The 72,089-nt window shown below is 47.9% G+C and overlaps 1 protein-coding gene, 2 long non-coding RNA genes and 4 pseudogenes across 3 annotated transcripts; 3 read left to right on the plus strand and 4 right to left on the minus strand.

Annotated features, from left to right (window-relative positions):
- Positions 1-12,347: 12,347 nt before the first annotated feature.
- LOC123428306 lies at positions 12,348-13,856 on the minus strand (annotated as a pseudogene).
- LOC123428307 lies at positions 13,835-16,212 on the minus strand (annotated as a pseudogene).
- A 1,675-nt stretch (positions 16,213-17,887) lies between these two features.
- LOC123426707 lies at positions 17,888-21,877 on the plus strand. The gene is made up of 3 exons (XR_006622302.1): positions 17,888-18,232; positions 20,028-20,104; positions 21,792-21,877. It is a non-coding gene; the product is annotated as an uncharacterized LOC123426707 (long non-coding RNA).
- Positions 20,087-24,254, minus strand: LOC123426706 (annotated as a pseudogene).
- Positions 22,999-24,803, plus strand: LOC123426708. Its single transcript, XR_006622303.1, has 2 exons — positions 22,999-23,088; positions 24,279-24,803. It is a non-coding gene; the product is annotated as an uncharacterized LOC123426708 (long non-coding RNA).
- A 2,380-nt stretch (positions 24,804-27,183) lies between these two features.
- On the minus strand, positions 27,184-29,782 carry LOC123426709 (G-type lectin S-receptor-like serine/threonine-protein kinase At2g19130). The gene has a single exon (XM_045110578.1). The coding sequence runs from the start codon at positions 29,677-29,679 to the stop codon at positions 27,271-27,273; it is 2,409 nt and encodes an 802-aa protein (XP_044966513.1). The 5' UTR covers positions 29,680-29,782; the 3' UTR covers positions 27,184-27,270.
- A 1,531-nt stretch (positions 29,783-31,313) lies between these two features.
- Positions 31,314-33,724, plus strand: LOC123426710 (annotated as a pseudogene).
- Positions 33,725-72,089: the final 38,365 nt, after the last annotated feature.

A 72,089-nucleotide genomic window follows, 5' to 3' on the forward strand; every position in this document is an offset into this window, starting at 1 on the left:
TACTGTAGTAATCATGTTTTATGCCTTTTATTTCAATAAAGTGTCAAGTAAAGCCTTTGGGATAGTGTGGATGATAGTTGACTTGATTCTGTGCAAAAACAGAAACTTTTGCTCTATGTATAGGAATTCTTTGAATTCACTGGAATGTGCTTTTGGTATAAAGTTTTTACACATGATTGATATACAAATTGCCTCGATTGTCCTAATTTTTCAGAATTTTTAGAGACACTGAAGTATGGTTACACTACAGATCTTCAGAGACTGTTATGTTTTTGAATTTTTTTTGTTTTGCATGCATAGTTTGCTTGTTTTAGTGTTACCATAGCTTATATTCAGTGATATAAATTATGGGAATAGTAGAATATAGTAGGTATCATGTGGTAACAATTATGAATCTTGTCTTGACAGTACCTAAGTGAATTATCATTATTTATTATACTAACCCATCTCATGAAGTTCCGTTAAGTTTTGTGTGATTGAAGTTTTCAAGTTTTGGGTGAGATACCGATATGAGGAGAATAAGGAGTGAAAATAACCTAAGCTTGGGGATTCCCAATGCACCCCAAGGTAATATCCAAGGAAGACTCAAGCGCCTAAGCTTGGGGATGCCTCGGAAGGCATCCCCTCTTTCGTGTTCAACATTATCGGTATATCTTATTTGGAGCTATATTTTTATTCGTCACATGATATGAGTTTTTCTTGGAGAGTCATTTTATTTCGTTGTTCTCTGTTAGGTGTTATTTATAATCTTGTTTTTCAATAAAAAGTTCCAAGAATTGCATTAGGATGCTTGCATTGCATGCTTTGATTGGTGCTGTGTAAAAACAGAAATTGGTGTTGTACTGTTTGAATTTTCGTATTTTACTGGAACGTGAAAAGATTCTGAAATTTTTACAGTGTTTTCATATAAATTTTATTGCATTCACTAAATTATAATAATTGTCTGAGTTACAGAAGTACATTGTTTTCATAAGATGCTACAAACTGTTCTGTTTGGACAAATTACTGTCATAGTTTTGTTATCTACTTATCCTATAGTTTCCATAGCCTATATTGGTAGATATAAATTTTGGAAATGATATTAAACAGTAGATGATGTTTGAAAATTATTGTGCAACTTGTCTCATCATTACCTGAAGTGTTGATTTATTCTTATGTGCACTAACCTATCTCACGAGTTCGTTTCAAGTTTTGTGTGGAAGATGTTTTTGAGAATATGTGAAGCCATGATATGAGAGGATTGAACGAGATACAAAAGCTCAAGATTGGGGATGCCCAAGGCACCCCAAGTAAATATTTCAAGAACTCTCAAGCATCTAAGCTTGGGGATGCTACGCATCCCACCTCTCTTCGTCAACTATTGGTTAGCCTATGTTGAGCCTAAATTTTTATTCGTTCACATGGTGCGTCCTATTATTGGAGTGCTATTTTTATTTTGTTTGCAGTTTAAATAAAATACTCAGATCTGAAAATAGTTTTTTTGAGGGAGAGAGAGTTCTCACATATCTCCTTAATTGTTTGACTACTCATTGATCTTCACTTATATCTTTTGTGAGTAGCTTGTCATTTCCTCTAATGCTTCACTTATACCTTTTTGAGGGATGAAATCTTTATGCTCTTGTGATTCCTTTAAATTAGTTTGAGCATATCGAAAGAGCAAAAGAAATATATGAAACTAGTCCCAAAGTAATAGATATCCAAGAGGGATATAATAAAAACTTTCATGAAGATCATGGGACAAATTAAACTTGATTCTTTGTAATAGTTTTGAAACGTGATGATAGTAATATGTGAGTCATGTTAGTGAGTAATTATGCTTTAAGTAGGAATATTTGTGTTAAGGTTTGTGATTCCTGTAAGTGCATCTAGTCCCCTTAGTGATTTTGGTGGATTGAAGACTTATAGGTTAAGTATCTAATGTGTTCATGAGTGTACACATGATCTATAAGTCACTGAGGAGTTTGAATTACACGATGAATATCGACCCCTAAAAATGTATATCTTCGGCTGAAGAAATTGGTCTTCTGCTGAAGACTTTGATCGCGAAGAAATTGCGATGAAATTGTTATTCCTCATGAAGATATTGAAGATGAGGAATTCGGTGTGTCCTGAAGAAAAATGATCCGAAGACTTTGAAGCGTGAAGATTTATTCTTTCGGTTTCATTTTCTTCACTCTTGAGTCATAGGAACACCGTACTATTAAAGGGGGTCGAGGTAACACTTCGGATTGAATTTCCTCATGATGCTCAACCCAAGCCTAATCCTACCAAAAGCCTCAAGTGAGGAATATGAGAGACATGAGGACTCTCACAGTTGAGGGTCCCGACCGTTGCCGCAATTTGCGCCACATCACCGATCTTATCCACACCAACGGTCATATTATTTAAGAGCATTAATGTCCAATCATGTGGGGATGCTCCCAGGCTATAAATAGTCGCCCCCACAACCATTGGCTGGTTGGCTGCTCCGCAAGAAACTGACACTTGTCATTTAGAGCAACCCAAATTCCTCAGAGAGTTCGAGAGCAAATCATCGGTGAGGAAATACCCCAAACACCAAACCACAAACCAAAACCAAGTGATTGAGCATCACTGAAGAATTTGTTCCTGTGTGGAACTGAAGCCTTTTACCTTTGAGGACTGTGCATCCTCCAAACGGTTAGGCGACATGGTCTAGAGCAATCCAACTGTCAATTGTGGATCGCCGGGTGACCAAGTTTGTGAGGGTTTGGAAGTGTGCCCTGAAGACTTACCACGAGTGTTGGGCGAGGACTGTGTGTCCTTAGCTCAAGGAGAATACGGTAGGGAATGTGTGTCCCGGGACTGTGTGTCCTTTGGTTTCAATACCAAGCCGCTCCAAACCAGACGTACAACTGTCACAACAGTTGGAACTGGGTCATCAACCAATGTCTTCACTATGATACGGGTTCTATTTCTTCAACTCTTTCAATTCCTCAATATTGTATGTCGAAGATTTTCATTGTATCTGTTTGAAGAATTTGCTAAAGACTTTCTCTGAATTTCCACAACCTCAAATTCTTCACGTGAGTTAATCATCACCTGCTTACTCTGTGCCTGCGTACTATGCAAACTGTTTTTCATATTCCTCATATTGAATATTGTTGTAGTGATACTTCGCACCCCTGATCCTTTGCTGTTCCGCTGCAAGTTATTCATCAGTGAGGAATTTCCTCAAAAGGAATTTCCTTAGTGATGAAATTCTAAAAATCTCCTATTCACCCCCCTCTAGTCGATATAACACACTTTCAATTCCCTATGCATGCACGAAAGTCATTAGTTATGCAATGAAGTTACATCCTACTTGTGGTGCATTATTCGGTGTTAGTTATGACTCAATGCTCACTTATGTGAATATTCGTTTCTTGGTTTGATTGCTTCCCAATCTATTTGCTAGCCTTCATTTGTACTAAGTAGAAATACTACTTGTGCATCCAAAAATCCTTAAACCAAGTTTTGCCTCATGAGTCCACCATACCTACCTATATGCAGTATTTCCATGTCATTTCAAGCAAATTTGTATGTGCCATCTCTAAATTTTCAAATATTTTTTCTCTTTTGTGTGCCCGTACCGCTCATGAAACGGTGGGGAGTATCCAATATTTTTCCATGCTAGGTGAATTATTCTCACGATATGTGTTGATTCACTATCTTTCACGAGAAAGTGACTGGTATTCGGGATGCCCAGTTCCATGCTCAAAAATCAAATCAAATATAATGAAACAAAACTCCCCCGGGAATGTTGTTGGTATGGACGGTACCCGTGGATTCTGCTCGCCGTGGAGTGTGATTGATTGGTGGAGGTGGAGTAAAAACTTTACCATTATGTTTGGCAACCGCCTATAATGTATCTAGCATGGAAAGTTTTGTGAGCTACTTTGTCGTTTTCGTTGACAGGAAAAGCATGCTACTCAAAATAATGTTTCTCTCTCAATTTAAACCTTGAGCTCTGACACCTCTACAAATCCCTACTCCCCTCTCTGAAGGGCCTATCTATTTACTTTGTGCATTTTTAATTATTGCTTTGAGTCTCCATCTTCTCTTATAAGCACCAACTAGGGAACACTATGATCGTACTTGAGAATTGGGCATAGCTAATATTTTAATGTGTTTCATGAATGGATCAATGATTGAGCATGATGGGCTAGGGATAACTTTCGTTAGTGTTGATATTTTGAAAGACATGGTTGCTTGTTGACATGCTTGAGTATTGAAGTCATTATGTTAAAACTAGACTATTGCTTTGAATCACTTACCAGTCCAAATGTCCATGTTATACAAAGAAGAAAAGAATTTGATGAACATGTTACGCAGCATTCCAGATCAAAAATTCTGTTTTTATCATTTATCTACTCGATAATGATCAGGAATTAAGCTTGGGATGTTGATATGTCTCCAACGTATCTATAATTTTTGCTTGTTCCATGATGTTATATTATCATTCTTGGATGTTTTACAATCATTTTACTACAACTTTATATTATTTTTTGGGACTAACCTATTAATGGTTGAAAAATTGCACAAGTTCTTGTTTCACACTTTTATTTGTAAGAATTAATTATAAATTGTCGAAAAAACGCAAAAGGAGCCTTGTTGGAGGAGGACTCTGACTCTCCTGAAATTTGTCCACAAACAATTTTTAGAGATCGTCACTTTGACCCCCGAATACTGCGTCAAATGGAAACGCTAAACCAAGAAAGTGTGGGGAATTTTATGACAATGACTCTGGACTACAAATTCGTCCAAAACGGAGTTCGTATGCGATTTGGAGATCCGTTTTACTGAAGGAAAATATCTGATTACGGAATCACGAGAACTCTTAACGTGATTGAGTCCAACTCTTAACATATCTGATATATTCGGCCAAGCCATGACTTTGGAGACTCATGAGGGCTGTGAGGAGCCCCTACAAAGGTTCTAGAGGTGCCCGAGAGCCATCGATCAAGGGTCCATCCATTGGAGGACCATAGAGCACCACAAAGGCACATATATAAGGCGAGAAAAAACCTAATTTTGATAGAGCCACCAAGAGCCACAAATTTGCCTCTCCCTTTGCAGCCGCCAAGAAGGGGAGAGGATCCTCCATTACAGCACCAAGACCAAGGAAGAAGGAGGGGCAAGGGGCCGCCGCCCGTTGCGGTGTCGTGGCCGCCATCGTCTCCATCTCTTCGGGGCTGCACCTCTCCATTAACAAATATCTCTTTCTCACCATGATAATGTGTGAGTAATCCTCCTCGGGGCTGAGGGTATGTACTAGTAGCTATGTGTTCAATATCTCTCTCTCGTGTTCTTAAGATAACACGATCTTGATGTATCGCGAGCTTTATTAATATAGATGAATCGTATGGAGTTTCCCCTCTCTATCTTCTTGCAATGAATTGAGTTTTCCCTTTGAAGTTTTCTTATCGGATTGAATATTTAAGGATTTGAGAACACTTGATGTATGTCTTGCGATGGGATATCTGTGATGACAATGGGATGTTCTATTGATCCACTTGATGTATATTTTGGTGATCAACTTGCCGGTTCTGTGACCTTGGGAATCTATGCATAGGGGTCGGCACATGTTTTCGTCTTGACTTTCCGGTAGAAACTTTGGGGCACTCTTTGAAGTTAGTTGTGTTTGGTTGAACATGATGAATCTGAAATTATGTGATGCATATCGTATAATCATGCCCATGGGTACTTGTGGTGACATTGGAGTATCTAGGTGACATTAGTGTTTTAGTTGATGTGTATCTTAAGGTGTTATTTTAGTACGAACTCTAGGGTTGTTTGTGACACTTATAGGGATAGCTCATAAGATTGATCAGAAAAGATAACTTTGAGGTGGTTTCATACCCTACAATAATTTTTTTGTGTGTTCTCCGCTATTTGTGACTTTGGAGTGAACTCTTTGTCGCACATGAGGGATTTATATATGATTCAACTATGTTAGTATTGTTAAGAGAACTTGCACTAGTGAAACTATGGACCCTAGGCCTTGTTTCCAAGCATTGCAATACCGTTTGTGCTCACTTTTATCATTAGTTAGCTTGCGGTTTTTATATTTTCAGATTACAATAACCTATATCTATCATCCATATTACACTTGTATCACCATCTCTTCGCCGAACTAGTGCACCTATACAATTTACAATTGTATTAGGTGTGTTGGGGACACAAGAGACTCTTTGTTATTTGATTGCAGGGTTGCTTGAGAGAGACCATATTCATCCTACGTCTCCCACGGATTGATAAACCTTAGGTCATCCACTTAAGGGAAATTTGCTACTGTCCTACAAAACTCTGCGCTTGGAGGCCCAACGCGAGTCTACAAGAAGAAGCTTGTGTAGTAGACATCAGTATGCCATGGTGTCGGTCCGATATGATGCATACCTCCCTATCAAGAATCACCTTGTGCCTCACATGACCCATGAACCACTCCCAGTTGTCTTGGTGCTCGAAAGGCACCAAGGAAAATGCATGGCAACACATTGTCGTTCGACGAGTGGGCCATTGCTACCACTAGTGTGCTCTTGTATCTGTCGGTCAAGAAGGTGCCATCTACAGACAAGACAGGACGACAATGCTTAAATGCTTCCACACATTGTCCATAACTCCAGAAAGAACGGTGGAACACTCCGTGGTTATCATCGACGACATGATACATGCCCGAGTTCCTATGTGCAATCGCTCGCAACAATCTGGGGAGCCGGTTGTATGCTTCTTCGTAACCACCATACAACATCCTAATAGCATTTGCCTTGGCCCTCCATGCCTTCCCATACTTGACTTCATAACCATATAGTTTTTTCGCCGTCCTCATGAGAAACCTCACTTTGACAGTGGGATCAACAACTATGTCTCTCATAAATTTGTATCCGAGGTACTCAGGCGTGAGCTAACGGTGTGTCGTACAATCACGTTTCTTTGGTCATCTGCAAAAATGAGTGGGAACACAACTTCTTAATACCCATTCTTCGGTTTCTTCTAACTTTTTTGCACGAACCTTCCATGGGCATCCTTCATTTCCTTTCTCGCACTTCATGGTGATCCACAAACTTATGTCGAAGTTCTCAACATAAAATGGCATGTGGTGCCGAATGGCATAGTCAGACAACCAAACTTTCATGGCAGCCAAAGTTGGGAACCTCACTCCTTTCATCAAATAAGCATTCTCGTCCTCCTCATCATCCCTTGGCTCGCCTGCATCAGGGCAAGGTGTTGGCTCAATCACCGTCTTCCTCATGCCACCATCAACTACGACTTTATGGGTCAGGCTGAGATCTCGAAACAAGTAAGTTCTTTTTTCCAAGCCGGTCAACTCAAAGTGAATTTGGTTTTCCTCCTTCATGAGGACCTTCATCATCTGAGTCATACCCATATAGACGCCTAAAAGGTAACTCACGATCCATCTCCTTTTGTGCTATGTGCGCATCCAAGTCACCAACATCAATACCATGAAACCCTTCCTCTACCTCATCGAAATCACCATCAATATCACCATCACCATCCTTTTGAATTACTTTCTCACTAGCAATCACATCAACTTCATTTGCTTGGCTGGTTGGTGGTGGGCTACAAGCATTAGGGGCATGCAATTCAACCTCAATTTCTTTGCTAGTTGGTGCTTGGCTATAAGCATTAGAGGCATCAATCATAATCCTTTGCTCAACAAAAGGCACACTTTTCCTCTCGGTCATTGGGGAAGAGACAAGCCGGTTCAAGTCAATTTCAACCCGAGGAGGTTCAACCTTGGTGGCAAACAATTCAAGTGTTGTCTTCTGATTGGTCAACTTTCTTCCTTGTACACATCCCAATGCAAGTCAGAGGTGATAGGCATACTTTTCAAGCGAGATTTGACTCTAACTCCAACATCATACCTTCCTATTAACTTAACACCATCATTGAGGTCCATCCACTTTAAGACATGTCTCACTTTTGCAACAAGCTCATCATAGCTAGGGCTTGTATAAAAAACAATGGGTTCCTCATCCCCGTCGGCATTGTTAGTCAAGAATACCTCCTTGTCCATATAATGAACATTAACAAGTCTCCCCATCTAAAAACAACAATAATGAATTAAGCACATCAATGACAAATTTTGGTTGCCCAAAATCAATTCGTTATGCCCACATCATATCAACACTAAATTATTAAACAAAATCTACAACACATCATATACTAACATATTTAACAAAATGCCCCAAAGGCCAAAAAAATATACCAACATATTGAACAAACCATCTATATAATCTAACAACTACACAAAAAACCCTAAAACTAAGAAATAATCTACTTATCTAACATCACCCATTCTTCACAAATACTCCCAAAATAAGATGTTAAAACAATTTTTTTGAAGGGATTGGGGGAGATTATCTCAAGGATCCACACACTTTGGTGGAGGAGGGAGTAGATCAAGGAGGTGGGGTGTGAGGGCGAAGAGGGGGGCGAGAGAGGGCCAAATGCGTTTCTGATGGAGGAGGAACAAGATGCACCGGGTGGGGCGGGCCCGAGCGGCTGAGAGATTTAACCGGGGCCAGACGTCAGGGTGCGCGGCGTTTGGGACTCGCGACCAGGCACCAGGGTCGCTCGCGTCTGGACCTTTCCCACATCAGTCGGTCAACGGAGGGGGATAAGAACGGGGCCCGTACCAAACGCCATGGTCCGTGACGTTTCGAGTGCAACACAAACGCCAAGACGTTTTTTTTAAACCGGAAACGTTCGCGTCACGTAAAGAGGTTATATTATAATTTTTTTTAAAGTTAGGTACATCTGGATTTTGTTAGGCTTTCATGTCAAAACACAAAAATTATCCTCGATGACGAGGTGTGTCATATACACTATTCAGGATAGACAAACGGGCAGGAGAATTAGTACGGGGAGAGGAAACGAACGAGGTGGAATTTGGGAACATGGCCGATTTGATTATGGTCCGACGGATGGAGTTTCTTCTGCGAAAAATAATAGAAGCAGCACAGGCGGCCCCTCTCTCCTCTCGCTACGCCGGCGGTGAGCTGTTCGTCGGAACTCCGCTCCCTCTCGCCGAGTCTCCGACCAACTCTCCACTCCCGCTCCTGAACCTCCCTCCTCACCCCTTGTCAGGCCTCCCGTCTCCACCCATCAATGATCGCTGCGACATCCCGTCCCGCAACGCCTCTGCCACCGCCGTCGTCGCGCCACACTGAAACCCCATAGTATCGGGGGATACCACGGCCACGTTACCAGGGGCCACCACCACCACCCCGCCCCGAAATACCTCGGGTGCCGTGCCAGTGTCACCACCATTGCGGCGGCGGCCCGAAACCCCTCGGTGTAGAGGTACGATTGCTACCGCTCATGGGTCACCTACCGCAATTTCTCCTGTTTCCCGCAACGCCTTCAGGCCAGTGTGAAGCCGGGAAGCCACACCACGCCTGATGGACCCGGCGACGGGGGCCGCAGTGCTCACCTCCACCACACGTCTCACCAATCTGGTCCCAAGCTTGAGGTCTACGCCTTCTAGCTGCGGCACAACTATCCACTCTTCGCCGCATCCTGCCGGCATATGCCCAGTTTTTTCCACCTGACATTTGGTTGAATTGGGGATGAGCCCGAACGGCAAAATCGTACCGAGGGATTCGGCGGAAGTAGTATACAAATCCACTTTTGGAATGAGGAAGTGCCGATTATCTTCATCTTTTGTTGCTAATAATTCCATAACCATGTTGATTCAACATGCCTCAACCACTGATTGCAGTTAAGATTAGTACTTTGCTAACAGAAGTTGTGCGCTCGCCTATTTTTAGCTGCTGCTATTGTTCTGTCCTAGTCCAGTCTGTCTTCTGTCAGTTTTCCTTTGAGCATTTTAGGCCTTCTGCAGTCTTTACAGGGTTCGCGCTCACTAGTTAATTCTCTTTCTTCATCGAAACGGCAATACTCCTGCCACTAATGGAAGAAGAAAAAGATATTTGGATACAACACAGACAGCGATCACTAGTCAAATTGTACTATATCCGTGCTTGCACCCATTTTTTGGAAGATCACCTAGACAACCAACCAATAATTTATTTCAAAAATACTTGTGCTTCTATGCACACCTCCTATCTTAAAGAGTATCAGCGAGTTTTGATGAGAGCCTAAATGTTTGCTATGTACTATATTATACAACAATATATCCTGAAAAACACAGCATACCTTATCTCAGTTCGTTTGGTTTCAGAAATGCTAACTTGCGACTGGTATTTCAGGGTTTAGACAATCACTGAAGGGAAGCTCTGCTCCTTGATTGCAGCAACCTATCTTCATGAAGCTCTGAGGTATGTTGCAGTCTGCTTGCCTCTTGTGAAGTTTTTTTCGAGAAAACGCAGAGATGTGCGTTTCTTTGTATTGAAAAGAGGGGAAGTCAGTCTCAGAGGAGATGATTACAACAGGTTACAAGCAGTTTCAATGAACATCCCAGGATGGGGGCAAGACTACCCTAAGCCCCTTGTCCCCGGCTCTAGCCCAACACCTCATCTCATCTTTGATCCCATCCGAGAGCTCGGAGAGCGACGGAGTGGCATGATCAAATACACACGCATTCCTATGTTTTCAGATCATCCATGGAACTAGCAGCGTGGTGGACCTCAGCGCCTTGCGGAGTGATGGTGGTGTTGCATCTCTCGCCCTAATCCACCAATCCTGAATGGAGATATCCTGCTCCGGTGCGTGGGCTGGTAAGCGCAGCCAGGAGAGAGCCTCGTGCCAGGCTTGCCGCGCGAAGGGGCAGGCCAGTAGCAGGTGGTGGATGGTCTCTGGCTCTTGGTCGCAAAGCAGGCAGCGAGCGTGATGTGGGAGGCCGCAGCGAGCAAGTCTGTCCGCGGTCCAGCATCGGTCCAGGTTCGCAAGCCAGTGGAAGAACTTGACCTTTGGCGGAGCCCATCCCTTCCAGATTAACTGTCAGGCATGACAAGTGAGGGATCCGTGGAAGGTTGCCTGATAGCAGGATCGCGCCAAGTATTCTCCATTGGCAGTCCATTTCCAGACAAGCTTGTCTGGCTCAGCGGACAAGGTGGTGTGGGTGACGTCGTTGCCATGTCGACAGGTATTGGCCAATCTCTTGTAGCCCCACGTCGCCGCGGATGTCACGGGCCCAGGCATTGCCGGCTAGGCCTTCCGCCACCGTCCGCACCCTTCTCCTGTTCTTGGGGATGCATAGGTACAGCAGGGGTGCTAGCTCGCGAATCGACTGCCCATGCAGCCAGCGGTCTTCCCAGAACAGCGTCGTGTGGCCATCACCTAGCACCATGAAGGTGGAGGCGTAGAAGAGGCCGATCTCCTCACAGGAGAACTGCAGGTCCAGGCCTTGCCAGGCTCTGTCGGCGTCCGTCCTTGATAACCAGAGCCATCGCAGTCGGAGCGCGAGCCTTGTGCGCTCAAGATCTCGAATGCCCAGCCCTCCAAGCGCAAGTGGCCGGTTGACCGTGCGCCAGTTAACGTGACAGTGTCCTCCCTGTGCAGCCGCGCGGCCAGCCCAAAGGAAGCCCCGCTGAATCTTCTCTAGTTGCTTCAGGGTCTTCTTCGGGGTCGCAAGGGCAAGCATCTGGTGGATTGGAATCGCGCCGAGGACTGATTTGACCAATGCCAACCTCCTAGCTTTGTTCATGAGCCTTGCTTTCCATGTCGGGAGGCGGCCGGCCACAGAATCGACGAGCTGCTGCATCTGAGCCACAGTGGGTCGTCTGGTAGTAAGCGGTATGCCCAGGTAGGTGATGGGCAAGTTTGCCGCCTGGCAGCCCAACGCCTCCAGCAAGGCAGCACTATCCTCGTCGCCATGCAGGGTCGTGGCCGAGCTCTTGCCATAGTTGACCTGCAAGCCCGACGGGGCCTAAAAAATGCCTAGGATGCCCTTCACCGCGAGCACCTCATCCATCTCAGCATGGCAAAACAGCATCACGTCGTCGGCGTATAAAGAGACGGCCGGAACAGTACGACGGGGATGCAGCCGCCGGAGTATGCCGGTCTGGAGCGCCCGATGCATGAGGCGGCCCAGCGCGTCGACAGCGAGGACAAATAGCTGTGGTGATGTGGAGTCCCCTTGACGCAGCCCGCGGCGGTGCCAAATCGAGGGGCCAGGCACGCCATTGAGCATGACCCGCGTGCTGGACGAGGAAAGGAGGATGGCTATCCACTCCCTGAACCTGTCCCCGAACCCATATTGGCGCAACATCTCGAAGAGGAACGGCCAAGATATGGAGTCAAAAGCCCGCGTGAGATCGAGCTTGAGCATGATGCACGGGGCGCCCAAGTGGTGAAGCATCCGGAGGGACTGCCGAACGAGCATGAAGTTGTCGTGGAGGGAGCGTTCGGCAATGAATGTGAGATCGAGCTTGAGCATGATGCACGGGGCGCCCAAGTGGTGAAGCATCCGGAGGGACTGCCGAACGAGCATGAAGTTGTCGTGGAGGGAGCGTTCGGCAATGAATGCGTTCTGGTTGCGGCTGACTAGGCTATCCAGCTTGGGGGCGATGCGCAACGAACTTGGCCATAATGTGGATCAGGCAAATAGGCCGGTAGTCGCCCAGCTTTTGTGCATCCGCGCGCTTTGGCAGCAGGGTCAGGAGGGCTTGGTTGAGCTTACCAAACCCTCTCCCACGAAGCAGGAATAACTGCTCGAAGACATCCAGGATGTCCTGCCTGATAGTGCTCCAACAGGCCCGCAAGAACTCTGCGGTGAACCCGTCTGGCCCTGGTGCCTTGTGCGCCGGCATGCGCCGCACCGCAGCCCATATCTCCTCAGGGGTGAAGGGCGCATCCAGGCTGCCAAGGTCACCGGGCGTGACGAGTTGCTCGAGATCCAGTGTGTGCTCTCGGTCCACGGCAGTATCTTGTGAAGTTTGGTCCAGGTACCCATCAACTACTTGAACATATAAAAGATACTGCGGTCAGAAATGCTAGCAATGAATGTTGATGTTCCATAGGATTTGTCAGTAATATAATAAATGGACTCATGACAAAACCTGAAGTGCTTAATTACCACGTCTCTGTTTATTATCTTGGATTCCAGGCTTCCAGCATGACAAATTGTGCTTGAATTAAGGTGTTGCGTAAATAAAGTCGTGCTTACATGTTGAATGTTTATTCCCTGCAATAGTTTGAAGTAGTCTTGGCATTGGGGTATGTTGACCTCAAGAAGGCTTTCAAGACATTGAACAACACAACCCATTGTAGGTTGATCAAACTCATCATCTTGAATACACCAGCATGCAACCTTCAAAGCTCTTTCCACTTGTTCCAAATGGGCATCGCCATGTAGATTGTTGTCCACCAAACTGCCCAAATCTTACTCCAGTAGTTTGTTTGCAACTTGCACAGGGAAATAGACATAATCATCACCGGTTGTACACTGTCTACCTGAGTTCCTCTTTCTTGATACAATTTCCAACAAAACCACGCCATAGCTGTAGACATCAACTTTTGCTGTAATAACAGTTCCGCTAATCCATTCAGGTGCTAGATATCCAATTGTTCCTCTCATTGTAGTGAGAAGTCGACTAAAATCCCTGCCGAGAAACTTTGCCATCCGAAATCTGCTATTTTTGGAACAAGTGACGCATCAAGAAGTATGTTCTCTGGCTTAATGTCGCAATATATGATGCAAGAGTGGATTTTCAGCACCCGGGTGCCTAGGCACCCTCTATTAACAGTAACATCAAAACAAATAGAAAAAAAAATTCTAAAACTTTGCAAGATCAAATATGATCAAACTTTCTAGGTGCTTGAAAGTTTTCGTGCCAAAAAAACATTTGAGGAGCTCTACACAGGAAAAACTTTTTAGTACTTCAAATTTTAAGCTATTTTAGCACTGAAATCTGAAACTTGTTTGTACACATTTCTCTACATGATATTTTGACATGAAAACTTGTAAGAACCTACAAAGTTTGACCATCTAAAATGTTGCAAAGTTTTAGATTTTTTTGAACTTTTTCTCTAATTTTTTTTATTTTACTGTTCATAGAGGGTGCCTAAGCACCCGGGTGCTGTTACACCTTTCTCTATGATGCAATCCCGGCAACTATCATGCAAGTAGACCAGTCCTCTAGCAACTCCAAGAGCTATTTGATGCTTAATGCTCCAATTCAAATTTGTAGCATTATTGTGAAATAAGTGAGCATCAAGAGAATGATTTTGCATGCGTTCGTAGACAATTAACGTACTATTACCCTCAGTACAAAATCCAATTAGATTAACTAGATTGATATGCTCAATGAATCGGAGTGATCTCACTTCAGCTCTGAATTGCTTTTCTCCTTGGCAAGCACCATCAAGTCTTTTGACTGCTATGACAGTGGAGTCGTCTAGAAACCCGTTGAATAAAGAACCAAAACCACCTGCTCCTAGCTTCTCGGAGATGTTTTTTGTTGCACGTTGCAAGTCAACGTATCTAAACACAATGATTCCCTCACCACCTTGAAGGTTTTTCATTCTATGAGAAGACAACCTCTTGTTCCTCTTAATCATCAGTAGCAAGAAGAGTGACAATAAACCGCAGAAAGCAACACTTGCACCAATTGCTATGCCGATGATTATTCGTTGTCTGTTGCTTTCCAAACTTTGCACCTCTCTGTTGGCTAGGCGAATGTAAAGAGTGGCTTTGTTGGTATTTGTCGTATCATCACATTGTTTCTGTTTCACATTAATAATTTCACCATTCCAAACAAAATATCCATTGGTACCATAGGAATATGCGGCGCAAGTGCAGTTACCCAGACAAACTTCGGCACATTTATCTGCACTTGTAGCATCTTCTGTGCTGGGGCTGTCATTGGGCAATCCATCACATGTGATAGGGTGGAACCTGTCTTCCTTGCTTGTGCTTTTGTTGATACTGCAATCTAATGGAGTACTTCTCACACAGCCGTCTGCTCGATCATCTAGCTCCCAGTCACTAGGTGATCATCTAGATCCTTTCATACAGTTGCAGAATGGAAGTGTATTATCATTACAAATTGTGAATGGTCCACAAACAGCAAATACATCACATCGAACTCTGGGTTGGGGCACAAACCGATTCGATGCACTCTCATGCGTCGTCGCCGTCATCTTCCACCAGTCCATCTTCAGAGCAGAAACTTGCTTTCGGCTACTGCCAAGGCAAAGGAAAGATTTCGTTTGACCTGAGACATCCAACAGATGATAGAAAATGATTGTCTCGTCTAGTAAGTTATATGTGAAGTACTTCTCTTGGTCATTGTCGACAAATTGAAAATCTACAGTAAAAGGGCCTGCCGTCTCTGGTATTGATGGAAAATATTGGCTGTTCCATACCCCACTCGACCAGTATGGTATGGACAAGTTCAGCTGTGTAAAGATGTACTGATTGGCACCACTTGGATCTAGTTCTGCTCCAGTGTTTTAAATAGCGGACTATGTCAAATAGCGACGGTCCTTCAAATCAGCTATAGCGAGGACTTTGGTTCTGCACCGTATCTGCCAAGGGCTAGGTCAATCAAGTTCTTCCTAGAAACCATACGGCTATTTAGGCCCATGACCTTGTTCCAACCTAATTTTATACCAGGGAAGAAGGTATTTGTGGGGTAGTCAAAGCTCTGTCACAACACATTTGATGAGTTCGAGGAGTACTCTAGGATGAGGTTTCCGCTGTTCAATAGCATAGCAATGGTATTGTTGCTTGTGGTATTTGTGTGGGTAAACCAGATGATGGACATGGTGATTGGGTTTAAGATGACGAGGTTGCCATCACTGGATATTATCAGCTCCGTTGTGGTGGTGTTTGTAACTGGGTTATGATCGTTTGCTATCCATACTGGATTTTTTTTTTAAATTTAGAAAAGGATGATTATCCCGGCCTCTATATCTGGATGATGCATGCAGCCATTTTATTAATTATTCATAAAGATCTTACAAAATAGTACATCAGGTAGTCTGAAGCCACCATCTTAGCAACATCTGTCGCTATCGTATCCACTCGATGAAGGGATGCCGATATTTCGAACCTAATATCAAACAGACATTGCACAAATACCTAACATCTAAAGGCAGAGGCCCCAATCAAGCCACATACTGGGTTTGGGACACAGACCGGTTCGATGCACTCTCATGCGTCGTCGCCGCCATCTTCCACCAATCCATCTTCAGAGCAGAAACTAACGCATCGACTTTGACAGTCCTCTCTGCCATCGACGCCACCATGACGCCAGACAACATCCTCCTCCTGCGCAAGTCCATCTCAGCGCATCGGACACCGAGTCTTCACAGCGTCACGCCGTCGAGATCCATCACCATCAATGTGTAGGATGAAACACCGCCCCACCAAAGGAGCTGTCCTCTGGTCCCTCAAGAATGTGTGTACCTTCAAAGACGACGCCCTCAAAGAGGAAACAACATGAGAGCGTCGCCGTCATCCGATCTACTGATCTAGGGTTTCCCAGAGATAGCAGAGAGTGGCCTTGAACTTCTATATGACGATGCCTTCAAAAAAGAAACGACACAGACAGTGCCGTCACTGTCGGCCTTGGCAGTAGCCGAAAGCAAGTTTTCAGCCAGATCTGTTCGAAGGACCTCCATCTCTCGTGCACGGACAGCCGTCGTCACTGCCGGGGACTGGGCGATTAGGCCCTGCCACAACCAGATGTTCTCCAGGAGCCACCAGAGGATGCCGCCGAAGCAACCAGAGGAGGCTGCCGGGCGCCTCATCGCTGGCTGACCCCGGTAGTCTCCACGGCCTGCCGCCCACCGTGCAGTCTCCACAGCCTGGCTGCCCACCCGCGCCGCCATCTGGCCGGGAGACCCGCCGCCGTCAAGCCCCGCAACAGCGCCACGCCTCCGCTGCGCCCCGCAGCTCGCGCTGCAGCCATATGCCGGGAGGGGAAGAGGGGCCCCGCCGCCGCCGACGCGCACCATACTGGAGTTAGCTTGGGGACATTGTTGTACCATATGCCTACCAGTTCCTAGGGTGTTATGTGAGGACTTACTGCCTGTCTGGAAGAAGCCGAGAGCAAACTTGCCGTTGTTGGAGATGAGCCTGTCGTTGCCAACAAGTGCTTGCCTGGATGTAATGGTGTCCATGGCAGCAGAACATCCAGGGAAGTGTAGGGACAAGAAAAACCCGAAAGGGATGAGGAAGTGATGCATACTGAATGGCCTGTAGAGCTAGCCAAACACCAAGAAGTTTGGTTAGAATTGGGTACTTAAAACACCGGGCAACACCAACGTCATGGTAAAGTCGAGCACTCCCCTCTATGACCATGATCCATACCCCTAATTTACTAACCAAGTGGCATGCCATCTTTGCGAAATCCAACACTTGCAGAAAAAAATGTGATCTTTAATTTGGAACGGAGCTTGCAAATTTATCTGATCTTTAATTAAAATTCTCTTTTGGCTCTTCCCTACAGTTTTGTTTCAAAAATGTATTACTCTTCACGATATAAACATGCTACGCTCAGCCGCAGTATCTTGAGGTCGACTAGCTAGTATCACACCTGTATTACTTGTTCAGCCTAGCCTGTAGATTGAAATATGTGTATCCTTATGCCAGCAGTTAGGCAGGCTGCTGTGTTCTTCTTTGTCAGGGAGCACGTCTACTCCATATAGAAACCCTGTTTGCAGCATACCTTGTTAGGTTTCATACATTATATTACTTTATTTATATATAAACCATGGTCAATGGAAATTTTTGATTGATGTGAGCAGGTATATGATTGGGAAAACGGCTTAGGAAAACTGACGAGGTAGCAAGCTATTTATGTGCAAAACTAATGGGTGCAGAGAAACTTACATGCATGCTTGGTCATAGATACATGCCATGTTAGTTTCAGGCTTTCAGCAATTAACATCTCAACCAACAAGTAGAGGTCTCTCAGTACAAAGAGATCATACATTTTACAAACAGTAAGTTCATTCACAAGATAAGGTCTCCTTCCTTTGTACTTCATCATAGATTTTACATATTGCTAACTTGTGCGCAACATTCTTCTCCACTTCTGCTTCGTGTTTTGGATGTTTTCTGGCAACCTGATGTCCGCCATGGTGTGAAACCTACCACTGAGATCTACTCCATTTTGTTGCTACCATAACTTAGTGGAAGCCTGACTGGGATCAATAAACAGGCTCTGGTCAGTTGCCCTATGCCTGGCCCTGGCAGTGGAAGTCACGAGTGAGTGAGAATGGACTCTCATCCCACCATTTTATAAGTGCGACTGCACATAGCTACGGGCGTTGCCATAGGATATGCAACCTTGCACTGGTAACTACTTCACACCTGCAAGTTCAGTTTTGTTATATGTGATGTGTTGATCTAGATGTCTAGCTATCAGCCTATCACAGTGTTTCACAAATGTGACTGAGCTTATTGGGGTTTTGTTACCTAAGAGTGAAATGCGGGTCTCAATAGAAACTCTAACCCTAGGGTTTCGTTTCACTCGCGCGCGTAAAGAAGGTTTGAATTAGTGACTTCCCCTGCTGGATCTTAATCTCCTGCCCACTCTCTAGAAAAGCTAATTCTGGATTTCATCTGCGACTTAAACTGATGAGTTTTTGGATATGCTTCCTGTCCACAAAGTGCTCGGATTGTGCTGGGCTACTATTTGAAATTCGATACCACATCCCGCCAAACCAAAACTGCCAACGTATGTAGGGGATATGAGAATGGTGGCTTCTTGAACAAAGGCTCTTTGCTGCTCTGCAACTTCTCGATGACCTGCAGTGCAATTCAACATCTTCAAATGAGAGCGCTGAACAAAAATGCAGCGTGGTCTGTTGTAAGCCTCCACTCAATCTTAAATGGCATATTTAAGCCTTTTTACATTCTTACCTGCCATTCGGGATCCGGTCTTGGCGGTGGCGACGGCGACGGCTAACCCGGATGCGACCATGGTGGTGGCGGCGTCCCCTCCGCCGGGGATGACGGGCCAGGTGGTGGGTCTTTGTGACGACACCGGTGACGGCAGATCTTGGGATCCCGTGATCGGGCTCGTCGCAGGATCCGGTACTGGCTGCGAGTCGGGGAGACATAGTTGCCGGTGAAAACCGAGCCGACGGCGGACGATGGCGGCGTTCTGCGCCGTTACCTTGATGAAGGCTTCGTCCTGTAACTACTGTCGATCCACTGGTGCTGCTCCAGGGGAAACCCTAGGATCTGGTTTTCCAGATCGGACGATGGCGGCATTGCGATGTTGTTCCTCTCTAGGGAGCATCGTTTGCGGAGCAGCGTTGAAAGACACAGGCAGGTGGTGGAGCGTCTTCGTCCTGCACGGAGCTTCGGTCGTGATGTCAGGTCATGTCTAGCCGACAGGTGTTACGCTTTGTCATGCCTGTTCGGCAGGTGCTACGCATGACAGATCTTACAGAGTCTTCGCGTCTGGATGGACGAGCGCAGGGAGGTGGCGCCGTTGGGCGCCGTGGTGGTGTCGATAGATGGCCGGACTGGCAAGGATGATGCGGATTTCTCTCGTGAAGATGGGTCAGCGGTTCGATGATGATGGCGGCTTCTAAAACGTGTGCACGTGGTGTACGCTTTAGGTCTGCTGCACCGGTTGTTAGTTCCGATACGTTATGTGGATGGATCGGCGACGACACCGGTTTTAGATATGGGAGTGAGAGCACTCCACATTATCGTGTTTTGTAGGTGTGAGTGGGGGCTTCGTGTGGCTTGATGTATGTTCTTGTCAGACCTTTGTTGAATAAGTAATAAAGATGGTCGTATGCGTCGATTGATGCAGAGGCCGGGGATCTTAACCTCCTTTTCCAAAAAAAAAAAGACTTAGCAATATTAGCACCTTATTTTTCTGGTTATTTTTATTACGCGCTGGCGACAACTCTAGGTAGCTTATTCCACACAATGCGAAAGAGCTACCATTTTTCTTACTTTGAATGTATCCCACATTGTCTGGCATTGAAGTTAGATCATATCTTGACAAACTATACACATGAGGCCCTGGAACCTAATAGAAATATTTAATACTAAGAAGATGCGAGCTCCTTCTATCAGTTCACACAAATCAGTTACCGAAACACATGCTAAGCTGTCACTGTCATTTCAGGGTTTAGACAATCACTGAAGGGAACCTCTGCTCCGTGACTGCAGCAGCCTATGTTCATGTCATGGGTGAGCCGCCTGGTGTGGTGCTGCCTCCATCGTCTTTCAGTCCCCCCTCTTGTGAAGCTTGGTCCATATACCAATTGGCTACATGCACATATAAAAGATGATGCAAGTTAGGCACGCTAGCACTGAATATTGACATACCATGACACATCTAGCTGCTTATATTCTACTCCCTCCGTCCCAAAATAATGTCCCACATTTAGTACTAAATTAATACAAATTTTGCACTAGATCATCGACACTTATTTTGGGACGGAGGGAGTAGTATTTATAGTAAGGCTATGCTTGGATTAGTATGTTTGTGCAATTAAGTTCTTGCTTACATTTTGAGTGTGGATTCCCTGCAATAGCTTCAAGTAGTCTTGGCATTGGAGGTAAGTCGACTTCAAGAAAACCTTCAAGATATAGAACTACTTCACCCATTGTGGGTCGATCAAATTCATCATCTTGAATACACCAACATGCAATCTTCAAAACTCTTTCCACCTGCTCCAGATGGACATCATCATGCAGATTGCTGTCCACTAAACTCCTCACATTCCCATCCAGTAGTTTATTCGCGACTTGCACCGGGAAATAGGCATACTCATCATCGGTTGTACACTGTCTACCTGAGTTCCTCTTTCCTGATACAATTTCCAACAAAACCATGCCATAGCTGTAGACATCAACTTTTGCCGTAATAAGAGTTCCACTAAGCCATTCAGGTGCAAGATATCCTATAGTTCCTCTCATTGTAGTGAGAACACGACTGAAGTCCCTTCCAAGAAACTTTGCCATCCCAAAATCTGCGATCTTTGGGACAAATGATGCATCTAGGAGTATGTTCTCTGGCTTAATATCACAATGTATAATACAGTCCTGGCAACTATCATGCAAGTAGACAAGTCCTCTAGCAACTCTGAGAGCAATTTGATACCTGATGCTCCATTTTAAGCCTGTAGTGTTACTATGAAATAAATGGGCATCAAGGGAACGATTTTGCATATGTTCATAGACAATCAGCCTCCTATCACCCTCAGTACAGAAACCAATTAGCTTAACTAAATTGATATGCTGAATGGTTCCAATTGATCTCACTTCAGCTCTGAATTGCTTCTCGCCTTGACGAGCACCATCAAGCCTTTTAACTGCTATTGCAGACGAGTCATTCAGAACCCCCTTGAATACAGAACCAAAACCACCTGTCCCTAGCTTCTCAGAGAAATTTTTTGTTGCACGTTGCAAATCAGAATACCTGAACATGATAATGCCACCATCACCTTGAAGGTTTTTCATCCTGTGAGCACACAGCCTCCTAGTCATCAGTAGAATGAAGAGTGACAACAAACCAAATATAGCAACACTTGCACAAATGGCACTGCCAATGATTATCCATCGTCTGTTGCTTCCCAACCTTTGCACCTCTTTGTCGGCAAGGCGGAGGTAAAGAGTAGCTTGGTTATTATTACCAATTTCACCACATTGTTGCTGTTTCACGTTGGTTAATTCATCATCCCAAGCAAAACATCCGTTGTTACCATAGGAATATGCAGTGCAATTGTAGTTGCCCAGACAAACTTGTGCACATCCAACTACACTTGTAGCTTCTGCTATCTTGCGGCCATTGTCAGGCAAACCGACGCATGGTATAGGGTAGAACCTGTCTTGCATACTTGTGTTGTTGTTGATTGTGCAATCTAATGGAGTATTTCTCATGCAGCCGCCTGTTCGATCTTCTAGCTCCCAGTCATCAGGCGATCTTATGGAGAAGCCCTCCATACAGCTGCAGTAAGGAAGCTTGTCCTCGTCGCAGATTGTGAAAGATCCACAGATGCCATATACATCACAATGGTCGTTGGGGTTGGTGTAGACCGGTACCCAATCCTGTGCACGCTCAACCCACAAGAGTATCTTTACTTGACCAGAGTTATTCAGGGCAAAACGCATGATGGTCGCGTCATCCAGCAAGGTATATGTGAAGTACACCTCTTGTTCGTCGTTGACGAACATAAAATCAATCAGCTGGCGGCCTGACATTTCTGGTATGGCACCAAAGTAGTGCCCGTTCCATTCTCCGCTGGACCAGTATGGTGTGGACGAGTTCAGTGCTGCAAGACTGAACCGGGCAGAACCGTTCTTCTCGTGTAGCTCGTAAGCATACATACCAGGAGCAGGATCTATCGAGTTCTTTCTGGAAACGAGACGGCGGTTCATGCCGGTGACCTTGTCTCGGCCAAGCTTTGCGCCGGCGAGATGAGTATCCGTTGGGTAATCAAAGCTTTGCCACAAGACATTGGAAGAGTTTGAGGTGCTTTGCAGGACGAGGTTGCCGGTTTTCAGTAGCATGGCTCTAGTGCTGTTTGCTGTGGTGTTAGCTTGGGTAGACCAGATGATGGACTTGGTGCTCTGGTCTATGATGACTAGGTTTCCATCACTGGAGATCGCGAGCTCCGGCGAAGTGACAGGTTTATCTCCGTTGGCCACCCATGCCGGAGTGAACTTTGGGACTGTGTTGAACCATACGCCTAGGTACCAGTTGGAAGCATGGTGCGAGGACTTACTGCTCGGTCTGAAGAAGCCAAGCGCGAACTTGCCGTTGCTGGAGACGAGCGTGTCGTTGCCGGCGAGTACCTGGCCAGCTGAGATGGTGTCCGTGGCGCGACATGCAGGAATGCGCAGGGGAATGAGTAGGAGGAGGCTGTAGGCGATGATGACCAGGTTCGGCATGGTGGTGCAAAACTAGAATTGCTGCTATATTTTTGAGATGAGGAAGTGCTGCCTCAGCCTCAGCGTGAGGATACGTAGTATGATGCAGAACTATGTGGGACGAGGGAGCAAGCTGGTAAGGAAGCCAGCTGCACGATAGCAGAGTTTGATACGTAGGCGGCCGTTGGGGGTGCCGACCGCCTAGTCCTCGTTACGGCTTCTTGGGTACGAGAATGGACCAAGTCCTGTGCTTAACGGCAGGTTGCTTTCACCGGTGGGAGCTGGTGAACATTACTATTAATTGCTCCTAGGTACGTTACTCCTCTGTTCACTATTATAAAATGTTTTAGTTAATTTCAATATAAACGAAAATGAGTGAACAACCACACTAAAACAAGGTTATATACATCGGATTTTTTTTACTAGAACGTCTTATAATTCAAAACAGAGGGAGTACCTATCAAGGAGCACTCTCTTCTCTTTTTTGAAACTAAAGCCTGGATCGATTAGTTTGGTCGCCTAGGTGACGTCCACTGCAGCGAAATTAAGGCAATATCGGTTGTCTGTTTATGTGATGAAAATATTCTAAAGTTATCGCTCGCATGTACATCGCTGGAAGTTTGTTTGCACCACAAGATTCTCTAATCAGACGATTGACTTTGAGGTTTGACAAATGGCGATTTTGGATCAAGGCCTTAAATTTATCGATATTTATCTTACGTGCAAAAGTAGATCAATAATAAGGCAACAAACTTGAATGTGGGAAAAATGTATGTTGCAAATCGCCTTGCCCCCAAACGTGAAGTTCTTTGTCTATGTTTGTTAGAGTGCTTTCATCAGCAAAGACTGTTCAAGAGAATTTCCTTTATACTTGAAATTTGTCTGGGATCTTCATCCCTTTGAAACGCCGACCCTTTACCTCAAGATTGACATCGCTAGGGCCTTCACTACCAGGCCTTCAACAACATGGACTCGGATATCTTTTGGGGTCCCACATGCTCTTGGTTTTGGCAACTTTTGGCTGAATTGGCTCTCCATGCTGCACCGCATAATGGCGTTGGAGTGGACGTTGACTTCTCAGAAGCCCCAACAAATGAGGGCTTCGCTCTGGATCCCTCTGTTTGGGGGGGACCAAAATTAATGTTGGGACTCAGGGGGAGGACCAAAATTAATGTTGGGACGCGTGGGGGGGGACCAAAATTAATGTTGGGACGCGTCTAGAAGGCGCCTGGCCGTCCTGAGATCGCTAGCAAGCGACTGCCCCAAAAGGAATTTTTGGTCTTTAATCTACAAAATAAAATATTTTATCCTTCTAATAATTTATAAATACAAATAGTTTGTCCCTTAAGTTTATATTAGGAAAAGTAAACACGTGTGAACATGTGTGGACAAAAAAAGTAAAAAGTAAACGCAAACCACCCACACAGATGTGAATGCACTTAATTAGGGTTTTCTGAATTTTGAATAAGTCATATCTTTCAAACCGTGTGTTGGAATTCAGATCCGTCTTCGTCGTTGGATTCTTCACGACAAGATCTTCGAAACTGGATCCTGCGTGGGTATGTTTTGGTGAATTTTTTCTGTGTAATTTAGCCTCCATTTTGTGCAACTACCTTAGCAGTGGAGGATGTGCAACTACCTGACAGTGAATGTGCAACTTTCTACCTACCATGTGGAAGTGTAGTTTTTACTAACGGCACATCCACCCTCAACTACCTCCTCCCAGTGAGATGTTCAAATTCGTGTTTTGCCCAGGCCAACTGCCTAGTACTTCATGTGCAACTTCCCTCCTGGCCGTGGTTTTGCTTTTATTGTTTGCCGCATCGGTCAACTGTCTAGCAGTGGATGTGCAACTTCGGATACTGTCATCGTCAACTGTCTACCAGTGATGTGCAACTATCCCTCATACCTCATGGATGTGTAATTTCCCTATTATCACTCTGAACCACCCTTCTAGTGGGATGTGCAACTTTAGCCTCCCGTTTATATGCAACTTTTACTATCCTTATGAATATGTAACTTTTCACTACCCCCATGAATGTGAAATTTTCACCATCCAACTATCCCAGCCTCTGAGACGTGCAACATTATATGTTCCTTCGTCCAACTGCCTAGCAGACTTTGTGCAACTTCGTTTGTTGCCCCCGTCAACCGAAACTATATATCCACAAGTAGTTAGGGGAAGGAGTTGCACATCAAGTAATAGGAAATTGGCTCGAACAACTGATTAGGTTGCACAAATCACTAGTAGGAGAGGTGGGGCAGGATGTGTCAATTGTAAAAAAAATTACACATCCACGAATAGGGACAAGGGTTGCACATCGACTACTACATAGTTGGTCGGGACAAGAGACTACTTGCACATCAAGTTTTCATGGTTGCTAGGTTGCAACCTCATGTGATGTTAGATCATGCAGCTCCAAAAACTGGTTTTGAGAAAAATTGCATCCTGTAGTACTAAAGTTGCACAATGCAGTACTGAAGTTGCACCATACAACATTAAAGTTGGCATAATTTTTTTTTGTTGAAACATACCCATGCGGGGTCTAATTTCAAAGACCTCGTCGCGAAGAATCCAACGATGAAGACGGATCTGAATTCGGACGCGCGATTTGAAAGATATGGCTTTTTCAAAATTCAGAAAACCGAAATAAATGCCTGTGAAGCTGTTTCTTTCAAACCGAACTAATCAGTGTGAACACGTTTAATGCTAATAGCAACATGCACTAGCAGACAAAAAGATAACACACACATGGCTGTGAAGCCTGGTCGCTCGATGAGATTATTGAGCTCGCGAGCAATAGTGTGTATTTCCGTTAATGTTGACGTGTCTCGTCGCTGCTCATTCAACTTCCAAAATTATTCTTGTTGTCATCCTACATGCTCGAGGACGAGTATGAGTTGAGGTTGAGGATGTTGATATTCACTAAACGTATACCACCACCCTCTTTCTTGTTGACCGCGTCGTTCGATGACTTGCAAAGTCGGCCACCGGGCGACCTCTCGTGCACCCTCACCTATTGGACAAATCCAATGCAATTTTTCTTTTCTTTTCTTGTCTCTTTCCTTTTTTGTGTGTGTAGCACGTATTTATAATAAGTGACATGGATGATAGATGATGAGGCTTGTGCAAGGGTTGTTCAACGACTCACCATGGGAGGAGGAGGAAGATAATGGTGACTCCAAAATGGCCTTAGTGACGTTAATGGAGGAAGGGGGAGGGAGAAATCTTAGAAACAGTTCTTAGTCGGGTAGCGTCGATTGCATGCAATAGAGATGGAGAACTAACCTACGGGGTGGATGGGCATTACACTAGGAATTCCCATCATCCAACCATCATACTTAGAGTTGTTGCCTCCAAAGTTCTATGGATTTGACATTGTTACTTTGGAATGTACGGATCTCAGAATGACCTCAATGCCCTCCAAAGATCTCATATTCTTGCAAGGCTTGCTGCCGGGTATGCTCCACCTTGGAACTTTGAAGTCAATGGTCACTAGTATGATAAGGGCTACTACCTTGCAGATGACATCTACCCCTCATGGTCCACATTTGTCAAGATAATTCCAACCCCTGAAGATAAGAAGAGATCTCACTTTATCACGACACAAGAATCCATGATAAAAGATGTTGAGAGAGCTCTCGGTGTGTTGCAAGCTTGTTTTGCCATCGTCCGTGAACCTGCTACATATTGGCACACAAAAACACTATGGATGATCATAGAGAATGAGAGAGACCACCACATAATTTGGATTTTGATCCCAATGGGGAACATGCCACTTCTGTGTGTAATGCATCTAGACTCCACAACGTTCTTGAAGTGCATCTGGAGAACCAAGACCGACAAGGTCATGTGCAACCACATGAAGACCTTGTGGGGCATCAGTGGCAACATCTTGGAGATTAAATCTTTCAGTTACCATGATGAACTCACATGTTTATTTAGAATATTTGATTCATTATATTTGGACCCTATGTTGTGTTTGAATTTGAATTTGAATTTAGAGTTTTGAAAACATTGAGTTTGAATTGTTGTTGAAACGTTTGCATAATTGACATTAAGGTTTGAATTGATATGATTGGAAAATTACTCGAAATGGGATTTCAATTCGCAAAAGGAAGTGAAAAATAGCAAGGAATGGTTCTAGGAAACTAAGCTTTGGGGATGGTTAGATGGCACCTTCTCAATACCCAGGAACTTTTGGGACTTTGAGTTTTGGAGATGTGTCTTTAGACACTAATTTTTGAGAATGGATCAAAGTTTCTCGAAGCTCGTGTTGCACCCAAGCCACGGGAACACTATGTATTTTCTCCTCATGCTACATATAGTTGTTTCAAATTGTTCCACTTGTACTACTCACACACAAGGTTGATCATATAAGTATATTAAACATATTTTTAACAAACAACAACTTCATTTTTGTCACATGGAAATTACAAGTAATTCATGGATTCCAGAATCGAAATATTCCCTTGAAAAATAACAATATTTATTAGGAACATATCGAATGTGAACTTCCCCTGCCGCTCATAGCTTGAAGTAACCTTGGCATCGGGGGCACACTGATCTCAGCCAGACCCTCGAGAATCTGAACTACTTCTCCCATTGTCGGTCGATCAAACTCATCATCTTGGATGCACCAGCACGCAACCTTGCAAGCTGTTCCAGCCTCATCCAGATTGACATCGCCATGCAACATGTGATCCACCAAGCTACCGACGTCGCTGCCTTCGAGAAGCTTTTGTGCAACTTTAACAGGGAAATAAACACCATGTTCGCCGCCGCAAGAACACGGTGCCCAAGAATTTCTTCTCCCAGATATGATCTCCAGCAACACCATGCCGTAGCTGTAGACATCGATTTTTGTTGTGACCGCCACGCCGCTGATCCATTCAGGCGCGAGGTACCCCGCAGTTCCTCTCACCGTGGTCAGAACCCGGCTGAAATCCCTTCCCATAAGCTTGGCCATCCCGAAGTCGGCTATCCTCGGAGCAAATGAAGCGTCAAGGAGGATGTTTTCTGGTTTAATGTCACAGTGTATGATGCAGTCTTGGCAGCTGTCGTGCAAGTAGGCCAATCCTCTAGCAATTCCAAGGGCGATTTGGTATCTGGCATGCCATGGCATTGTGGCATTGCTCTGGAATAAATGGAGATCGAGGGACCGATTTGGCATGTGCTCATAAACAAGTAACCTCCTACTACCTTCGCAGCAAAAACCAATTAATCTGACTAAATTGATATGGTGAATGATCCCGATGGAGCTCACCTCCGCCCTGAATTGCTTCTCTCCTTGGTTAGCATGGTCAAGCCTTTTCACTGCTATGGTTGTCGAGTCACCCAGAGACCCCTTGAACACACTACCAAAGCTGCCTCCTCCGAGCTTCTCAGAGAAACTTTTAGTTGCGCGTTGCAAATCGGCATACCGGAACGCGGTAATACCATTGACACCTTGAGCATTTTTCAGTGTTCCATCAGATAACTTTGTTCTGTTCCTCCAAATCATGATTAGTAGGACCAGTGCTGCTAACAAGCCTAAAGAAGCAACAGTTGCACAGATGATAAGTATTACATTGGGTTTTCCTCTTCTGCTAGCCTGCTGACTGGGAAATTCTTTCGCGGCAAGGCGAAGGTAAAGAGTCTCTCCATTTGTGCTGGAAGTGCCACTGCATTGATGCTGTCTCAAGTCAAGCAATTCGCCGTGCCAAACAGAGCATTCGCCCTTCACAAAGGAGTATGCAGTACAAGAACAGTTACCCAGGCAGATCTGTGCACACTCATCAGAACCAGCAGTAGCTCGCTTGCTAGGATCATTCTGGGGCAATCTAACACATGGCATGGGGTAGAACCTGTCTGTCGAACTTGTGCTTCTGTTGCTACAGTCTAATGGAGTGTTTCTCAAGCACCCACTGGTTCGATCACCTGGTCCCCAGTCTTCCGGTGATCTCACAGCGAAGCCCTTCATACAGTTACAAGATGGCAGCGCGTTGTCATCGCAAATGGTGGAAGGTCCACAAACTGCGTAGACATCACACTGAGCTTTGGGTTGGGCAAACATCACCATCCAATTCTGTGAGCTTTCTAGCCAAAGGTTCGTCTTTGCCTGACCCAAGGGGTCCAAATAATTACGGATAACGGTGGTTTCATCATGCAAGGTATACATGAAGTACTTCTCTTGGTCATTGTCGACGAATGTGAAATTTATAAAATAGCCGTTTGACATCTCTGGCATCAAGGCAAAGTATTGGCCGTTCCAGGCACCGCTGTACCAATACGGTATGGAAGAGTTCAGCGGTGCAAGGAGGAACTGGTCGAGACCGCTGGGGTCTAACTCCTCATGGTATGCTCCAGTGGCTGGGTTGATCAAGTTCTTCCAAGAAACAAGGCGGCGATTAAGGCCGGTGACCTTGTCATACCCAAGCTTCGCCCCGGGCAAAAACGTGTCCGTGGGGTAGTCAAAGCTCTGCCAGAAAACATCTGATGAGCTTGGAGAGCTCTCCTGCAGGACGAGATTCCCAGTGTTCAGGAGAACGGCAATGGTGTCAGTGGTTGTGACTCTTGCTTGAGAAGACCAGATTATGGAGCTGCTAGACCTGTTCAAGATGACAAGGTTGCCATCCCCGGAGATTGTGAGCTCCAGTGAGGTGATGTTCTTGATTGGGTCGTCCCTATTTGCAACCCACACCGGAGTAAGTTTTGGGACTGTGTTGAACCATATGCCCATGTACCAGTTGGAGTCGCCGCCGGTCTCGAAGAAGCCGAGAGCGTACCTGCCATTCCGGGAGACGATCTTGTCACCGCCGACGAGCGGTTGTGCGGCGGAGATGGCGTCCGTCGTGGCAGAATTCGCAGGGACGGCGTGTAAGGCGAAGAGTGCGGTGAAGACAAAGAGGAGGAGAGGCATGGTGAACCAACCGAGGGAGAGGGGTAGCTTGCAGTTGCAGAGACCGCAGCTGCTGTGTAGTAGGGTGGGTGCTGGGTTTGCTCGATCGCCATAGCAAGAAATATTTAAGCGTGGTGGAGTAGTAGTCAAGCACAACGGCCAAACCAATGGAGTGAAAAAGGTCGCTGTGGAGATGTGAGATTCAGACTTAATTTAGTGAGGAACTGCACAACTATTGGATTGGCAGTTTCATCGAAAACTTTGACGCTCCGCCTCACGTCTAGTCTTTCTTCACCAGATCTAAGGCGTGAGATGGATACATGTCGCAACTATTTTCATTGACAGCGGAGCAAAAAAATGTCGGTATGCGGTGATTCAGGTTTAATTTAGCAATGAAGTGCACGACGTCCACATCACATGCAACGATGTGGTCGTCAAGCTGAAGCAATCTGATATGCTATGTTTGTAGAATGCCAGAATGCATGTGAGGTATGTCTACAACTCCACATCGACAACCAAAAAAAGAAACTCATTCTTGTCTTTGTCAGACAGATAACAATGCTTGCCGGCCTGCTGATTGCTACAAAAGGCGTGAATTAAGCAATTTTGGCTGTATACTTTTGGTGCAGATACATTTGTCAGCAGTCCAAGTGTCCAACTGCTCTTGCGTGAGGTTTGACTGACGAGAGCGTGGGTGAGCAAAGCTTACCAACTATTCCTCGATGTCTGCTTAAGCAGTCTACATCATTCGACGCTTGATACAGCCTGCAGGTTGCACCCCTCATACACAATTCTTGGATGGCTGTCCACATCTCTAAGACACAGTTTTATATAGCCAGTTTTCTATATCTATACCACTATATAGTGTGTCGATAGCTTTAAATATTAGACGTTGGATATGCTCCATCCAACGGTCTAGAGATGGCAAATCCCAGCATTATCATCCCTTGGATAAAGTTTACAACTCATAGGATTCTGCCACGTGGCCTTCTAACTGAACCCCCAACTCTACCATCTCATGTGTTCTAGAAGTATCTTTCCACATGGTCATTACTCACTCCTGCGGAAACCAGGGAGCCTTTGGTTAGTGGGTCTACCCGATGGGAGACGGTAGCGAGGGATATCTTCAACCGGTTTGGATGGCAGTCCAGTAATAATATAGAGAGTAGTCTTCTAGGCCTATTTTTACTGGTTGTGGCACCTTTTTCTTTACCTTTATATTTAAATTAATTTGTCGGAGACTTTGTGGAACTACGTTTTGTTTGCCTTTTATTAATAAAGGGGCCGTATGTATCGTGTTGATGCAGAGGCCGAAGGTAATCCTTCTTTTCTAAAAACAAATAAAAAGGAACTAGAACAATCTCGATTCTAGAGAGGTAAGAACCAAGTTGGATCTTGTCCAATATGATTCTAGGAAAGGAAATACATATTTAAATGTATTTTTTCATGCTTTTCTCTCCCTAATAATAAAGCAAATAAGGTTTCTGATAGTCCGTCGTGGCATTTTTGCGAAAACATCCCCGTCGTTTCGGGTAATTAACCCGCAGTCCTGTTTTAAGTGGATACTTTGAGAAAGCGTTTCGTTCTTACACAAAACCCCCTATAGTTTTGCCTACTCAACCCACGATCCTTTTTCACGTGAATCTGGATAGGGTCAACGCGGCGGCTCGAGCGGCTGGGGCGATGCGGCGGCTCGAGCTCCCCCTCCCCTCCCGATCCGGGCTTGGCGTGGATGGATCTGACGGCGGGTGTGGCGGGAGCAGCAGCTCGACCACAGCTCCGGCTCCCTCCAGCTGGAGACCGAGATCTCCATCAGGGCCGACGACATTGGCGCCGCCGCCGCCGAGGCCGAGGCACCTCTGCCGTTTATGCCGAGGGCGCTTGCCAGGCTGAGGGATGCCGACGGGGAGAGCCTGCGGCACGAGGCGGCGGCGCTGAGGCTGCAGAAGGTGTACAAGAGCTTCCGCACGCGGCGACAGCTCGCCGACTGCGCCGTGCTGGTGGAGCAGAGCTGGTGGAAGTTGCTGGACTTCGCGCTCCTCAACCGGAGCTCCGTCTCCTTCGACAACGAGAAGCAGGAGACGGCCGTGTCCAAGTGGTCAAGGGCCAGATCCCGGGCTACCAAGGTACAACACAACAAATCTCGCATCTCAAACACATCTGGTCAGCTGCCTTTATCTGAAACCGGCAAACATCTGAAACAAATATTTTGTCAAATTTGGGCGTGTTTTCCTTCAGGTTGGAAAGGGGCTGTCCAAGGATGACAAGGCGCAGAAACTCGCATTGCAGCATTGGCTCGAGGCGGTGAGTGTCTCCTCATTTCTTTTCTCATATGCTGCGATTTGTTCATGTTCTTACTGCCATAAGTAGTTATGTTTTATTTACCACGCAATGAGCTGATGTTGGTTGGTATTCAAATTGTCATTGGAGATTGACCCGCACCACCGCTACGGCCACAACCTGCACTACTACTATGATTGCTGGCTCCATAGTGAAAGCAAACAGCCGTTCTTCTACTGGTGAGTTGGCTCATTGAACACATCTCTGAATTGTTCAACCAACGAATGGAATGTGCACTTATGATCGCTAAAAATCCAGGCTTGATGTTGAAGAAGGCAAAGAGATCAATCTTGAAGGCAAGTGCTCCCGGTCCAAGCTTCTCAGCCAGTGCATCCAGTACCTCGGTCCGGTAGGTAGTGTTCACAATCATTGAGTGGAGGACTCAACTGAGCAGAGGTTATTGCAACGCATATGTGGTGGCTAACAGGGAGAGTGTATTTAAAATGTGCACAAGGAAAGAGAGGACTATGAAGTCGTAATTGAGGACAGCAAGTTCATGTACAGGAAAAGCCGGCAAATAATCGACACGTCCTTCGGCCCGAGAGACGCAAAGTGGATCTTTGTTCTTAGCACATCTAAGAGCCTGTATGTTGGTCAGGTAAATATGCAGTTATGTTGGTCAGGTAAATATAATCAATTGTAGAAATGTCAGTTCGGTGTGTAATACGAATGAATCTTGCCATTATGAATTGTAGAAGAAGAAAGGTAAATTCCAGCATTCTAGCTTTCTTGCTGGGGGAGCTACTTCTGCTGCTGGGAGACTGGTTGCTGAAAATGGGACACTCAAGGTATGTATGCGATTTTCTTATGTGCAAATAGCTTTTACATCCAGTTTTATCAGGTAACGTGCTGACACCATCTTCTGAACTTTATTGTTGACAGGCTATTTGGCCTCACAGTGGTCACTACCGCCCCACAGGGGAGAATTTCCAGGAGTTTAAAAGCTTCCTGAAGGACAACTTGGTTGATATCACTGATGTTAAGGTGAGCATCCTATAATATGATTCAGACAAAAAATACACATCTCCTCCGTGTCGATACATTGTAGCACTGTGGTCTTACTACATGTTTCAAATTGCTGCAGATGAGCCCAGCAGAGGAGGATGAGGAATTTTGGGGTAGCCTCAAAAGGATCGCCTCGGAGAACGACAAATATGAAGATGACCCTATTGCACCTGAAGAAACTGGCCCTCTTCAGAAAGCACAACTTGTTCAAACAACATCTACAGAGAGCCAAAAACGCGAGGAACCAACGGTGGCAACACCGGGTTCATCAGAAGATGCCAAAGCTACTGAAGCCTCCACTAGCAGCCACATGTCTGAAAATGACCTACAAAGGGGTGAGCAGGCACCGGTGCCGCTCGAGAAGATCCTTGAGAGGATCAACTCCAAGAAGGACATGAAATCATACCAGCTTGGCAAGCAATTGTCCTTCAAGTGGTCAACCGGGGCAGGCCCTCGGATCGGGTGCGTGCGCGACTACCCTTCGGAGCTCCAAGGGCACGCACTTGAGCAAATGAACCTGTCACCAAGGTGCGCCACCGGGTCTGTGTGTACTCGGTTTGCCTCACCACTGAGGCAAAGCTTCAACTCCATTGTGACAAGGGGGTGTGAGAATGAGACGTCCACGTCGAGAGGAGAATTCCGGTCACCTCTTGTAACGACTAAGATGCGGTCCTTTCCGATCTGGGGATCGAGGCCCCGAATAGGAAAAAAGTGCATCTAAGCGTTTCGTAAACAGGTAACACATCACTAATAATAATAAAGGTAGACAATTCGGGATTCAATTGTCTTCTCATAAATATCTCAGAGTACATCACAGATACAATCAAGGTAGTTCCGCTATGGACTACAAAAAATAGAAATGCTATGCTACCCTGCCTGCAGGCCCACGATCATGACCACGCCTCAATCCTCCGGATAGTTCACGTAAAGGCGGTCTGTCTCCTCGTCGTACTGCCACGCCAGCTGAGTGCCGTCGGGATCATCTGTCTCTGGGGTACCTGTACCTGTTGGGAGTTTTTTGGAGGAATCCGTAAGCCACGGGGACTCAGCAATCTAAGACCTTGGTGCCAGAACTAGTCAAGTTATTAGGTAGGGTAAGGTGAAGTGTATAAAGTTGCAGCAACCTAAGCTTGATTTAGTGGCTAACTTACGTAAAGCAATTATGAAGGTGGTCTACACTAGCGATCGTGATTACCTTATCACTAAGTGATCCTGAACACCTACCTACGACATTCATAACCCCACCGTGTTCCCGATCGAAGAGAGATCTTCGAGGGGGACAATCACGGTTACGCACACAGTTGGCAATTTTATTAGCTTATGTTTAAGTTCTCTAATACCGGATGTTAACAAAATATTCCAAGTTGCCACATAATCGCGGGCACGGCTTTCCGAAAGATTAAACCCTGCAGGGGTGCTCCAGCTAGTCCATCACAAACGTACACATGCCGCAAAGGCATCCTCTATCACGAATCTCGTGATCTCGTCGGATTCCTTAGAGGAAGACCTCAACTCTGGGGGAAACCAAAGCTTCACTGGGATTCCTATACGCAAGATATACCGCTAAGGTAAGACAAGGCTAGCAGGACCTCCTGTCGTGTCGACGACCCCGATAAGAGCCGCGTATCTCAGTCTCCGGACACGACGGATGAGCGACGCGTACAGTGGCCTGATAGAAATCTCTCAAGTTGCCTTGAGTTGGCCCCGCACAATGCTCTAGTTTGGACCAACACTCATGAGGAGCACTGGCCCGGGTTGTTGATTAAATTCCTCGGGGTAGCTATTCCCTATGCAGTTTATTATTTAGTGATTAGCAAATTAACACCAATGTTGGGTCCTGCCGGACAACCCTTAGCACTACGCGATTTATTGAGGGGGTCCCCATAACAACCCCGAACGTGTTAGGAGCGATCAATATGGAATCAAACACCGGTAGCCGGTAACCAAGGCGGCAATAACAGAACAAAGCACCCGGAAAAAGGCTAGGCCTTCCGTCATTTACCAAGTATATAGGTGCATTAATTAAATAACAGAATTTAGGATAATGATATCAAGCTCATGTTTTCACATGAGTCGAAGCACCTGCATCTAGCAACGCTAACATTAGTAGCTGAGCAAAGCCTACTTAGCCATTCAAGTTTGCTAGGAAGGGATCAGTGTATGGGTTCATGGCATATCAAGAGGCAATTTAATTCAGTGGTAGGCAGCGAGCAATATGACATGGAAACGCAAACTAGCATAACAAGTCTAGAGATGGAATCAAGGTCATATCATCTTGCGTGTGATATCCTCAACTTGGAATGGTTCTTGTTCGTCCTGCACGTACTCTCCCGAATCCACATACTCGTTCTCCGATCCCGGTGCTACCCAACATAAGAATAACATCCAATGAACAACAACACCTCAAGATGCAACAAGCACATGATGCATGGGATGAAAAATGAGCATGCAACACTATTTCTATCACTAGCACAAGCAAAAGAAACTACTACAAGTTTCTGGACAGAACTGTACACTAAGCTATTTTGACATGCATGAGAATGACATGATCAGATGCGTCTCGTGAAAACGATGCAAAACCATATAAAGAACATTACAATCGGAGCTACGGATCATCGGGAATCAACGAAACAAGATATGAAGCCCTACGTGTAAGAATCAACACCACACCCTCAAATGGCACAAATCTGGTATTTCCAGGTTGCCAAGACATGTAACAACCCAACATGAATGGATTGGAGCAAGGAAGAACACCACAACATCAACTAAGCACCCACAATCATAAAAATGATAAAACTACACAATCTGTCATAATTTGCATCTTAGCACTTTATGAGCTACATGCAACATAGCTACAGCCCTCCAAATATGACAGATAATATATGTGGCTGTAGCCAACCAAGGATACTACAAGCACCAGCAAGAATCACACCAAAAGGAATTAAACACAAGAAGACACAAGGCTGCAAACTTTCCCAAAACCATCAGATCTCAGGGACTTGGTGAAAATTCCTGCACCTGACTTTCTGTCTTTGTTCTGAAGCTTTCTGACAACAACAAAAACATAACCTACAGGACTCCAAATGAGATGAAATTTGACAGGGAGCTTCACAAACATATCAGGTCCAAATTCCTAGCACTGAACTAAGGCTAGATCACAACACAATGACCAGCACAACCTCATCTACAGGAGAAGAAAATGTTTCCAGATTCCCAGACTTCGTGAAATTCCAGATTTCACTAAGCTGGAATTTTCAGCCACATGCCCACTTTGTCTAGGCATAGCTTGCACACAAGTAACACCAAGTGATAAATGACACCACTATGGTGTAGAGCAAAACCCCTACTACTATCACACAAAAGCTCATGCCCTTGGGCTCCACCTATTCCATGGAAACAAAGAGCAAACTTGCAACAAATCTGAATATGTCAACTCTATAAAGTATCCTAATGGCAAAACTAACTTCACCACTAGATTCCTTGGGAGATTCTACCCCAAAATCATATATAATATGTGGGCACTTACTTGGAACAAGTGACCACAAATTAAGGGAGAGGAAACTACTCCAAATCATGCCTAGTGAATAGGGCACCATTTCATGTAGTTCCACTATATCAACAATACATGGTTGAGCTCATGTGCACAATGACAAAGTGACATGAGGGTTTGAACCCCATGTTTGTGTCATGCACATCAACTTCACAACCCCTTCTCAGTAAGACACCCACACATACACATCATGCTCTCTCTCATATTAAACATGAGGATGTGCACAACTTACACATGGGGCTGTTTTACCACCTACACATCACACCACAATCTCATCATAAGCTCTAATACACCAAGAACAACATAAGGGAAACCATCAAGCAAAAGAAAGTAAGGTTACACTCACTTGCACACCTACACTAGCAACACCTCATGTGTGTGCAACACACACACTCACATGCACATCACCTACTGTCATCTAACTAGCCACACAAGCAAAGATCACAAGCCATCTCCATACCATCAAACACTAGGGTAGCATCACCACACACACACACTCACATGTGGCCAACATCATGTGTATGCACACACATCACATACACCACTCACATGAACACACACATGCACACATGATATGGCACTACTTATTGCAGCAAAGGATAAAACTAAATGCCAAGCCAGCTATGGATTGTGGCACAAGTATGGCATCAAGCAAGAAGGCAAGAAAAAATAGCATGGAAAAAAAATAAAAGGGGCACCCTGGGTTTCGAACCCAGAACCCACTGGTTGCAACAACAGAGCCATACCACTCTGCCACAGCCGTACTATCGACAGGGAAGGGGGTGTGTACAGGGTAACAAGTCCCTGCTGGCTACTGTACCGAAGCAAACGAGGAAAAAAATAAAAGGAGCCGGGGGGGGGGGATCGAACCCACGCCCTCTCATCAGGCAACAACACACTGCTACCACTAGGCTACGGCTCGACACTTGACAGGTAAGAGGGGGTAACTCTGAAGAGCATTCCCCTCTTCATCTCTGCTGCCCGACGAACGGCCGGAACATGGGAGGTGCTCGCCGGTGTTGTGCTGCAAATCGAGCTGCGGGTCCTAGATGGAAGGTTGATGGGGCAACCAGGGTTCCATTTCTAGCGTTACTACGGCCCGAGGAACCCTACGACGACTGTCGTGGGTATAAGTCTGACAGTAGATGTGTAGGGTACGAAAGGATGGGCAGAGCCTTAGCTATGGCGAGGTTGTATGAGTTCAGGCCCCTCTACGGTGGAGGTAAAAGCCCTACGTCCCAGTGCTCTTGGGAGCTTGATGTCGAGTGGAATATGGATTACAGTGAAATGGTAACCCCTGCACCAATGGGAAAGGGTGGCTTATATAGAGTGCGTTGCCCTTCACAACGGTTCGGTGCACAGGGGTGGTGTAGTGGCGAATAAATGCCTACGTTACAGGTAACATATGCCTTAAATGCTAATAATGGTACATGAAAGCGTATGACCGTTGCCCTCCAGGGGGGTTACGATGTACAGAGTGGAATCCAGTCGGTAAGTTTGATACGATCCGAATGCTCATCTCCGACTGGATGATGGAGGAATCGTCACCGACTGGATGATGGGAAGTCCTTAATTCAGTCGGAACTGACTAAGGGCCTTGTCCCTTAAGAAGGGTAGTCCTTGGGTAGGGCCTATAGGACAGGCCTATGACCCTACCCTGGGACTATAACCCCATCATTAGTCCTCGAATGGATCAGGGTTGGAACGACGAGGCGATGCTTGGGGTACGGATCCGACTGGTATGGATGCGACTTTGGCGTTGTTTGCCTCGATCCATTTTATCCACTTGACCAGTGATCCGAGTGGATTTGTCTGTGAAACGAACCGTCAGAGATCGAGTGCTTCCGCGGAATCTTCGGACGTGACCGGTCAACTGACAACGGCGAATTTTCTCGGATCCTCAAATTTCGGTTGCCACGCGCTCAGCGGGGATGACGACATCGTCATCGAGTAGTTTCTGCCGCCTCGATTACCGCGCCTTCATCTCCTCCACTAATATCGCAGCAACCGGTCGGGGGATAAGATTTTGGGGCCACCTGCTAGTGACCCAGTCGGAACCTTATTTAAACCTCCCCAGTGAGGGTTTCTCGTTGCTCTCACCTGATAACTCGCACTCGCCTCGCTTCTCCCGTGGCTTCCTGCGCACCCCAAGCTCCTTCCTTCTTCTCCTTCCCCCGCGGATCTGCATCCTCCACCATGACGAAGGGGCAGACGAGCAAGCTCGAGGCGCAGAAGAAGAAGAAGACGACGGCTCCTGCTCAGCGGCGACAGCGGGCACTGCCGGCGGGTTGGATCCAGGGGGATTTCCTCCCCTCCACGGTGACGAAGAACGACATGCTGGAGCTGGTGGAGCAAGGTATGATCGAGAATAAGTCGTGGAGGCTGCCGGCGGAGGGCGAGACGGAGCCGACGCCCTAGGAGGGGGAGCGCATCTTGCTGCTCAATCACGTGTATCGAGGCTTCTCTCTGCCTCCTCATCCCTTCTTCAGAGGTATCATGAACCACTTCGGGGCGCAGCTCCACCATTTTCCTCCCAACGCAATAGCTCATCTTTCTGCCTTCGTCGTGCTTTGCGAGTGTTTTATCGGTTGTCCTCCCCATTGGGGGCTCTTCAAGTACATCTTCTCTGCTAGATCCCAAACCATCAAAAGACTTAGTCAGTCGGACGACAAAACTCATATCCTCCAGCTCTGCGGAGGCTTAGGCTTCCAGAAGAAAACCAAAAGTAGCTATCCCGCTCTCCAGTTGTCCGAGTCCGTTAGGAACTGGCAGTCGACTTGGTTCTATTGCCAGGACGTTGCCTGCCCGAATGCCGCGACTGGACTGCCACCTTTTAGCCTAGACCGACCGGCTCCGCCCAGGCAGCTTGCGCTCACGAAGATGGAGAAGATCCAGATTCAGCCTCTGGTCGAAGCGCTGATAGATGTCGTCCGCAAGGGAGTCACCGGCACGGATCTGCTGGAGATTTTTCTGGGTCGGCGCATCCAGCCTTTGCAAGCTCGACACCATGCCATGTGGCACTACACGGGGCCTGCAGACTCCACTCGGACTCACCCCGAGTGCGTGACCGGGGAGGTTGTGACGGCGTGGGTCCACGGCATCACAGGCGCTTGCGATAACCCCAGAGGAGCCCGGCGAGTGAAGCCCTTCCGTGCTGACAACCCTCCTCCGAATGAGGTGTGTATATCTTGTCGAGTGCTTACAATTCTCTTAGATTTATCGATTTTTCTTGCATCACTTTCTGACGTGTGATGTTGTCGACTGTATCTCGTGCAGGCGTGGACTAACTGGTTTTCTCCCGTCTCGAACGGGAATCCGGCTGAGGAAGAGGAAGGCAGCCAGGAGGGCAGCGTGGAGAGCGCCGAGTACGTCTCCGACAGTGGGGAGACGGAGGAGGAGTCCGAAGAGGAGGAGGGGGAAGATGAGGAGCAGAGCTCGCCACCTCCACCACCAGAGCCTCGAACTAAGCGTCGTCATGAACCCGTGACTCCGTCGGCTCCTCCAGCGGCCCCGAATGCCCCGCCAGCTCCTCCCGTGGTTCCGAGTGCCTTGCCAGCTACTCCCGTGGCTCCGAGTGCTCGGAGCACAAAGAGGACCAGGGGCGCTGCTGCTGAGCCCGCGGGCCAACCTCCCAAGGTGGCTAAACCGAGTGGATCCAAACCTCGGAAGGCTTTGCCTCGGATGAGGATCGCCGTTCCCGTTGCCTCAGCGTAAGTGTCTTGCTCTCCTATCTTCTTTCAGTATTTGATTGGACTCATGCTTATTGGTCGAGTGGATTTTACTCGACAGAGCTGCTACCTCCGCCACTTCTCCGCCACGCCAGGAAGACGATCCCATCGATACGGACAACGTTGCCACCTCCCAGCAAGGTACGTCGTGAAGACTCCGAGAGCTTACATTATTGTTTCGCGAATTCTGTCTTTGATCTTGCCCTTTTTTCTGTGGTCTCACGTCGTTCAGTCGGGCTTCCTTCAGAGGTGATTCATCTAGAGGAGGACGACGAGAAGAGGTCCGGGCAAGCATCGGTGCCTGTCCTTGAGGTCATTCCATCTGCTACCGCTCCCGCCATGGACGCGCCGCCAACCGAGATGATGTCGTCGACTGAAATGGCGCTCATCGCGGCTGAACCGACTGGAGCAGGACTTGGGATGCCCAAGGAGTCTCCCGTGGTGCCGGGCCCGTCGACTGTCCAGTACGATGCCCGACATCTACCGGAAGATCAAGTGGGAGCCGCCAAGGAGGCTATGGTGCAGGTGGAGTTGATGGCGGGTGATGCGAAGGGGGCGTACGACTCCATCGCATCTTTGTACAAGAGAAGCTTGGAGCTCCGGGACGATATCCGAGTAAGTGCAGTAGTAAGTATTTGCTTTTCTCTTGTAACCCACTGGGTGTTTAAGCGATACACTCGGATACAGTAGGATTATTTTGCAGTGGGTTCACTCTGAGTGAACCCAGTGGGTGTAGTCCCCGAGACTTCTGTCGAGTGCTTGCACCGGCATTGTCTTTATATACATTGTCTTTGACTTGATCTGGTGAGAACTAATCTCTCCGAATGGTGCCAGTGGGGGCACTCCGAGTGCACCTACTGGAAGTAGTCTCCGAGAGTGATTTTACTCAGGTCGGGTAGTAGCGGCCTCATAGGCTTGTTTTTTGTTATGTAGCTCAATAGGGCGGACCTGTTTCAGCTGCATGCCAGTGGGGCCACTCTTAGTGAACCCACTGGGTGTAGTCCCCGAGACCGCTGTCGACTTCTTGCGTCGGCAGTGGTCTGAAGAAATTTGAGGTTTTATTGTTTTCCTTGTTGAATTTGTCTGATCTTCTCTTCACGCTGATTTGCAGAAGACTTGCGAGATGGGATCAGCGTACAACGCTCTGAAGGTTGAAAAGATTCAGCTTGCTACGGAACTAGAGGCAGTTGTGCATGACTTAGCTGGCGTGAAGGGTGCTCTTGCTGAACGAGAGAAGTCCTTGGAGGAGTCCCGTGAGGCAAACAAGGCATTGGTGGCCGAAATTGAGAAAATGGGCAAACAGAGAACTGAGTTGATGGGGCAGATGAAGGTGATGAACAGTCGGTGCATATCAGAGGAGAAGTACGTCAGTGACTGGGCAAGGAAGATGATTGCGCTTCTCGGTGGTAAGTTTTGTTTTTCCGAGTGCTTGTTGACTTTGTATTTCATTCTGCGCTTACTTTCTGCTCGCCTTGTCTTTGCAGATTTTTGTATGGACGCTGAGTGTGAAGCAGCTGATGTTGATCGGTCGGTTATTCCGAACGTTCCACTCGGCGACGACGCCAATCGAGACATGCTCAGAGCGCACATTCGCCTTGGCAAAGTGGGCCCTTTCATCGGTCGCCTGAGAGAGGTCGTCGGCCGAATCGACAAGGAGCTGTGGCCCGAAGACGAGTCCCGGCGGGAGATAGAAGGGTTGATGACTCGGCTGGAGGACGTCCCGAACCGAGTGCACGCGTGGAAGAAGTCTGCTGCTCGTTGTGGTGCGAACGTGGCGTTGTCGCTGGTACGAGTGCACTGCAAGGTAGCTCGCGAAGAGAAGTTGAAAGCGTTGCAGGTCGCCAACACCAAGAAGCTTCGATTCGAAGATTTCATGGAGACCTTCCTTGAGAGCGCCACTCGCATCGCAGACGGGATCGACCTCGACACTTTCGTGGAGCCCGCCAGTCCTGACGACGCTTGAAAAACTTAACCTCGGTATGCCGAGTGGTATTTGTATCAAACTTTGGCCACTGCTGTTGGCCGTCACATTCGTGGTTCGGTGTGGATAAGTTTGATCTACACCGAACCGACTATCGTTGAACCAACATTGAATTCGAATCGAATATTTTGCTGTTCTTTCGCCAAGTTTATTCTTGACACGATTTTGGCTCGTGGTTTCTGTTTGGCGTTTCTTAGTGAAGCCAGTGGCAAAAATGCGGAGCATGTAGTTGTCAGTTGTCTTGACATCTGCATGAGCCTCAATGAAGGTCTGCTAAGCCTCCGAGTGGATCTCTAGGATACACTCGAAGGGAGTTTTTTACTTGGGCGATTCTGGATCGCAGCTAAGTCTCCGAGTGCGGCATCTCGTGCGCACTCGGAGAGAGTTGATACTCGTGTAGCTGTCAGTTGTCTTGACATCCACATGAGTCTCGATGAGGGTCTGCTAAGCCTCTGAGTGGATCTCGAGGATACACTCGAAGGAAGCTTTTTTACTTAGGCGATTCTGGATCGCAGCTAAGTCCCCGAGTGCGGCATCTCGTGCGCACTCGGAGCGAGTTGATACTCATGTAGTTGTCAGTTGTCTTGACATCCACATGAGCCTCGATGAGGGTTTGCTAAGCCTCCGAGTGGATCTCGAGGATACACTCGAAGGAAGCTTTTTACTTAGGCGATTCTGGACCACAGCTAAGTCCCCGAGTGCGGCATCTCGTGCGCACTCGGAGCGAGTTGATACTCATGTAGTTGTCAGTTGTCTTGACATCCATATGAGCCTCGATGAGGTTTTGCTAAGCCTCCGAGTGGATCTCGAGGATACACTCGAAGGAAGCTTTTTAATTAGGCGATTCTGGATCGCAGCTAAGTCTCCGAGTGCGACGTTTAGTGCACACTCGAAGAAAGTTTGTACTTAGGCGATTCTGTATCGCAGCTAAGTCCCCGAGTGCGACGTTTAGTGGACACTCGGAGAAAGTTTGTACTTAGGCGATTCTGTATCGCAGCTAAGTCCCCGAGTGCGACGTTTAGTGCACACTCGGAGAAAGTTTGTACTTAGGCGATTCTGGATCGCAGCTAAGTCCCCGAGTGCGACGTTTAGTGCACACTCGAAGAAAATTTGTACTTAGGGGATTCTGGATCGCAGCTAAGTTCCTGAGTGCGACGTTTAGTGCACACTCGAAAAAAGTTTGTACTTAGGCGATTCTGTATCGCAGCTAAGTCCCCGAGTGCGACGTTTAGTGCACACTCGGAGAAAATTTGTACTTAGGCGATTCTGGATCGCAGCTAAGTCCCCGAGTGCGACATTTAGTGCACACTCGAAGAAAGTTTGTACTTAGGCGATTCTGGATCGTAGCTAAGTCCCCGAGTGTGACGTTTAGTCCACACTCGAAGAAAGTTTCTACTTAGGCGATTCTGGATCGCAGCTAAGTCCCCGAGTGCGACGTTTAGTGCACACTCGGAGAAAGTTTGTACTTAGGCGATTCTGGATCGCAGCTAAGTCCCCGAGTGCGACGTTTAGTGCACACCCGAAGAAAGTTTGTACTTAGGCGATTCTGGATCGCAACTAAGTCCCCGAGTGCGACGTTTAGTGCACACTCGAAGAAAGTTTGTACTTAGGCGATTCTGGATCGCAGCTAAGTCCCCGAGTGCGACGTTTAGTGCACACTCGAATATTATTTTTTTGAGACCGGAGTCTGCCAACGCGGAAGAATTTTGAATCTGCAAAAACTCAATCTGCTTCATATTACTTCAACGATATTTGTTCTTTACATTGCTTCAGTCGACGGTCACGTGTAGAAGCGCTTCAGGAGATCTCCGTTCCATGCTCGTGGCTCGTCCGTTTCCCTGTCGAGGTTGTAGAGTCGATATGCACCATTGTTCAGCACCTTGGAGATGATGAAGGGTCCTTCCGAGGCGGGAGCCAACTTGTGAGGTCTCTGCTGATCCACTCGGAGCACCAGGTCGCCTGCTTGGAATGTACGACTCCTGACGTGCCGCGCGTGAAAACGCCGCAGATCGTGTTGATAAATGGTTGAGCGAGTCAGTGCCATCTCGCGCTCTTCTTCTAGAAGATCCACTCCGTCTTGCCTGGCTTGCTCTGCTTCGGCTTTGGAGAAGAGTTCGACTCGTGGAGCGTTGTGAAGCAAGTCACTCGGAAGGACTGCCTCTGCTCCGTAAACGAGGAAGAACGGTGATCGCCCTGTAGATCTATTTGGGGTTGTGCGGAGACCCCACAGCACCGAAGGCAGCTCAGTGACCCATGCGCCGGCAGCATGTCTCACTTCTCGCACGAGTCGAGGCTTCAACCCTTGAAGAATAAGTCCATTCGCCCGCTCTGCTTGCCCGTTTGTTTGAGGATGCGCCACAGATGCAAAATCCACTCGGATAGCTTGGCCTGCACAGAAACCTTTGAATCTGTCCGAGTCAAAGTTTGTGCCATTGTCAGTGATTATGCTATGCGGTACTCCGAATCTGGAGATGATGTCCCTGACAAATTTGATGGCCGTAAGGGCGTCGAGCTTCTTGATGGGTTTGGCTTCAATGCACTTTGTGAACTTGTCGACTACCACCAACAGATGTGTGAATCCCCCTTGGCCTGTCCTGAATGGACCGACTGTATCCAATCCCCATACTGCAAACGGCCAGACAAGAGGGATTGTCTTCAGCGCGGATGTTGGCTTGTGAGACTTGTTCGAGTAGAATTGACAGCCGTCGCATCGGTCGACCATTTCCTTCGCCATTTCATTCGCCTGCAACCAGAAGAAACCAGCTCTGAATGCTTTGGCGACGATTGTGTTGGGGAACGTCGCATGGGAAACAAAATTTTTCCTACGCGCACGAAGACCTATCCTGGTGATGTCCATCTATGAGAGGGGATGAGTGATCTACGTACCCTTGTAGATCGTACAGCAGAAGCGTTAGAGAACGCGGTTGATGTAGTGGAACGTCCTCACGTCCTTCGATCCGCCCCGCGAACAATCCCGCGATCAGTCCCACGATCTAGTACCGAACGGACGGCACCTCCGAGTTCAGCACACGTACAGCTCGACGATGATCTCGGCCTTCTTGATCCAGCAAGAGAGACGGAGAGGTAGAAGAGTTCTCCGGCAGCGTGACGGCGCTCCGGAGGTTGGTGATGATCTTGTCTCAGCAGGGCTCCGCCCGAGCTCCGCACAAACGCGATCTAGAGGAAAAACTATGGAGGTATGTGGTCGGGCAGCCGTGAGAAAGTCGTCTCAAATCTGCCCTAAAAGCCCCATATATATAGGAGGAGGGAGGGGGACCTTGCCTTGGGGTCCAAGGGATCCCCAAGGGGTCGGCCGACCCAGGGGGGAGGACTCTCCCCCCCCAAACCGAGTCCTACTTGGTTTGGTGGGAGGGAGTCCTTCCCCCTTCCCACTTCTCCCCTTTTTTTTTCTCTTTCCTTTGATTTTTTCTTCCTTGGCGCATAGGGGATTGGTGGGCTGTCCCACCAGCCCACTAAGGGCTGGTGTGACCCCCCAAATGCCTATGGGCTTCCCCGGAGTGGGTTGCCCCCCTCCGGTGAACTCCCGGAACCCATTCGTCATTCCCGGTACATTCCCGGCAACTCCGAAAACCTTCCGGTAATCAAATGAGGTCATCCTATATATCAATCTTCGTTTCCGGACCATTCCGGAAACCCTCGTGACGTCCCTGATCTCATCCGGGACTCCGAACAACATTCGGTAACCAACCATATAACTCAAATACGCATAAAACAACGTCGAACCTTAAGTGTGCAGACCCTGCGGGTTCGAGAACTATGTAGACATGACCCGAGAGACTCCTCGGTCAATATCCAATAGCGGGACCTGGATGCCCATATTGGATCCTACATATTCTACGAAGATCTTATCGTTTGAACCTCAGTGCCAAGGATTCGTATAATCCCGTATGTAATTCCCTTTGTCCTTCGGTATGTTACTTGCCCGAGATTCGATCGTCAGTATCCGCATACCTATTTCAATCTCGTTTACCGGCAAGTCTCTTTACTCGTTCTGTAATACAAGATCCCGCAACTTACACTAAGTTACATTGCTTGCAAGGCTTATGTGTGATGTTGTATTACCGAGTGGGCCCCGAGATACCTCTCCGTCACACGGAGTGACAAATCCCAGTCTTGATCCATACTAACTCAACTAACACCTTCAGAGATACCTGTAGAGCATCTTTATAGTCACCCAGTTACGTTGCGACGTTTGATACACACAAAGAATTCCTCCGGTGTCAGTGAGTTATATGATCTCATGGTCATAGGAATAAATACTTGACACGCAGAAAACAGTAGCAACAAAATGACACGATCAACATGCTACGTCTATTAGTTTGGGTCTAGTCCATCACGTGATTCTCCCAATGACGTGATCCAGTTATCAAGCAACAACACCTTGTTCATAATCAGAAGACACTGACTATCATCGATCAACTGGCTAGCCAACTAGAGGCATGCTAGGGACGGTGTTTTGTCTATGTATCCACACATGTAAATGAGTCTTCATTCAATACAATTATAGCATGGATAATAAACTATTATCTTGATACAGGAATTATAATAATAACTATACATTTATTATTGCCTCTGGGGCATAATTCCAACAGTCTCCCACTTGCACTAGAGTCAATAATCTAGCCCTCACATCACCATGTGAATTACATTGTAATAAATCTAACACCCATACAGTTCTGGTGTCGATCATGTTTTGGCCATGGAAGAGGCTTAGTCAGCGGGTCTGCTACATTCAGATCCGTGTGCACTTTGCATATATTTACGTCCTCCTCCTCGACGTAGTCGCGGATGAGGTTGAAGCATCGTTTGATGTGTCTGGTCTTCTTGTGAAACCTTGGTTCCTTTGCTAAGGCAATGGCACCAGTGTTGTCACAGAACAAGGTTATTGGATCCAGTGCACTTGGCACCACTCCAAGATCCGTCATGAACTGCTTCATCCAGACACCCTCCTTAGCCGCCTCCGAGGCAGCCATGTATTCCGCTTCACATGTAGAATCTGCTACGACGCTTTGCTTGGAACTGCACCAGCTTACTGCACCCCCATTAAGAATAAATACGTATCCGGTTTGCGACTTAGAGTCGTCCGGATCTGTGTCAAAGCTTGCATCGACGTAACCTTTTACGGCGAGCTCTTCGTCACCTCCATACACGAGAAACATCTCCTTAGTCCTTTTCAGGTACTTTAGGATATTCTTGACCGCTGTCCAGTGATCCACTCCTGGATTACTCTGGAACCTGCCTGCCATACTTATGGCCAGGCTAACATCCGGTCTAGTGCACAGCATCGCATACATGATAGAGCCTATGGCTGAAGCATAGGGGACGGAGCGCATATGCTCTCTATCTTCATCAGTTGCTGGGCACTGAGTCTTACTCAATCTCGTACCTTGTAACACTGGCAAGAACCCTTTCTTGGACTGTTCCATTTTGAACCTCTTCAAAACTTTATCAAGGTATGTGCTTTGTGAAAGTCCTATTAGGCGTTTTGATCTATCCCTCTAGATCTTAATGCCTAGAATGTAAGCAGCTTCTCCTAGGTCCTTCATAGAGAAACTTTTATTCAAGCAACCTTTTATGCTCTCCAAAAGCTCTACGTTGTTTCCAATCAGTAATATGTCATCCACATACAATATTAGAAACGCCACAGAGCTCCCACTCACTTTCTTGTAAATACAAGATTCTCCAACCACTTGTATAAACCCAAATGCTTTGATCACCTCATCAAAGCGTTTGTTCCAACTCCGAGATGCTTGCACCAGTCCATAAATGGATCGCTGGAGCTTGCACACCTTGTCAGCATTTTTAGGATCGACAAAACCTTCGGGTTGCATCATATACAACTCTTCCTTCAGGAAACCGTTAAGGAACGCCGTTTTGACATCCATCTGCCAAATTTCATAATCGAAAAATGCAGCTATTGCTAACATGATTCTGACGGACTTAAGCATCGCTACGGGAGAGAAAGTCTCATCGTAGTCAATTCCTGGAACTTGTGAAAAACCCTTTGCCACAAGTCGAGCTTTATAAACGGTCACATTACCGTCAGCGTCCGTCTTCTTCTTAAAGATCCATTTGTTCTGAATAGCCTTGCGGCCCTCAGGTAGTATCTCTAAAGTCCATACTTTGTTCTCATACATGGATCCTATCTCGGATTTCATGGCTTCTAGCCATTTGTTGGAATCTGGGCCCACCATTGCTTCTTCATAATTTGCAGGTTCATTGTTGTCTAACAACATGATTGTCAAGACGGGATTACCGTACCACTCTGGAGCAGCGCGTGATCTCGTCGACCTGCGTGGTTCAACAGAAACTTGAACTGGAGTTTCATGATCATCATCATTAACCTCCTCCTCAACCGGCGTCGCAATCACAGGGGTTTCCCCTTGCCCTGCGCCACCATCCAGAGGGATGAGAGGTTCGACAACCTCGTCAAGTTCTATCTTCCTCCCACTCAATTCTCTCGAGAGAAACTCCTTCTCGAGAAAAGTTCCGTTCTTAGCAACAAACACTTTGCCCTCGGATTTGAGATAGAAGGTGTACCCAACTGTCTCTTTTGGGTAGCCTATGAAGACGCACTTTTCCGCTTTGGGTTCCAGCTTTTCAGGCTGAAGCTTTTTGACATAAGCATCACATCCCCAAACTTTAAGAAACGACAACTTTGGCCTTTTGCCATACCACAGTTCGTATGGTGTCGTCTCAACGGATTTCGATGGTGCACTATTTAAAGTGAATGCAGCTGTTTCTAATGCATAACCCCAAAACGATAACGGCAAATCAGTAAGAGACATCATAGATCGCACCATTTCTAATAAAGTACGATTACGACGTTCGGACACACCATTACGCTGTGGTGTTCCAGGCGGTGTTAACTGCGAAACAATTCCACATTGTCTTAAGTGAGTACCAAACTCGAAACTCAGATATTCACCCCCACGATCAGACCGTAGGAACTTGATCTTCTTGTTACGATGATTTTCTACTTCACTCTGAAATTGCTTGAACTTTTCAAATGTTTCAGACTTGTGCTTCATTAAGTAGACATAACCATATCTACTCAAATCGTCAGTGAAGGTGAGAAAATAACGATATCCGCCACGTGCCTCCACGCTCATCGGACCACACACATCGGTATGTATGATTTCCAATAAGTCACTTGCACGCTCCATTGTTCCGGAGAACGGAGTTTTAGTCATCTTGCCCATGAGGCATGGTTCGCAAGTGTCAAGTGAATCAAAGTCAAGTGACTCCAAAAGTCCATTAGCATGGAGTTTCTTCATGCGCTTTACACCAATATGACCCAAGCGGCAGTGCCACAAAAATATGGCGCTATCATTGTTTACTCTAACTCTTTTGGTCTCAATGTTATGTATATGCGTATCGCTATCGAGATTCAATATGAACAATCCTCTCACATTCGGTGCATGACCATAAAAGATGTTACTCATAGAAATAGAACAACCATTATTCTCAGACTCAAAAGAGTAACCGTCTCGCAATAAACAAGATCCAGATATAATGTTCATGCTCAACGCAGGCACTAAATAACAATGATTTAAGTTCATCACTAATCCCGATGGTAGTTGAAGTGACACGGTGCCGACGGCGATTGCATCAACCTTGGAACCGTTTCCTACGCGCATCGTCACTTCGTCTTTCGCCAGCCTCCGTCTATTCCGCAGTTCCTGCTTCGAGTTGCAAATGTGAGCAACAGAACCGGTATCGAATACCCAGGCACTACTACGAGAGCTGGTTAAGTACACATCAATAACATGTATATCAAATATACCTGATTTTTCTTTGCCCGCCTTCTTATCTGCCAGATACTTGGGGCAATTGCGCTTCCAGTGACCCATACCCTTGCAATAGAAGCACTCTGTTTCAGACTTAGGTCCAGCCTTGGGTTTCTTCGGCGGATTGGCAACAGGCTTGCCGCTCTTCTTCGAATTGCCCTTCTTGCCTTTGCCGTTTCTCTTGAAACTAATGGTCTTGCTCACCATCAACACTTGATGTTCTTTACGGAGTTCAGACTCTGCGACTTTCAGCATCGCAAACAACTCGCCGGGAGACTTGTTCATCCCTTGCATGTTGTAGTTCAACACGAAGCTTTTATAGCTTGGCGGCAGTGATTGGAGGATTCTGTCAGTGATAGCTTCTTGCGGGAGTTCAATCCCCAGTTCAGCTAGACGGTTTGAGTACCCAGACATTTTGAGCACATGTTCACTGACAGACGAGTTTTCCTCCATCTTGCAAGCATAGAATTTATCGGAGGTCTCATACCTCTCGATCAGGGCGTTCTTCTGAAAGATGAACTTCAACTCCTGGAACATCTCAAATGCTCCATGACGCTCAAAGCGACGTTGAAGTCCCGGTTCTAAGCCATACAAGACTGCACATTGAACTATTGAGTAGTCCTCCTTACGCGCTAACCAAGCGTTCTTAACATCCTGATCAGCCGTAGCGGGTGGTTCATCTCCTAGCGCAGCATTAAGGACATAATCCTTCTTTCCAGCTTGTAAGATTAGCTTAAGATTACGAGCCCAGTCTACAAAGTTGCTTCCATCATCTTTCAACTTAGCTTTCTCTAGGAACGTATTAAAATTGAGGATGACACTTGCGTGAGCCATGATCTACAACACAAATATATTCAAAGTGGACTTAGACTATGTTCAAGATAATTAGAGTTCAACTTAATCAAATTACATGCTAAACTCCCACTCAAAAAGTACATCTCTCTAGTCATTTGAGTGGTTCATGATCCACCTACACTATCCCAAGTCCGATCATCACGTGAGTCGGGAGTAGTTTTAGTGGTAAGCATCCCTATGCTAATCATATCATCTATATGATTCATGATCGACCTTTCGGTCTCATGTGTTCCGAGGCCATGTCTGCACATGCTAGGCTCGTCAAGCTTAACCCGAGTGTTCCGCGTGCGCAACTGTTTTGCACCCGTTGTATGTGAACGTTGAGTCTATCACACCCGATCATCACGTGGTGTCTCGAAACGACGAACTGTAGCAACGGTGCACAGTCGGGGAGAACACAATTTCGTCTTGAAATTTTAGTGAGAGATCACCTCATAATGCTACCTCATTCTAAGAAAAATAAGGTGCATAAAAGGATTAACATCACATGCAATTCATAAGTGACATGATATGGCCATTGTCACGTGCTTCTTGATCTCCATCACCAAAGCACCGGCACGATCTTCTTGTCACCGGCGCCACACCATGATCTCCATCATCATGATCTCCATCAACGTGTCGCCATCGGGGTTGTCGTGCTACTTATGCTATCACTACTAAAGCTACATCCTAGCAAAATAGTAAACGCATCTGCAAGCACATATGTTAGTATAAAGACAACCCTATGACTCCTGCCGGTTGCCGTACCATCGACGTGCAAGTCGATATTTCTATTACAACATGATCATCTCATACATCCAATATATCACATCACATCATTGGCCATATCACATCACAATCATACCCTGCAAAAACAAGTTAGACGTCCTCTAATTTTGTTCTTGCATGTTTTACGTGGTGACCAAGGGTATCTAGTAGGATCGCATCTTACTTACGCAAACACCACAACGGAGATATATGAGTTGCTATTTAACCTCATCCAAGGACCTCCTCGGTCAAATCCGATTCAACTAAAGTTGGAGAAACCCTCACTTGCCAGTCATCTTTGAGCAAAGGGGGTTACTCGTAACGATGAAACCAGTCTCTCGTAAGCGTACGAGTAATGTCGGTCCAAGCCGCTTCAATCCAACAATACCGCGGAATCAAGAGAAGACTAAGGAGGGCAGCAAAACGCACATCACCGCCCACAAAACCTTTTGTGTTCTACTCGAGAAGACATCTACGCATGAACCTCGCTCATGATGCCACTGTTGGGGAACGTCGCATGGGAAACAAAATTTTTCCTACGCGCACGAAGACCTATCATGGTGATGTCCATCTACGAGAGGGGATGAGTGATCTACGTACCCTTGTAGATCGTACAGCAGAAGCGTTAGAGAACGCGGTTGATGTAGTGGAACGTCCTCACGTCCTTCGATCCGCCCCGCGAACAATCCCGCGATCAGTCCCACGATCTAGTACCGAACGGACGGCACCTCCGCGTTCAGCACACGTACAACTCGACGATGATCTCGGCCTTCTTGATCCAGCAAGAGAGACGGAGAGGTAGAAGAGTTCTCCGGCAGCATGACGGCGCTCCGGAGGTTGGTGATGATCTTGTCTCAGCAGGGCTCCGCCCGAGCTCCGCACAAACGCGATCTAGAGGAAAAACTATGGAGGTATGTGGTCGGGCAGCCGTGAGAAAGTCGTCTCAAATCTGCCCTAAAAGCCCCATATATATAGGAGGAGGGAGGGGGACCTTGCCTTGGGGTCCAAGGGATCCCCAAGGGGTCGGCCGAGCCAGGGGGGAGGACTCTCCCCCCCCAAACCGAGTCCTACTTGGTTTGGTGGGAGGGAGTCCTTCCCCCTTCCCACTTCTCCCCTTTTTTTTCTCTTTCCTTTGATTTTTTCTTCCTTGGCGCATAGGGGATTGGTGGGCTGTCCCACCAGCCCACTAAGGGCTGGTGTGACCCCCCCAAATGCCTATGGGCTTCCCCGGAGTGGGTTGCCCCCCTCCGGTGAACTCCCGGAACCCATTCGTCATTCCCGGTACATTCCCGGCAACTCCGAAAACCTTCCGGTAATCAAATGAGGTCATCCTATATATCAATCTTCGTTTCCGGACCATTCCGGAAACCCTCGTGACGTCCCTGATCTCATCCGGGACTCCGAACAACATTCGGTAACCAACCATATAACTCAAATACGCATAAAACAACGTCGAACCTTAAGTGTGCAGACCCTGCGGGTTCGAGAACTATGTAGACATGACCCGAGAGACTCCTCGGTCAATATCCAATAGCGGGACCTGGATGCCCATATTGGATACTACATATTCTACGAAGATCTTATCGTTTGAACCTCAGTGCCAAGGATTCGTATAATCCCGTATGTCATTCCCTTTGTCCTTCGGTATGTTACTTGCCCGAGATTCGATCGTTAGTATCCGCATACCTATTTCAATCTCATTTACCGGCAAGTCTCTTTACTCGTTCCGTAATACAAGATCCCGCAACTTACACTAAGTTACATTGCTTGCAAGGCTTATGTGTGATGTTGTATTACCGAGTGGGCCCCGAGATACCTCTCCGTCACACGGAGTGACAAATCCCAGTCTTGATCCATACTAACTCAACTAACACCTTCGGAGATACCTGTAGAGCATCTTTATAGTCACCCAGTTACGTTGCGACGTTTGATACACACAAAGCATTCCTCCAGTGTCAGTGAGTTATATGATCTCATGGTCATAGGAATAAATACTTGACACGCAGAAAACAGTAGCAACAAAATGACACGATCAACATGCTACGTCTATTAGTTTGGGTCTAGTCCATCACGTGATTCTCCCAATGACGTGATCCAGTTATCAAGCAACAACACCTTGTTCATAATCAGAAGACACTGACTATCATCGATCAACTGGCTAGCCAACTAGAGGCATGCTAGGGACGGTGTTTTGTCTATGTATCCACACATGTAAATGAGTCTTCATTCAATACAATTATAGCATGGATAATAAACTATTATCTTGATACAGGAATTATAATAATAACTATACATTTATTATTGCCTCTAGGGCATAATTCCAACAGATTGCTCCTGAGGAGGCATGATGACCACAGGTTTCCGAGTGAATTTCTTCCAGGATTAACTGCCCCTCCTCAGGGGAGATGCATCGTTGAAGGACGCCTGAAACACTTTCTTTGTACAACTGGCCATCAATGACGGTGAACGACTTCGACCTGCGGACGATCTGTCTGGCTTGGACCTCATCTTCTCGTAGTTCTCGCCTTAGGATGTATGCAATGAACGACACAGTCCAATCGGGGATGATAGCAAGAATCTCCATGATCAGATCAACCACAGCGGGGACCTCGACTTTAGTCGGATCTGTCGAGCTCTTTGGTTGTACTGGTTCCTCTGTGAAGGGATCTTCTTTAACTAAGGGAAGGTGCAGGTGCTCGAGGCAGACATCACTCGGGACTGGTCTCCGAGTGGATCCAAGATTCGCCAATTCATCAGTTGCTTGGTTTTGCAGTCGCGGAACATGGTGGAGTTCCAGACCTTCAAACTTTTTCTCAAGCTTCCTCACCGCATTGCAGTAGGTAGTCATGGTGGGGTTCCTTACGTCCCACTCCTTCATCACTTGATTAACCACCAAATCTGAATCGCCATAGACCATCAGGCGACGCACGCCGAGTGCGATGGCCATAGGCAATCCATAAAGGAGAGCTTCATACTCTGCCTCGTTGTTGGAGGAATCAAAATGTATCTGCAACACATACTTGAGCTTGTCACCCTTTGGCGATATGATCACAACGCCAGCGCCAGAGCCATTCAACATCTTGGACCCATCGAAGAACATTGTCCAATGAGCCGAGTAGATGTGAGTCGGTTGCTGTTGTTCTACCCATTCTGCTATGAAGTCAGCCAGAGCTTGAGACTTTATAGCTTTCTTGGCCTCGAACTTGATGTCGCAGTATAACATCTCCATTGCCCACTTCGCCACTCGGCCTGATGTGTCCCGATTGTGGAGGATTTCCGACAACGGAGCATCAGAAACGACAGACACCGAGTGGTCTTGGAAATAATGAGGCACCTTCTTCGCAGTCATGTAAATCCCGTAAATAAGTTTTTGATAGTGGAGATACCTCTGCTTGGAAGGAGTCAGGACTTCGGAGACATAATACACTGGCCGCTAAACCTTGTATGCTTTGCCTTCTTCTTCGCGTTCGACTATGAGAACAGTGCTGACGACTTGATTTGTAGCCGCGATGAACAGAAGAAGGGGTTCTTTACTGAGCGGAGCAGTAAGAACCGGCTGGGTGGAAAGTAGGACTTTGAGGTCGTCGAATGCGATTTGGGCTTTGCCTGTCCACTCGAAAGTATCTGATTTCTTCATGAGTCGGTACAGAGGTAGTGCCTTCTCGCCGAGTTGACTGATAAACCTTCTCAAAGCCGCTAGGCAACCTGTGAGCCTTTGAACATCGTGTATTCTGACCGGCCGCTCCATTCGGACGATGGTCCCGATCTTTTCGGGGTTGACATCGATCGCTCGTTCGAAAACGAAGAAACCGAGTAACTTTCCGCTGGGAACACCGAATGAACACTTGGCTGGGTTGAGCTTGATATCGTACCTACGGAGGTTGGCGAATGTTTCTGCCAAGTCAGTCAGCAGGTCGGAACCTTTGCGTGACTTGACTACGATATCATCCATATACGCTTCCACATTTCGACCAATCTGGTCAAGGAGGCATTTTTGGATCATGCGCATAAAAGTTGCTCCTGCATTCTTCAAACCGAACGGCATAGTGATGTAGCAGAAGCACCCGAATGGGGTGATGAAGGCTGTTTTTAATTCATCGGGGCCATACAGACGGATCTGATGATAGCCCGAGTAGGCATCAAGGAATGACAAACGCTCGCAACCCGCAGTCGAATCGACAATTTGATCAATGCGGGGGAGCGGGAAATGGTCTTTCGGGCAGACCTTATTGCGATGCTTGAAGTCCATGCACATTCGGAGAGACTTGTCCTTCTTGGGCGCCATGACAACATTGGCAAGCCACTCGGAGTGGTGTACCTCGCGAATGAAGTTGGCTGCCAAAAGCTTAGCCACCTCTCCTCGATTGCCTTCCTCTTGTGCGCGGCGGACCGACGCAGGCGTTCTCGGACAGGCCGAGCAGCAGGATCCACATGCAGTCGGTGCTCAGCCAACTCCCTGGGTACACCTGGCATGTCAGCGGGCTTCCATGCGAAAATGTCCCAGTTCTCACGGAGGAATTGGATGAGCTCGGCTTCCTATTTTGGATCGAGGGTGGTGGAGATGTTCGTCGGGGCAGCGGCGTCGTCCGTCGGGTGGATGCCGACCTTCTTCGTTTCTCCTGCCGACTGGAATGCGGACTCCGAAGCTGGCTTCTTCCAACACATCAAGTCAGCGGGGTCAGCTGTCTTCTTGTACTCGTCGAGCTCGAGGACATCCATCTGCTGATCGGCGATCCTCAAACCCTGCTGCAGACACTCTTCGGCCCGTTGCCGATTGCCTGTGACAGTGATCACACCTTTGGGACCTGGCATCTTCAGCTTTAGGTACACGTAACATGGACGGGCCATGAAACGCGCATACGCCGGACGGCCCAGAATCTCGTGGTATGCACTCTGGAAGTCCACTACCTCGAATGTCAGCTTTTCCTTGCGGAAGTTCTTGTCGGAGCCGAAAACGACGTCCAACGAGATCTGACCGAGTGACTTGGCCTTTCGTCCAGGGACGACTCCGTGGAACTGCATGCTGCTCTCGCTAAGTTTGGACATCGGAATGCCCATCCCCTTGAGAGTGTCGGCGTACATGATGTTCAAGCCGCTGCCGCCGTCCATGAGGACTTTGCGCAGTCAGACTCCATCCACCACCGGGTCGATGACCAGAGCCTGCCTCCCTGGGGTGGGTACGTGTGCTGGATGATCCGACTGGTCAAAGGTGATCGCAGTCTGAAACCATTTGAGGAACGTGGGGTTGGTTGGGGTGGCCATGTTCACCTCCCTGTTCACCAGCTTCAGTCGACTCTTGCTTTCCACGTCAGCAAAAATCATCAGTGTTGCATGGACTTGGGGGAACGGATCCTCCTTGTCCTCCTCATCCTGTTCATTGTCCTTTTCACTCGGCTGCCCTTCACCGAACCCTTGGATCAGGAGGCGACATTGCCGAGTGGTGTGCTTCGGAAATATGGCGTTGCCTTCTTCATCCATCTTCCTGTAGATTGGACATGGTTGATCCAGGATGTGGTTTCCGAACTGCTTCTTCTTTGGGGTGAACTGAGCCTTCCCCTTGCCTTTGAACTTGGCATTGGTAACGGCTGGGGCCTCTGCCTGCGGAGTGGACAGTGCTTTCTGCTTTTGCTTCCGAATGTTGTTCCCATCTCCATCAGCGACTGCTTTATGCTTGCCGCTACGAATGCGGTCCTCTTCTTCGCCATTGGCATAGCGTGCTGCTATCTCCATCATCTTGCTCATGGAGATGTCGCCTGTCCGATCGAACTTCAGGTATAGATCCCTGTACCGCACGCCTGCCTTGAAAGCGCAGACTGCTTGGTGCTCTGTGACGTTCTCCACCATGTGGTAGAGGGTTGTCCAATGCTGGATAAAGTCGCGCAAGGGCTCATTCTGCTTCTGGACACAGTGCTGGAGCTCCACGAGACCAGCACGGCGTTTGCACGTCCCTTCAAAGGTCCTGATGAAGACTCGGGCCAGATCTGCCCAGCTGTAGATGCTTGAAGGGGCTAACTGGTTCAGCCACACCCGTGCCGAGCCGTCGAGCATCAGGGGGAGATGTTTCATGGCGGCCTGGTCATCTCCGCCACCGATCTGGACTGCCACTCGGTAGTCGTCCAGCCACGTTTCTCGCTTCGATTCTCCTGTAAACTTGCTGATCTCCGTCGCCAATCGGAAGTTGGGAGGGATGTCAGCCGAACGGATGGCCCGACTGAAACACTCGGGACCAGAGACGATGGTCCTGCTTCCACTCGGACGGTCTCTATCGTGACCATCACGGTGGGCTCGGCTACTGTCGACCTTCCTCTGGGCGATGTATCCTCTTGCGGCGGGCCTTGGATCATAAGTGTCACCGACCGAACGCCGATCATCATGATGTCGGGGCCCGTAGGGCCCACCCCGCGGAGGGGTGCGTGAACGGCGACGATCTTCGGGATTCATGGAACGGCCGCCTCCTCTGTGTCGCTGATGAGAATCGGGGCTAAAAACTCACCGATGCGTGTTCGCGTGAACAGAACCGTTGTGGATCCTGTTGTGTGACTGGGAGACCGCCGAATTCTGCTGTTGCGCCGTGTGCAACAGGGCACGGATCTGCTCGATCCCTCTGCCAGCCTCTGAATCAGTCGGCTGGAGGGAATCGACTATCTTGGCAGCGGCAGGTTAGTTGAGGACGGGTGTGCGGAACACCTCCACGTTGCTCTGACGAGTGCGTCGACTGGCAGAACGGCGGGGCTGACGGCGAGCACCGGATGTCTCGCCGACCTCATGCTCGTTCTGACTAGTTTGGCGGGGACTTTCATGGGAATTGGCCATGTGAACTTCGGTTGCAGGCCCGCGACCCAAGTACTCGGAAGGCAACTCAGTCGGAACTGAGTTCGAGCGCTGGGACGGTGGCGAACCCACAACCGACTCAAGGACCGCCACTTGAGAGGACGCGCTCTGGCGCGCCTGGGCGTGTCGCACCCAACGCTGGAGCCGCGGACGGCGAGACCGCTTGTTGCGGTGCGTGACGGGAGCGAAGATCGAAACCGGAGCCGACTGCTGGAGAAGAAGGATGCCGCGGGCGCTGGCACGGAAGTGCGTAGCTGTTGGGTAACGTAGCATAAATTCAAAATTTTCCTACGCATGTTCAGATCTTCCTATGGAGAGACCAGCAACGAGAGAGGTGTAAGAGCATCTTCGTACCTTTGAAGATCGCTAAGCGGAAGCGTTTGCTAGAACGCGGTTGATGGAGTCGTACTCGCGGTGATTCCGATCTAGTGCCGAACAACGGCACATCCGCGTTCAACACACGTGCAGCCCGGTGACGTCTCTCGCACCTTGATCCAGCAAGGAGGAGGGAGAGGTTGGGGAAGAAGACCAGCAACACGACGGCATGGTGTTGGTGGAGAGACGAGGTCTCCCGGCAGGGCTTCTCCAAGCGCCGGCAGAGAGGAGGAGGAAGAAGTGCAGGGCTGCGCCGAGGGAGAGGGAAAACCGTGTCCTCCAAAGGCCAAAAGTGCCCACTATATATAGGGGAAGGGGAGAGGGGGTGCCACCCCTAGGGTTCCCAACCTAGGGGGTGCAGCAGCCCTCCCAGATGGGGGGAGTGGCGGCCAGATGGGGAGGAGGGGGTGGCGCACCCCTCTGGTGGGCCTAAGGCCCACCTAAGTTAGGGTTCCCCCCTCCCCCCTTTTCTGATGCACATGGGCTGGGTGGGGGGCGCACCAGACCACTTAGGGGCTGGTTCCCTTCCCCACTTAGCCCATCTAGCCTCCCGGGGTCGTCACCCCCCTAAAGTGGTCCCCCAGGACCACCTCCGGTGGTCCCGGCGGTCCCGGTATGTTACCGGTGATGCCCGAAACACTTCCGGTGTCCGAAACCATCCGTACTATATATCAATCTTTACCTCCGTACCATTTCGGAGCTCCTCGTGACGTCCGGGATCTCATCTCGGACTCCGAACAACTTTCGGTAATCTCGTATAACAATTCCCTATAACCCTAGCGTCATCGAACCTTAAGTGTGTAGACCCTACGGGTTCGGGAGACAGGCAGACATGACCGAGACACCTCTCTGGCCAATAACCATCAGCGGGGTCTGGATACCCATGGTGGCTCCCACTAGCTCCACGATGATCTCATCGGATGAACCACGATGTCAAGGATTCAATCAATCCCGTATACGATTCCCTTTGTCTGTCGGTATAGAACTTGCCCGAGATTCGATCGTCGGTATACCTATACCTTGTTCAATCTCGTTACCGGTAAGTCTCTTTACTCGTTCCGTAGCACGTCATCGTGTGACTAACTCCTTAGTCACATTGAGCTCATGATGATGTTCTACCGAGTGGGCCCAGAGATACCTCTCCGTCACACGGAGTGACAAATCCCGATCTCGATTCGTGCCAACTCAACAGACACTTTCGGAGGTACCCGTAGTGCACCTTTATAGTCACCCAGTTACGTTGTGACGTTTGATACACCCAAAGCACTCCTACGGTATCCGGGAGTTGCACAATCTCACGGTCGAAGGAAAAGATACTTGACATTAGAAAAGCATTAGCATACGAACAATACGATCTAGTGCTAGGCTTAGGATTGGGTCTTGTCCACCACATCATTCTCCCAATGATGTGATCCCGTTATCAATGACATCCAATGTCCATGATCAGGAAACCATGATCATCTATTGACTAACGAGCTAGCCAACTAGAGGCTTGCTAGGGACACATTGTGATCTATTCATTCACACATGTATTAGTGTTTCCTCTTAATACAATTATAGCATGAACGATAGACGATTATCATGAACAAGGAAATATGATAATAACCATTTTATTATTGCCTCTAGGGCATATTTCCAACAGTAGCCCCACGACTGGGGAGCGCCTCGACGTCGAGAGGCGCATCCCGAAGCCATGCCGAATCGTCGACGATGAAGGAGAGTGCGCCGAAGAGGATCTCACGACCCATGCACAAAAGATGTAGTTGCAAACTCGCCGGAAGTCGCTTAGACGCCTGCCCCACGGTGGGCGCCAACTGTCGTGGGTATAAGTCTGACAGTAGATGTGTAGGGTACGAAAGGATGGGCAGAGCCTTAGCTACGGCGAGGTTGTATGAGTTCAGGCCCCTCTACGGTGGAGGTAAAAGCCCTACGTCTCAATGCTCTTGGGAGCTTGATGTCGAGTGGAATATGGATTACAGTGAAATGCTAACCCCTGCACCAGTGGGAAAGGGTGGCTTATATAGAGTGCGCTGCCCTTCACAATGGTTCGGTGCACAAGGGTGGTGTAGTGGCGAATAAATGCCTACGTTACAGGTAACATATGCCTTAAATGCTAATAATGGTACATGAAAGCGTATGACCGTTGCCCTCCAGGGGGGTTACGATGTACAGAGTGGAATCCAGTCGGTAAGTTTGATACGATCCGAATGCTCATCTCCGACTGGATGATGGAGGAATCGTCACCGACTGGATGATGGGAAGTCCTTAATTCAGTCGGAACTGACTAAGGGCCTTGTCCCTTATGCTTCGTCTTCCGGTGAAACCTGGGCTCTTTGGCTATGGCAATGGCTCCAGTGTTATCACAGAAGAGTGTCATAGGACCCGACGCGCTTGGAACCACTCCAAGGTCGGTGATGAGCTCCTTCATCCAAATTCCTTCATGAGCCGCTTCTGAAGCAGCTATGTACTCCGCTTCACATGTAGATGCTGCCACGACTTCTTTCTTGCTGCTGCACCAGCTCACTGCCCCACCATTCAACACATATACGTATCCGGTTTGTGACTTAGAGTCATCCGGATCTGTGTCGAAGCTAGCGTCGACGTAACCCTTTACGACGAGCTCTTCGTCACCTCCATAAACGAGAAACATTTCCTTAGTCCTTTTCAGGTACTTAAGGATATTCTTGACCGTTGTCCAGTGTTCCGCACCGGGATTACTTTGGTACCTCCCTACCAAGCTTATTGCAAGGTTTATATCAGGTCTGGTACACAGCATGGCATACATTAGAGAGCCCACGGCTGAAGCATAGGGGACCGAACTCATCTTCTCTCTATCTGCTGCCGTGGTCGGCGACTGAGTCTTACTCAATCTCATACCTTGCAAAACTGGCAAGAACCCTTTCTTTGAGTTTTCCATATTGAACTTCTTCAATATCTTGTCAAGGTATGTACTTTGCGAAAGACCTATGAGGCGTCTCGATCTATCTCTATAGATCTTGATGCCTAATATGTATGCAGCTTCTCCAAGGTCCTTCATGAAAAACTCTTGTTCAAATAGGCCTTTATGCTCTCCAACATCTCTATATCATTCCCCATCAATAATATGTCATCCACATATAGTACGAGGAAAGCTACAGAGCTCCCACTCACTTTCTTGTACAGACAGGCTTCTCCGTAAACCTGTATGAACCCAAACGCTTTAATCACCTCATTAAAGCGAATGTTCCAACTCCGAGATGCTTGCACCAGCCCATAGATGGAGCGCTGGAGCTTGCATACTTTGTTAGCACCCTTAGGGTCGACAAAACCTTCTCGTTGCATCATATACAACTCTTCCTTAAGGTTCCCGTTAAGGAACACTGTTTTGACGTCCATTTGCCAAATTTCATAATCCTAAAAGGCGGCAATTGCTAACATGATTCGGACTGATTTCAGCTTCGCTACGGGTGAGAAAGTCTCATCGTAGTCAACTCCTTGAATTTGTCGAAAACCCTTTGCGACAAGTCGAGCTTTGTAAACGGTTACATTACCGTTCGCATCAGTCTTCTTCTTGAAGATCCATTTATTTTCTATGGCTCGCCGGTCATCGGGCAAGTCCACCAAAGTCCATACTTTATTCTCATACATGGATCCTATCTCGGATTTCATGGCCTCAAGCCATTTGTTGGAATCCGGGCCCGCCATCGCTTCTTCATAGTTCGAAGGTTCACCGTTATCTAACAACATGATTTCCATCACAGGGTTGCCGTACCATTCTGGTGCGGAGCGTACCCTTGTGGACCTTCGCGGTTCAGTAGTAACTTGATCCGAAGCTTTATGATCATCATCATTAACTTCCTCTTCAGTCGGTGTAGGCACCACAGGAACAACTTCTTGCGCTGCGCTACTTTCCTGTTCGAGAGGGGGTGTAATTACCTCATCAAGTTCTACCTTCCTCCCACTTACTTCTTTCGAGAGAAACTCTTTCTCTAGAAAGGATCCGTTCTTGGCAACAAAGGTTTTACCTTCGGATCTAAGATAGAAGGTATACCCAATAGTTTCCTTAGGGTATCCTATGAATACGCATTTCTCCGCTTTGGGTTCGAGCTTTTCTGGTTGAAGTTTCTTCACATAAGCATCGCAGCCCCAAACTTTAAGAAACGACAACTTAGGTTTCTTGCCAAACCACAGTTCATACGGTGTCGTCTCAACGGATTTAGACGGTGCCCTATTTAAAGTGAATGCTGCAGTTTCTAATGCGTATCCCCAAAATGATAGCGGTAAGTCGGTGAGAGACATCATAGATCGTACCATATCTAATAAAGTGCGATTACGACGTTCAGACACTCCGTTGCGCTGCGGTGTGCCAGGCGGCGTCAGTTGTGAAACGATTCTACACTTCCTTAGGTGTGTGCCAAACTCGTGACTCAAATATTCTCCTCCACGATCAGATCGTAGACATTTAATCTTTCTGTCACGTTGATTCTCAACCTCACTCTGAAATTCCTTGAACTTTTCAAACGTCTCAGATTTGTGCTTCATCAAGTAGATATACCCATACCTACTCAAATCATCGGTGAGAGTGAGAACATAACGATAACCACCGCGAGCTTCAACGTTCATTGGACCACACACATCAGTATGTATTATTTCCAATAAGTCGGTGCCTCTCTCCATTATTCCTGAGAATGGAGTCTTAGTCATCTTGCCCATGAGGCACGGTTCGCATGTGTCAAATGATTCAAAGTCAAGAGACTCTAGCAGTCCATCAATATGGAGCTTCTTCATGCGCTTAACGCCGATATGACCAAGGCGGCAGTGCCACAAGTATGTGGGACTATCGTTATCAACTTTGCATCTTTTGGTACTCACACTATGAATATGTGTAACATCACGATCGAGATTCATCAAGAATAAACCATTCACCAGCGGAGCATGACCATAAAACATATCACTCATATAAATAGAACAACCATTATTCTCTGACTTAAATGAGTAGCCGTCTCGCATTAAGCAAGACCCTGATACAATGTTCATGCTTAAAGCTGGTACTAAATAACAATTATTAAGGTTTAAAACTAATCCCGACGGTAGATGTAGAGGTAGCGTGCCGACGGCGATCACATCGACCTTTGAACCATTCCCGACGCGCATCGTCACCTCATCCTTGGCCGGTCTCCGCTTATTCCGCAGTTCCTGCTTTGAGTTGCAAATGTGAGCAACAACACCAGTATCAAATACCCAGGAGCTACTACGAGCGCTGGTAAGGTACACATCAATAACAGGCATATCACATATACCTTTAACGTTGCCGGCCTTCTTGTCCGCTAAGTATTTGGGGCAGTTCTGCTTCCAGTGACCTTTTCCCTTGCAGTAGAAGCACTCAGTCTCAGGCTTGGGTCCGTTCTTTTTCTTCTTCCCGGCATCTGGCTTACCGGGCGCGGCAACAGCTTTGCCGTCTTTCTTGAAGTTCTTCTTACCCCTGCCTTTCTTGAAACTAGTGGTCTTGTTGACCATCAACACTTGATGCTCCTTCTTGATTTCTACTTCTGCAGACTTGAGCATCGAGTACAACTCGGGAATGGTTTTCTCCATCCCTTACATGTTGTAGTTAAGCACAAAGCCTTTGTAGCTTGGTGGGAGAGACTGGAGGATTCTGTCAATGATAGCATCATCCGGAAGTTCGACTCCAAGTGAAGTCAGACGACCGTGTAACCCAGACATTTTGAGTATGTGCTCACTGACAGAACTGTTCTCCTCCATCTTACAGCTGAAGAACTTGTCGGAGACTTCATATCTCTCGACACGGGCATGAGCTTGAAAAACTAGCTTCAGCTCTTGGAACATCTCATATGCCCCGTGTTGCTCAAAACGTCTTTGGAGCCCCGTTTCTAAACTGTATAACATGCCACACCTGACCAGAGAGTAGTCATCACTCCGCGCTTGCCAGACGTTTAGAATGTCCTGCGCTGCTGCGGGAGCGGGAGGGTCACCTAGCGGCGCATTAAGGACATAAGCCTTTTTAGCTGCTTCAAGGATGAGCTTCAGGTTGCGAACCCAGTCCGCATAGTTGCTACCATCATCTTTCAGCTTGTTTTTCTCTAGGAATGCGTTGAAGTTGAGGTTGACGTTGGACATCTAAAATATTTATAAAGACAACTTTTAGACTAAGTTCATGACAATTAAGTTCATTTAATCAAATTAAGTATGAACTCCCACTTAAATCGACATCCCTCTAGTCATCTAAGTGATACATGATCCATGTTGACTAACCCGTGTCCGATCATCACGTGAGACGGACTAGTCACCATGGTGAGCAACTTCATGTTGATCGTATTCAACCATACGACTCATGTTCGACCTTTCGGTCTCTTGTATTCGAGGTCATGTCTGTACATGCTAAGCTCGTCGAGTCAACCTAAGTGTTTCGCGTGTGTAAATCTGGCTTACACCCGTTGTATGCGAACGTTAGAATCTATCACACCCGATCATCACGTGGTGCTTCGAGACAACGAACCTTCGCAACGGTGCACACTTAGGGGAATACGTTCTCGAAATTTTAAGAGGGATCATCTTATGATGCTACCGTCGTTCTAAGCAATAAGATGTAAAACATGATAAACATCACAATGCAGTCATATAGTGACATGATATGGCCATTATCATCTTTGCTCTTTCGATCTCCATCTTCAGGCATCGCATGATCATCATCGTCACCGGCGTGACACCATGATCTCCATCATCATGATCTCCATCATCGTGTCTCTGTGAAGTCGTCACGCCAACTACTACTATCACTACTACTATGGCTAATCGTTAGCAATGAAGTAAAAGTAGTAAGCACATGGCGTTGCATCTCATACAATAAATTAAGACAACTCCTATGGCTCCTGCCGGTTGTCATACTCATCGACATGCAAGTCGTGAAACCTATTACAATAACATGATCATATCATACATGATACATGCAACATCACAACTTTGGCCATATCACATCACATGTCAAACCCTGCAAAAACAAGTTAGACGTCCTCTAATTGTTGTTGCAAGTTTTTACGTGGCTGATTTGGGTTTCTAGCAAGAACGCCTTCTTACCTACGTGACAACCACAACGATGATATGCCAAAGCTATTTACCCTTCATAAGGACCCTTTTCATCAAATCCAATCCGACTAGAGTAGGAGAGACAGACACCCGCTAGCCACCTTTATGCACTATGTGCATGTTTGTCGGTGGAACCAGTCTCACGTAAGCGTACGTGTAAGGTCGGTCCGGGCCGCTTCATCCCACAATACCGCCGGAAAAGAATAAGACTAGTAACGGCAAGCAAATTGACAAACCATCGCCCACAACTTTTGTGTTCTACTCGTGCATAGAATCTACGCATAGAAAACCTGGCTCGGATGCCACTGCTGGGTAACGTAGCATAAATTCAAAATTTTCCTACGCATGTTCAGATCTTCCTATGGAGAGACCAGCAACGAGAGAGGGGTAAGAGCATCTTCGTACCTTTGAATATCGCTAAGCGGAAGCATTTGCTAGAACGCGGTTGATGGAGTCGTACTCGCGGCGATTCCGATCTAGTGCCGAACAACGGCACCTCCGCGTTCAACACACGTGCAGCCCGGTGACGTCTCCCGCACCTTGATCCAGCAAGGAGGAGGGAGAGGTTGGGGAAGAAGACCAGCAACACGACGGCGTGGTGTTGGTGGAGAGACGAGGTCTCCCGGCAGGGCTTCGCCAAGCGCCGGCAGAGAGGAGGAGGAAGAAGTGTAGGGCTGCGCCGAGGGAGAGGGAAAACCGTGTCCTCCAAAGGCCAAAAGTGCCCACTATATATAGGGGAAGGGGAGAGGGGGTGCCACCCCTAGGGTTCCCACCCTAGGGGGTGCAGCAGCCCTCCCAGATGGGGGGAGTGGCGGCCAGATGGGGAGGAGGGGGTGGCGCACCCCTCTGGTGGGCCTAAGGCCCACCTAAGTTAGGGTTCCCCCCTCCCCCCTTTTCTGATGCACATGGGCTGGGTGGGGGGCGCACCAGACCACTTAGGGGCTGGTTCCCTTCCCCACTTAGCTCATCTAGCCTCCCGGGGTCGTCACCCCCCTTCGGTGGTCCCCCGGGACCACCTCCGGTGGTCCCGGCGGTCCCGGTATGTTACCGGTGATGCCCGAAACACTTCCGGTGTCCGAAACCATCCGTACTATATATCAATCTTTACCTCCAGACCATTCCGGAGCTCCTCGTGACGTCCGGGATCTCATCCGGGACTCCGAACAACTTTCGGTAATCTCGTATAACAATTCCCTATAACCCTAGCGTCATCGAACCTTAAGTGTGTAGACCCTACGGGTTCGGGAGACAGGCAGACATGACCGAGACACCTCTCTGGCCAATAACCATCAGCGGGGTCTGGATACCCATGGTGGCTCCCACTAGCTCCACGATGATCTCATCGGATGAACCACGATGTCAAGGATTCAATCAATCCCGTATACGATTCCCTTTGTCTGTCGGTATAGAACTTGCCCGAGATTCGATCGTCGGTATACCTATACCTTGTTCAATCTCGTTACCGGTAAGTCTCTTTACTCGTTCCGTAGCACGTCATCGTGTGACTAACTCCTTAGTCACATTGAGCTCATGATGATGTTCTACCGAGTGGGCCCAGAGATACCTCTCCGTCACACGGAGTGACAAATCCCGATCTCGATTCGTGCCAACTCAACAGACACTTTCGGAGGTACCCGTAGTGCACCTTTATAGTCACCCAGTTACGTTGTGACGTTTGATACACCCAAAGCACTCCTACGGTATCCGGGAGTTGCACAATCTCACGGTCGAAGGAAAAGATACTTGACATTAGAAAAGCATTAGCATACGAACAATACGATCTAGTGCTAGGCTTAGGATTGGGTCTTGTCCACCACATCATTCTCCCAATGATGTGATCCCGTTATCAATGACATCCAATGTCCATGATCAGGAAACCATGATCATCTATTGACTAACGAGCTAGCCAACTAGAGGCTTGCTAGGGACACATTGTGATATATTCATTCACACATGTATTAGTGTTTCCTCTTAATACAATTATAGCATGAACGATAGACGATTATCATGAACAAGGAAATATGATAATAACCATTTTATTATTGCCTCTAGGGCATATTTCCAACAGTAGCCCCACGACTGGGGAGCGCCTCGACGTCGAGAGGCGCATCCCGAAGCCATGCCGAATCGTCGACGATGAAGGAGAGTGCGCCGAAGAGGATCTCACGACCCATGCACAAAAGATGTAGTTGCAAACTCGCCGGAAGTCGCTTAGACGCCTGCCCCACGGTGGGCGCCAACTGTCGTGGGTATAAGTCTGACAGTAGATGTGTAGGGTACGAAAGGATGGGCAGAGCCTTAGCTACGGCGAGGTTGTATGAGTTCAGGCCCCTCTACGGTGGAGGTAAAAGCCCTACGTCTCAATGCTCTTGGGAGCTTGATGTCGAGTGGAATATGGATTACAGTGAAATGCTAACCCCTGCACCAGTGGGAAAGGGTGGCTTATATAGAGTGCGCTGCCCTTCACAATGGTTCGGTGCACAAGGGTGGTGTAGTGGCGAATAAATGCCTACGTTACAGGTAACATATGCCTTAAATGCTAATAATGGTACATGAAAGCGTATGACCGTTGCCCTCCAGGGGGGTTACGATGTACAGAGTGGAATCCAGTCGGTAAGTTTGATACGATCCGAATGCTCATCTCCGACTGGATGATGGAGGAATCGTCACCGACTGGATGATGGGAAGTCCTTAATTCAGTCGGAACTGACTAAGGGCCTTGTCCCTTATGAAGGGTAGTCCTTGGGTAGGGCCTATAGGGCAGGCCTATGACCCTACCCTCGGACTATAACCCCATCAACGACGGATCCACGACGAGCGGCGGCTCCGGCGACAGAGACGAAGCACGCGTCGATCCTACTGCTACTGCGCTCGATCTGGGACAGGGAGGAGGGAGGAGGTGCACTACCTCGTGCACGAGTCGAGGAGGGGCGGCTCGTAGAGGAAGTAGAGGAAGAAGGCCTGTCGGCGAAGCTTCTCGTCGGAGGGGAAGCGCCGCCGGGAAGTAGTGGATGCAACGCGGGGGAGGTCGATCCAGCGCCGGGATCGGGCTCCTGGAGGCGTCCTCGAGCTGCTGGTACCGTCGTAGAGGAGGCATGGGTAGCAGATCGACGGCGGCGACGACCTTCTACCCGTCGGCCATGGCGGACCCGAGCTCTCCTTACCTTGCTGCGACGACAGAGAGAGAGGTGGATCGAGATCTGGACGGAGCGGCGGCGGGGAGGAACCCTAGCATGTCTGCACGGACGCCAAGGAATTATATAGCGTGAGAGGAGGAGGCGAGGGCATGCCGTCGGCCATGTGCTCTCGCTCCTCTCGATGGAGCAGAGGGGAGGGAAATGAGAGGATGACAGGTGGGGCCACCTGCCTCGCTGGAAAGGGAGGAGGAGGAAGCGTCGCGCGCGTGAGCGAGGGAAGAAATGGGCTGGGCCGTGCGGAAGGCTGTGCCACTGGCGACAGATAGAGGAGGGGGGCCCTGAGGGTTTTTTATTAATTTAAACAAACATAGAAAAGGATTTAAAACAAATGGCAATACTGTTGGTGTCGTGGGTATAAGCCTGACAGTAGATGTGTAGGGTCCGAAAGGAATGGGCAGAGCCTTAGCTATGGCGAGGTTGTATGAGTTCAGGCCCCTCTGCGGTAGAGGTAATAGCCCTACGTCTCAGTGCTCAGGGAGCTTGTTGTCGAGTGGAATATTGAATACAGTGAATTGCTAACCCCTGAACCAGAGGGGGAGGGTGGCTTATATAGAGTGCGCTGCCCTCCACAATGGTTCGGTGCATAGGGGTGGAGTAGTGGCGAATAAATGTCTACGTTACAGGTAACGCACGTCTTAAATGCTAATTAAGGCACATGGAAACGTATGACCGTTTCCCTCCAGGGGGGTTACGATGCACAGAGTGGAATCCAGTCGGTTAGTTTGATAGACTCCGAATGCTAATCTCCGGCTGGACGGTCGAGGATCTGTTACCGACTGGATGAAGGGAACTCCTTAGTTCAGTCGGAACTGACTAAGGGCCTTGTCCCTTATGAGGGGTAGGCCTTGGGTTGGACCTTTAGGGCAGGCCTATGACCCTACCCTAGGATTATGACCCCGTCATTAGTTCCCGAATGGATTGGGGTTGGAACGACGAAGCGATGCTTGAAGTTTGGATCCGACTGGAACGGATGTGACTTTGGCGTTGCTTGCCTCGATCCATTTTATCTTCTCTGATCAATGATCCGAGTGGAAGTAGTTGCGAAACAAACTGTCGGAAACCGAGTGCTTCGGCGACATCTTCTGACGTGACCAGTCAACTGACAGCGGCGAATTTTCCGGGATCCTCAAATTTCGGTTACCGCGCGCTCAGCGGGGATGACGCCATCGCGCTCGAGTAGCGCCTGACGCCTCGATTCTCGCGCCTTCATCTTCTCCACTGATATCGCCGCGGTTGGTCGGGGGATAAGGTTTTGGGGCCACCTGCCAGTGACACAGTCGGAACCTTACTTAAACCCCAGCGGCGAGGGTTTTCTCGTTACGCTCGTCGGATCTCTTGCCTTTGCTTGCTCCGCTCCTCTCGCCTTCCCCTGCGCACCCAAGCTTCCTCCTTTTCCTTCTCCTTCGCGGACCCGCAGCTTCTGCCATGACCAAGGGACAGACCAGCAAGCTGGAGGCGAAGAAGAAGAAGGGGAAGGCGGCGGCTCCTGCTCAGCGGCGGCAGCGAGCGTTGCCGGCGGGGTGGATCCAGGGGGACTTCCTGCCCTTCACGGTGACGGAGGGGGATCTGCTGCACCTGGTGGAGCACGGGATGATCGTGCACAAGTCGTGGAGGCTGCCGGCGGAGAATGAGATCGAGCCGGCGCCCCGGGAGGGGGAGCGCGTCCTGCTGCTCAGCCACGTATATCGAGGTTTCTCTCTGCCCCCACATCCTATCTTCAAAGGCATTATGAACCACTTCGGGGCGCAGCTTCACCACTTTCCCCCGAATGCTATAGCTCATCTCTCTGCTTTCCTAGTCCTGTGCGAGTGCTTCATCGGCTGTCCTCCCCATTGGGGGCTGTTCAAACTTATTTTCTCTGCTAGATCCCAAACTATCAAACGACTTCACCAGTCGGATGATAAGACACACCTTCTCCAGCTCTGCGGAGTCTTAGGTTTCCAGAAGAAGAGTAGGAGTAGTTATCCTGCCCTTCAGCTGATGGAGTCGGTTAGGAACTGGCAGTCGACGTGGTTCTACTGCCAGGATGTTGCCTGCCCGAATGCCACGACAGGGCTGCCTCCCTTTAGCTTAGATCGACCCGCTCCGCCTAAGCAGCTTGCGCTCACGAAGGCGGAGAAGGTCGACATCCAGCCTCTGGTCGACGCACTCGTAGATGTCGTCAGAAGGGGAGTCACCGACATAGATTTGCTGGAGATTTTCCTCGGTCGGTGCATACAACCACTGCAGGCTCGCGACCACGCCATGTGGCACTACACGGGGCCCGAAGACTCCACTCGGACCAACGTCTTGGGCGTGACCGAGGAGAAGGTGGCGTCGTGGGTGCTCCAGATCACAGGCGCCTGTGAGAACCCAGAGGGTCTCGGCGAGTGAGGGCTTTCTGCGCGGACAATCCTCCTCCGAACCAGGTGAGTACCATTTGTCGAGTGCACGTATCTGTCTTAGTTTTATTGCTTTCTTGAATCTCTGCCTGGCGTCTGATGTCGCCGACTGTATTCTATGCAGAAGTGGACCAACTGGTTTTCCCCTGTCTCGAACGGGAACCCGGTCGAGGAGTAGGAGGAGGGCAGCCAGGAGGAGGAAGAGTCTAGTGAGGAGGAGGAGGAAGAGGAAGAGCAGGACTCGCCGCCCCCGCTGGAGGAGCACCGAACCAAGCGCCGACATGAACCTGCAGTTCCCTCGGCCCCTCCAGCATCCTCGAGTGCTCCGCCCACTGCTCCCGTGGTCCAGAGTGCTCGGAGCACCAAGAGGACCAGGGACGTTGCTGCTGAGCCTGCGGGCCAGCCTTCCAAGGTGGCTAAACCGAGCGGATCTAAACCTCGGAAGGCTTTGCCGCGGATGAGGGTCACTGTTCCCGTCACCTCAACGTAAGTGCATTGTTCTTCTTCTGATATTCGATTGAACTCCTGGTTGATGGTCGAATGAATT

Source organism: Hordeum vulgare, chromosome 2H, assembly GCF_904849725.1.
Source record: "Hordeum vulgare subsp. vulgare chromosome 2H, MorexV3_pseudomolecules_assembly, whole genome shotgun sequence".
NCBI lineage: Eukaryota > Viridiplantae > Streptophyta > Magnoliopsida > Poales > Poaceae > Hordeum > Hordeum vulgare.

Excerpts from the sequence above, each read along its gene's own strand:
- LOC123426709 (XM_045110578.1), bottom strand. The coding sequence starts at position 29,679 with ATGCCTCTCCTCCTCTTTGTCTTCACCGCACTCTTCGCCTTACACGCC.